We start from the raw sequence: 55,192 nt of genomic DNA, 5'->3' as shown, positions 1-55,192 counted from the left end.
TCTTGTTGCCCCGGATTCTTTTGGGGCTCCCATCGCTTTAGCTAGTGGGATGCCCCTTCTCCCTTTCTGCACCGGTTTGCAGGCCTTTCCCCCCGTCCTGTGATTGGCGGGGAGGTTCTTATCCCCGCAAACCGCGCAGTGTACCGGGGCTTCGCACGTCTTGGCCTCATGGCCTTCCTGACCGCAGCGGTAACATTTACCACTGCGGTCCGCCTTGTTTGGGCATTGCGCTCTGACGTGGCCACCCTCCAGGCATTTATAACACTGGAGGGGGCGGTTTTCGAGGATTTCCACCCTTGCCTGTGCCCACCCAACTTGTATCTTGGCCTTTTTGGCCACTATATTTGCAGCCTTGATTGGGCATCTGACCCAGGCCATCTTGATGCCGTTGGGCGTTGTTTTTATTTCGCCCACGCTTACTTCTTCCTCCTCACAGTTGCCACCTTTTGCGATGGCTTCTCTGACTTCCGAGGGGGTGACCGACTCGTCCAGCCCCCTTACCCTAAGCTCTGCTGTCTTAGTTGGGCGCTGGATTCTTACCCCCTCCTTACCGACAAGGGCTTGTTTCAGCTTCAGAGCTAGCTTATCTGCTAGCTCTCCGCTGTTCTTGCCGGGGACCTCGTATATCAGGGCTCCGGTGATTGCTCTCCGGATCCTGACTCCCTCCTTTATGCCTATTTCTTTTAGGCTTTCCAGGCCGATTTTTTGTCGGGCCTCTGACATCACCTCTTCGTATTTCCCCGGGGGGCAGGTGATGGTTATCGCAGCTGTGTTAGGTTCTCTCCGTTTCTTTGGAGGTCCAGGCCGCTGCTTTCCATTTTGGGCTGTAGCAGGGATGGGAGCCCCAGCCTTTGGTGCTGGGGGTTGTTTGGTCCCTTTTGCCTTCTGTGCCGTCCTTCTCGATACCACCGTTGACCACTGTTGTTGCTGTTGCTGCTGTTGTTGTGGTTGTGGTGGGGCCGATTCTCTCATTTGGGGCTTACCTCCCTTCTTTTTCTGCTCTTCCTTTTCCCCTGTTGTTTTTGGCATTTGGGGGAGGATTTTTACAGAGACCCTCTCTATTTTCTTTACCCTGGGCAGGGCGGGTCTTGCCGGTGGGTTTAATGTTGTTGCCGGGGCTGGTCCTGCCTTTTCTTTTGGGTGTGTAACTCCCTTTGGCTTTTTTGTCGCATTTTTTTGCGCTCTCTCAGCCTCCTTTTTTTGGCTATAGCTGGGAATCGGGTTGCCCAGTCTTTGGTCCATGATGCGTTCGCATATGCCCTCCATCATGGCAATTAGTGCGTCCTGTTTTTGCCTCTCCTCGTTCTTCTCTTGGGAGGGCTGTTCAGTGATCTTAATCACTTTTCCTCTTGCTTGAGGGATCGGGGCTTGTTTCTCCCTCTTTCCTCTTCCTTTCTTTCCCTCTCTAAGTGGGGGGAAATCCTTTTTTTGGAAGATCTCCGATCTCCAATTGTCTACCTCCATTTTCTCCGTCTCGGGAACTTTTGGGGGGACCCTATCCTTGGATAGAGGTGTCCTTCCATTGGTTCCTCTCCCCCGGGTTTTGGAGGGCTCCCCACTTGTTGACGGAAGTGGAGTCCCCGTGATCGGGTCCATCCCGATCGCTGAGATTCCCCCGTCTTCCGGTGGAGGCGAGTTTTCCCTAACCCATTCCTCTGTCCTTTTTCCTCGTTCTTGGGATAGGGAGAGATCTTGTTTCTCCCAGAGCGGTCTTTGGTGGGCTTCGGTATTAAGGGGCTTCCTTTTCTGCTGTTTGGTTTGTTCAACCATTCTGCGCAGTTGCGCGTTCTCCATCTTCAGGAGATGCATCTGGTGTTTCAGTTCGTTTATCTGTTCCACCACTTGCACCTCCGGCGGGTTTTGTGCTTTCAGCGCCAGGATCATTGCGGCCGCGCACATGTCGGCCGCAGCATCTTTCGCCAGTTTTACTAGCGTTCCTTTTACGTTCCCCGATTGTACGGCCACCTTGTATATGTCCGTACTTTTTTCGGAGATCATTGCTTCCAGGTCTAGTACCGGCGCATTCCTGTACTCTTCCTCTTTTTCCTTGATTCTCTCAAGGAACTTCTTGTATGATTTGGTTTGCGCCGGTTTGATGAGAGGGTCCAAAATGCCCTTTTCCTTTTGGATTTTCCTCTCTTCTTCCTCCTTGATTTTCTTTTCTTTCAGGATCTCGTATTCTCCTGTGGTGACTGGTCGGCCTCTTCCCCTCTTTTCTTTTAAGATGGGGATTATGCTCTCTTCGTCTTGGTCTCCGTCCTCTTGTGGTTCCTCCAGATGGTGTGGTTGTGGTATCTCTCCTCGCTTTTCTATCTCTCTATCAATTCTTCGATTGATTTCGCGGAAGGAGGGTAGTTCCGCCCTCTCTGTGTTGACGCTGCTCTGGTCCAGTTCCAGTTCTGGATCAAAACTGCTGTACTCAGAGGGGGATCCTATCTTTCCTGCCCACCTTGATCTTGAGGGGCTCCTCGACCTATCGGCTCCCGATATGGATGATGCTCCAGCCCTTCCCCTCGTTCTTTTTGCGATGAACGAGCCCTCCGAGGATGTTATACTCGTTTGTGAGTCGACCCTTTCCAGCCTTATTGTAAGCTCTCTCGAGATTCCGAGAGAGCTCTGTAATGGCGAGGTCTCTTGCAAGGCCGCGACAACTTGTGCCATCGTGACCTGTCCCTTCCTGTGAGAGAGAGCTTTCTCACGTTCGTCTTCTTGGTTTGTATTTGTGTTTGTATTCAGATTCTCCATTTCAATTATCCCACTCTCCCGCTGCGGCTCCGTCCCCCAGGGTATACCCCCACCGGCCAAGGAGTGCCCCGAAACGTGACCGACCACACCCCAAGGCCGGGCCCCAAGTTCCCCCGGGGAGGGGACATATGTCTTAGGCCGGGGGGATACCGCACCCCGGCCAGACTCCGAGCCCCTTACACACCCGTATGGCATTTGACGCCCACACGGGCTTTCAGGGGTCCCACATCTCCGACAATGTGGGTACCGCAGCGGGCGGCGCCACCCGGGGGGCCCCACGGACGCTTTGGACAGGGTCGCCGCTCCCCGGCCCTGCCCTACACGCCGTGGCGACCAGCATATGTGGGCGCTTCTCTCTGAAGACTTTCAGAGAGGGGCAGGCGCCTCTCCGGTCGGCCGGTTCGGAAGAGGAAACGGTCCCGACCGACCGGGGATATCTACTCTCGCCCCAGGCCCCGTCTCGGAAATGTCCGAGCGGCCCTGGGGCAGGGCGGCCGCGGCACCCTCCGGGCTATGCCCCTTGGATAACCCCTCCGGGCTATGCCCCTTGGGTAACCGCAGCGCGCCTTCGCCGCCATCCTCGGCCCGGATCCGGAAACGTCCGAGCGGCTCGAGGATGGCAGGCCACAGGGACACTGGGACGAGAGCAAGCTCTCCAACCAGCACCCTGCGACCTCTCTCTCGCCGTCGAGCCCTGCCTCGGAATATGTCCGAGCGGCCTCGACGGCCGACCCGCGTGGTCCCCTCCGGGCAGTGCCCCTTGGGTAACCCCTCCGGGCTATGCCCCTTGGGTAACCGCAGCGCGCCTTCGCCGCCATCCTCGGCCCGGATCCGGAAACGTCCGAGCGGCTCGAGGATGGCAGGCCACAGGGACACTGGGACGAGAGCAAGCTCTCCAACCAGCACCCTGCGACCTCTCTCTCGCCGTCGAGCCCTGCCTCGGAATATGTCCGAGCGGCCTCGACGGCCGACCCGCGTGGTCCCCTCCGGGCAGTGCCCCTTGGGTAAACCCTCCGGGCCATGCCCCTCGGGTGACCACGCGTGGCCGTCTGCGCCGACCCAGCCCTGCCTCGGAATACGTCCAAGCGGCCTGGGTGCGGCCTACCCCAGGGACGCTGGGACGGGGACCCAGGCTACCCAGCCTGGAGACCCCCAACCAGCACCCTGAGGCACCTCCCTGTCCTCGGGAACCGTTCCACGAACGGGCCCCGAGGACCGATCAGCATGGCCCCCTCCGGGCAAAGCCCCTCGGGTGACCATGCTGACCCCTCCGCCGGCGCGACTCCCTCCGGGCAGAGCCCCTCGGGTAGTCGCGCGCGGCACCTCCGATGCGGCCCCCGCCGATCCCACCCCCCTAGGTATAACCCCAAAGGAGGCCCCCCCCCATGACGGAGGGGAGGGAAAAACCCCGGGCGGCGGAAGCCGCCTACCTGACAGGCGTGTCAGGCCACAGAGCATGGTGGGAAGGGAAGCGCCGAAGCGCCGTGCAGTCCCTTCTCCTAACGGTGCCTTGCCACCGGGCGTTTGAATTCCGGGTCGCCATCCCTTACCACATACAAGCCGATGCTCTAACGGGGAAGTGGGCCCCGTCTCCCCGGGATGCGGAATTCTTCCACACCCCGAGGAGAGCCCCCCGAGACGGAGGGCGTGCCCCCGAGACCGGGGGCAGTGTACCTCTAAAGGTACAGACCGCTCTTGGCACCCCTCGCAAGGCTATTCCCTTGCGAAGGGTGAACCCCCCCACCACGACAAGGTGGCGGTCCACGGGGGGGAAGGAGATCACTCCTGCGCAATCGATCCGCGCATCGCCAAATCACGCATGTCTCGCATGTTTATCATTCTTATTGTCTACAGTTCGACCAACCTGACAATATGGCCGTCTCGGCCATGCACAAGATAAAATATATCATGAAGTCAATACTCATTAAAATTTAAATGTACGCATGCATGTTACTTAAATACGAAATATAATATGACTCACGCTCTAACCCTTACTGTACATTTTCATATAGTCTGCGCTTACAGTTCCCGTGTACGGCATTTGAGTTACCTGAAAACCCTCAATATCAGATACAATATAACGATCATTGTCTAATACGGTTTTTACAACATATGGGCCTTTAAATTTCGGGATCAATTTCTTATTTACTCCCGGCGTTGTATCGGTATTGGTGATTACCACATAGTTCCCTACTTTATAGATAGTAGCACGCTTCCGTTTGCTATCATAATGAATTTCGTTCGCTCGCTGACACTTTTCAGTAACGCTCGCCGCGCGATCTCGAATAGCCCCCAAATCTCTATCATCATCAAAATATTGGTCGAGCAGAACACGAATTTCGTCTCTTATAACTCCTACCTGATCAACTCCAAATAACAACTGACTAGGAGTGTCATCTATGCTTCGGTAGCGCGTATTGTTTAGAGTAAACTCGACATTTTCTAGTGTTCTATCCCATTTTTCCGGTGTATCGCACAATTTTGCTAATGTTGGCGTAAGGACACGGTTAAAGCGCTCGACTTGTCCGTTAGCGCGAGGAGTACCGACAGCAATCAAAGTGTGACTGATAGATTCTTCCTTTACAAATTTTCCGAACGCCTGCGACGTAAAACACGTTCCACGATCACTTATCAGGCTTATCTAGGCTTACTGTATGCGCGGAAATAGTCTTTTAAGTGTCGAATTACCTTCTCAGTCTTTGTTGTCTTACACGGATATAATTTTATAAATCTCGTGAATCCATCTATCAATGAGAAAATATATCGGTAGCCTTTCCCCATTCTCTCTAGTGGTCCGTAATGATCGGCGTGTAACGTTTGAAACGGCAATTTCCCTTTCGGGATACTGTGTAAATATCCTTCTTTTTTCCCGGAAGTTGGAGAAAATTTAATACATTTCAGGCAATTCGATATATATTCCCGGAATTTTTTTCTTAAGTTTGGAAACCAATAGACTTTCATTATGTTATCGACAACTTTATGAACCCCGAGATGGCCCAAATCGTCATGACACGTTCTAATTACATTTAATTCCATACACTTCGGGACATAAAACAACAATTTTTTATTTTTAACTTTTTGGTAAACCAAACCGTCCCTTAATTCAAAATTTATCTTCACCGTTCTCTAGTTTATTTCGAATTCCACAAATTTCCTTGTCTTTGTCTTGTTGAATCGATAATGTTTGTTCAAAAGTATTGGCCTCCAAGACTAGTATGCTGTTACATCGGCTCAATGCATCGACATGTGACATCCGCTTGCCCGGGCGATGCTCAATCTTATAATCGTAACCCTGCAGGAACATCGCCTATCTCAAAATACGCGGGTTAACAGTCTGCTTGCGCGAGGCGGAAACTATCACAGTCCGTAACAATAGTAAACGGAATTCCCGACAAATAAATATAATACCTCTTGATCGCGTACACAACTGCTAAACATTCCAGCTCAAAGCTGTGATATCGTGCCTCAGTCGCCGTGGTTCTGCGACTAAAATAAGATACGGGTTTTATCGTACCGTCGCCCTGTTTCTGCAATAAAATTGCACCGAATCCGACAGCACTGGCGTCGCAATGCAGCTCTGTTACCAATTTCGGCGAATAAATGGCAAGAATCGGCTGTGACGACAACAAATTTTTTATCAACTCAAATACACGATTTTCTTATGGTCCAAACTTAAAAGCTACATCCTTTTTTATTAAGTCATAGAGTGGTTTCGCAATAATCAAAAAATTTTTTATAAATCTACGGAAATAACTCGCAAAGCCTACAAAACGATGAAGTTCTTTTGCGTTTTACGCGGTACCGGAAAATCGACAACAGATTCTACATTCATAGCGCTGGGTCGAATCTGCCGCTCTCGTCAATCAAATAACCAAGATAGACAATCTCGCGATATAGAAACGAACACTTGTCCAAGCGAAATTGCAACCCGTGCCGTCGAGCCAAATTAAAGATTTCACAAAGAATCTCCAAATGTTCGCTAACGTTCTTGGTCGCAATTAATATATCGTCAAGATATATCAATATTTTATTCTCTCGAATCAACTCACAGAAAATGCTGTTAATATACCGCTGAAAGACACGCGGAGCATTTGTCAACCCAAAAGGCATTTTTAAAAATTCAAATTGACCCAAGGGGGTCACAAAAGACGTATATTTTAACGATTCGTCGGCAACCTTAACATGGTGGAATCCGTTTTTCTAATCGAGGCTAGAAAAGTAGGATTTTCCGCGCAATCTGTCCAAATGATCATCGATCAAGGGTGTCGGAAAATTATCCTTCACTGTTATCTTGTTAAATTCGCGATAGTCGACGCATAATCGCGATTCACCGTCCTTCTTGCATACGAATACAATTGGGAAAGCGTATGGGGAATTGCTCGGTCTTATTATTTCTTCTTGCAACAATTTATTTATTATTTGTTCTAATTTCCCTTTATCGGCAAACAAGAGTCTTCGCGGCCTAAAACTAATAGGCTGATCATGCGTCAAATTTATGCTCATTTCAATTTCTTTTTGAGGATTTGCAATTCCTGTGTCAACAATATTTTCGTTATTATACAATTCTTCAATGCGTTCTCTTATTTTAAAATCGACCTGCGGATTAATGTTTATCGTTTCGGTAATAGATAGTGGACGGTCGACATACGAAATGTGGAAAATTTGCCTCGAAAAATCCGAGCTATCTACCGTTCGTGAATTTGCCCTCGAAACACCAAATTTTTCCCCCAAGATTATTTCTATTAATGGCGACGATGTAAAGTCTCGACCGAGCAAGGCAGCACATGTTATTGCTGTATCCGGCACAACAAAAAACTTATTTTCAGCTCAATATCGCTGACCTCGACAACATTCTCGAAGGTCCCCAATATTTCCAACTGAGTTCCGTTAATGCCAAAAAAAGATTGTTGTTTGACAAACGGTACGCGAACATGAGTCGGTACAAAATCGCCTTTAATTAAGCTAATGGGGGACCCTGAATCAATCATCGCGTCCGCGACCTGATACGCGAGAGTTACCAAATATGGAATGCTCGGTGAGATCGCCTGGACCACGCTCGTCGTATTCTCCGCTCTCGGCCGCGACTTCGGACACTCCTTCACGCGATGCTCCAGATTGCCGCATCCGAAGCACGAGCCCTTCGCCCGCTTCTGTTCCTCTTTGCAGTCTCTGGAGAAATGTCTAGTCGCTCCACAATTATAGCAACGGATAGTACCGCCCTTCGTCGTAGCTGTTCCTCTTCCTCCGGACTTCGGCGCTGGTCGCTGTCCCTTCACAGCTTGCTCCCTGCCGTCCCCGGCCCCGCCATCCAGCGACAGCTCCCTGAACGCATCCAATACGTCCGCCGCCGATCAGAAGCGATGCATCCGCGCCTGATTCCGCATTTACGTATCTTGCACCCGTCGATTAAGCAGTCAACGAGTTCCTGCTCACCGACGAATGCTCTGTTAGCAAGAACCACCTTCTCGTGATAGTATTCCGCAAAGGTTTCGCTGCCCCGTCATTTTCACTTCTTAAAATCACGCTTCAATGCCTGCGTACTGGGGCGATTATTGAACATGCGAGACATCTCCGACAGCAAGTCTGCCGCGTTTAACTGTAGATGCTCTGGTTTCGAGTGAAACCAGGTTAAAGCCTTGTTTTTCAATCTCAAATTGATCAGTATCTTGGTCGAATTCTCATCTAATCGATATTTCTTACGCAAAAGTTCAATTTGTTTCTTCCAGGTTTTGAAACTGTCGCAATCGCCACGAAACTCACTCAATAAATCCTAATGATTCGGATGTTGACTCTGGAATCAATACCGTAGTCGCTATCATTGCCCTCAATGTTCGTCGTCATTCTTGCCTCCCGACGGACGAGACTCAATTCTCGCTCCAAAAGAGCTTTCTCGCGTCTCAACATCCCATCTCTCTCTCTCTCTCTCCAATCTGGCGGCAACGGTACTCCACCACCAAAACTCGATTGCTGCTCCGACACATCCGCACTCGCGCCCGCCGACGACCTTTGCACCTCACTGCCCACGAGGTGCTCATATGCGCCTCGCCACTCGTCCTCACCGCCAGCCAATATTCGCGCCACCAATTCGACCTTTGTGCCACTCGTAGACACTCCGATCTGCCGCGCGATATCCTTCAAATTCACGACGGTTAAATCGTTCAATTTGTCTTGAGGTACCCGCTCCATTCTCACAGTAACAATACTTCACTGCTCAAATCTCGAGTCACGCAGCAAAATCACCGCTCACCCGATATAACAACAACGGGAAGCACACAATATCACTCGTCAACAAGTCAATGTCACAACGGCACCAGGCAAAACAACGTTCAAATTTGGCCGTTAACGATTCGCGTGTTAATTAACAATCGAGTCGCGGGATCACAAAGCCGACTGCCGTTAAACAATTCCGCGGTTCGTGAAAAAATTTTTCCTTTTTCAATGCGAGTCAAAGTCACTGTAAAATCACTCCAAGAATGTGATCTCAAATTCGATTCGACACCGCGATCCGAATACTCCGTATCCCACTTCTGAATTTGTGGGAGATTGTTATATTCGAATTAATAACTCCTTTGATCACACAAACGGTATGTCAGGAAGGCCACGTGAAATAATATAACTCTGTGTCAGGTGCGAAAGGTTTTAATGCGGAATGGCCTATATTATCCAGAACAGGTAGAGACTCGCGGTTATGTACAGTTATTATTTCGGCTAATCCCAAGCGACTAACTGTATCGAGCTGTCGCGCAAGGAGATTACTCTCTGCGCAATTGATTCTTATTGTCTACAACATAATATAATCGAATTATATATAGATATAAAATTTATATAAAAGTACCTTGATTTATTACTCTACTAGCGATACAAAAGATAATATATCAAAATTAATGTAAGATTAATTCATTTTTTCTTATCTCTATAAGCACATATTTTTAATGACCTATGACTAATTTTGATTGGAGTAATTATAAAAAAATGTTTGTATATCATGAGATGTAGTTTAACTGTTGCTTATTATAAGGTATATTTACAAACATAAGTGTATATATATATATATAATATATATAATATATATATATACTCAGCTAACCATTTGCTTGGAAATTGTTAACAATCGGGAAATCCAATCCCGTTCTGTGAATCCAAGGCCTACTGTGTCCTCGAGTGCGCTCCAATTGCAATCAAAAGTTGAAAGTATATCCTAACATTAAGTTGGGTGCAACGCCAGAGCACATCTGTCACTAACAGTGCGACGACAGATTGGCAACAGACTGGGAACAGATTTGTCAATCGTAAATTGAGAACAGATTTGCGCCAAATGCTCAGCAAATTGAAGAAAAATCCTAGATCTGAAGGATCTGCTGCATTTTGGCATCAATCTGTTGTCAACACTTTCGACAGATCTGCTTGCTACTCATTGCCACTTTGTCAATATAGTCTGCTAACAAATGTTGGGAAATATTTACTGAATTTATGCTCACAGTGTTTGTAATGACAAAATATGTTTCTTATCTGTGGCCGTTTTATACAAACAAAAGTTGTTGCCTACATTTGCCTCCGCAGAAATGGTTAGTTGGGTATATATATATATATATATATATATATATATATATATATATATGTATATATATATATAAATATATATATATATATATATAAAATGTTTGTATATCATGAGATGTAGTGTAATTATTGGTTTTTATAAGATATATTTACAAACAAAAGTGTATATATATATATATATACTTTTGTTTGTAAATATATCTCATAATATATATATATATATATATACAGGGTAGGCCATTTTAATTTTTCCACTAAAATTTCTCAAAATCCAAAAATTTAAGACAAAAATGTTTCAGATAAAAGTTGTATGGTTTCAAGGGGGACATGAGATGGTGTCATTGATTTGACCTTGAATAGCCATTTGAAGGTTACGTAAAGGTCAACTTCAATTTCTTAAATGGAACACTATATTTTTTCTTGCATACTTTTGTAGCTGACTTCGAGATCTTTCCAAAACACTACAATAAAATATTTTTTCATGAAGTATTTTTCGAGTTATTAAGGCTGCAAATTTGCAGTATTTTGACATAAAATACAAAATATCTTGGGAAATATTCATTTTTCGATTATCATACCTTAATACTTTTATGCACAGAATAATGAGACGAATCAATTGGTGTAAAGAAAACACATAGTTGTCTTAAAGAAAAATTATCTAAGTGCTTATTGCAATTTTCATATTTTTTTTTAAAGGTAACTATGTGTTTTCTTTACATCAACTGATTTATCTCATTATTCTGTGCATAAAAGTATTAAGGTATGATAATCGAAAAATGAATATTTCCCAAGATATTTTGTATTTTATGTCAAAATACTGCAAATTTGCAGCCTTAATAACTCGAAAAATACTTCATGAAAAAATATTTTATTGTAGTGTTTTGGAAAGATCTCGAAGTCAGCTACAAAAGTATGCAAGAAAAAATATAGTGTTCCATTTAAGAAATTGAAGTTGACCTTCACGTAACCTTCAAATGGCTATTCAAGGTCAAATCAATGACACCATCTCATGTCCCCCTTGAAACCATACAACTTTTATCTGAAACATTTTTGTCTTAAATTTTTGGATTTTGAGAAATTTTAGTGGAAAGATTAAAATGGCCTACCCTGTATATATATATGTGTAAAGAAAATGTATTTTCCTCAATTTGAACGAGCCGCACTCGTATTCGGCGCACCGCGTGAACAGACCCCGCTAGATGGAACAAGCAGTACAAGAATTACATTGATTGATTGATCAGACATTGATGAATTACATTGATGGATCAGACATTGATTGATTGAAAAAAGGACACATGTACACAAGGAAGAATTAGAAAAGAAAGATTCAATTTTGCCGTACAAAAAAAGATATTGTATAAGACTGAGGATCAAGTCAGTAAACAAAGAAGGGATAATAATAGGCTTTAATTGTCGTTTCTTTGTTTACAGGTAAGCGTGTAAATAATGTAAATAGCTCCAACTCGTGAATAAATTTCAATCTTTGTTTACAGAGAAACACATTGTGTCAATTATTATCAGTGAATGACCAAACACAAAAAGGATAATTGTCTTATAAAACGACAATTTCAGTTAATATGGACAAACTGCAATTTGAATTTGCAGTAGTCGCATCACTCAAGGATGACAAAACAAATATAATTGCCATAACCTCAATCAATACAGAGGAAGGAAAAAGATACGTTCTACCGGCAGAGTTTAGATATATAGGTTATCATAAGGATTTAATGAAAACAGAAAATTACAATAAACTAAAGAACACCCTAAAAACAAGACATCAAAAAAGAAAAGTGTGGATAAAGATGACAGTAGAGTTAAAAAAGATCTATATAGATGAAGACCAGAATCTGCAGTTTGAGAACCAATATTTAGAAGAAATAGACGAGGAAAAATCAGAAGATAAAACTCAAAATGATAATTTAACAAAAATATTGGAAAAGCTTGTAGAGTCATCAAAAAGGAAGGAAAAAGTAAAGAATTTAAAACAAATTTCAGAAAAGTTTAAGATTGAAAAATTCACTAGCAAGCACTCAAATGCGAAACAATGGCTAGAAACATTTGAGAAAGAGTGTACAAGATTTGACATAACAGAAGATGAAACAACCCGTACGGAAAGAAACTATTGAATTGAAAACTATAGAACTATTAGTGCACACTAGATCAATAGTAATTTCGCGTACTATTGAAATTTGCACTAGTAGTGTTACATCCACACTAGTAGTGTTACATCCGCACTAGTAGTGTTATATCCGCACTACTAGTATTACATCTGCACTAGTAGTTTTACATCCACAGTAGTAGTTTTACATCCGCACTATTACGTACTTGGTAAGGTATGTATTCGGGGAGATTATATATATATATACAGGGTGTCAGGTAATGGTCGCCTCAACCGTCGTGTGCAGGTAGAGTAAGTTAAACCGAATAGGAAAGTCCTCTACCGTTTTGCGATTTTCGCAATAATTATTGTGTTATTAAATAAAAAAGATCGGCCAATCTAAGCGCGCGACGAGATGAGACGGCCCCCTGTCACACGATACACGGCGCGCGGCAAAGCGGAGGGAGGAGCGAACGCGATGGCTACGAACGGCGCGTAACGCTAAAGCTCCGCGACAACTATTTTCTCTCTTTCCCTTTTCATCTCACTTTCTTTTCTATAATATTTTTATTATAGTAAATATTAATCAGAAAAATTCTTATAAAATTCTTTCAATACCATTGTCCCACGATTACCATCATTTTTAGAGTAAATTTTAAGAAAAAATTTTCTCTGTGTAGTATTCGAATACATCCTATCAAAATTTTACGTTTTTTAAAATAATCAATAAATGATAATAATGAGAGAGGGAGAGAGAGAGAAAGAGAGAGTGAGTGAATGAGTGAGGAACGTTATCATTTATGATAATAACGTTCCTCACTCTCTCTCTCTCTCTCTCTCTCTTTCTCTCTCTCTCTCTCTCTCTCTCTCGTTATTATCATTTATTAATTATTTTAAAAACGTAAATTTTGATAAAACGTATCCGAATACTACACATAAAAAATTTTCTCTTAAAATTTACCCTGAAAATCATGGTAATCGTGGGACAGTAAGGTACTGGAAGAATTTTATAAGAATTTTTCTGATTAATATTTACCACAATAAAAATATTAATATCTACCACAATAAAATAAAAAATGTACTCGATTAATTTTACTATGTTCATATTAATAATTTTTAATGTAGTAAATATTAATCAAAAAAACTCTTATAATATTTTTCCTACACCATATTATCCCACGATTACCATGATTTTCAGGATAAATTCTAATAAGAGAAAATTCTCTCCGTGTATGGTGTGATTTGCATCAGACTCTTATTTTGCTTTGTATGCATGTTAAATTTTAATGAGATACATCGTTGAAAATGATGTCAATGCGATTATTAATTTTTCAAAACTGTACTTTACAATAATTAATCAAGATGCCATTTTGAAAATAAAAAGATTCGTTTTTAGTAAAGAAAGTGAGATGAAAAGGGAAAGAGAGAAAATAGTTGTCGCGGAGCTTTAGCGTTACGCGCCGTTCGTAGCCATCGCGTTCGCTCCTCCCTCCGCTTTGCCGCGCGCCGTGTATCGTGTGACAGGGGACCGTCTCATCTCGTCGCGCGCTTAGATTGGCCGATCTTTTTTATTTAATAACACAATAATTATTGCGAAAATCGCAAAACGGTAGAGGACTTTCTTATTTGGTTTAACTTACTCTACCTGCACACGACGGTTGAGGCGACCATTACCGGACACCCTGTATATATTTGTATATATATGTATGTATGTATATATGTATATATATAATCTCCCCGCGATATATATATACATATACGATATACCCTCCATATAATAAGTTTGGAAACATCTCACGTTTTACAGATATAAATAACAGTCGCATGGCAGCGATCTGCGCAGATTTTTGATATGAATATATTGTAAGACGTTCTAAATGGAAATATATCGTCATTTAAACGTCTTACACGATATGTCCATATACCAAAAATCTGCGCCGATATCACTGCCATGCGATTATGCTTTATCTGTCTCTAAATACTCTAAAACTTTAGGTGTTTCCAAACTTATCTGGACGGTGTGATGTACTGGTATATATATATACATTATATATATACATTATATATATATACATTATATATATATACATTATATATATATACATTATTATTATATATAATATATTGCTATATAGAAATAAAGCAACACTGATTATTTATTTTACATTAATTACTAGTTGTATTTTTATTCGCATAATTAAATTCAAATAATAATATCATGTTAATAATTATAAATATTGAAAAATAATATATTTTAGTAGAATAATTTTATAGATAAAGAGAATAATAATAATTTTAATAAATAATTAATACGAATTAATAATAATAATATAATAATAGTAATTTTAAAAATAAAAATAATAGTTCTAATAATAATAATATAATAATTTTAGATTAATCATTCTTTGTTTTTTCTTCGCTTTGACATAGCTGGCTTACTTCTTAATTTCATCTCCTTTATTATTTGGCCCTCTATTTCGAGGAACTGCATTATTGCACTTCTGTTGCACTGCTTTCCGGAATATTTTATCAAAATCTTTTTCTGATGAAAATTTGTTCTTAACGTATGCTGAAAGCACATATATACATGTATTTATCGGTTTTCAAATTGTTACCTATGCGAAATCAATACTTCATCGCACAAATTATGATCACATACTTTTCATAGCTTCAATTTTCACCGTATCGAGTTTCTTTTTAGCGGCTACACCTTTTTCGCAATGAAAATTTGCCACAGTTCCTGTAAGCGAGGAAGTAGCCAACTCTTCTTTTGAAAATAACAATGACATCATCTCGCATATCAATTTAGAGGCAGATGTGTGATTGCACAAAGAAAGACGAGTAGCATTCACCACACAAAGTTCTGGTCCTCCCAGGTCGACTGTTTTTTCCTGTGATTTTGTACAAAAAATATGATAAAATAACTTTTAAATAATTATAAAATGTAATGATATTCATATTCATCGCAAAATTGCATCAGATAAAAATTGAAAACCAACTACCAATTAATATATTTATACTATACACTTAAAAATCAAAATTTCAATCGAAATTCTAAAAATATTAACTTCTATATTAAATAGCGCATTATAAAATAATTGAAATAATTTTTAGGCTTGCGTACTGCGATTGATTGATGCTTATCCGCAGGCTTTATTTTATCTACTGCATTCGATTCGTGTACGTTTTCCAATTCATGTGTGTTGACTACTTTTATATTTTTATTTCTAACGTCTGGATGAGTATCAAAGAAATCTTCCGGTGATGATTCTCGGTTATAATTTTGCGGTAGAATATGTCCGGATGTCGAAGGTTTCGACTCACGTGAGGATGTTGATTCACGAAACTCATCTGTATCCGATCTTTGAGACGATTTTACTCGTATTAACTTATCGCTACTTACAATTGGCTCTAACTCGTTATTTTGCACTATCAATGTTGCAGGCGATACATCGATTTGATTTCGAAATGATTTTAACTTATTGTTTGGTAGATCCAACTTATTGCTGATCCAGATCGGATCAGACTCTAGTGTCATTGCTGGAGGCGGAGTATAATCTTGCTCACGTTCAATAATGCAGTTACTTATTGCTTGTACTTTCTACAAAACAAATAAGCACAATTAGCATATATCGTTTCATATTACAATATATTTACAAATATACGATTTAATGCAAATAAAAGTCAAAATTACATAATATATACCTGTTGCAGTTTATCAATCTGATTATTGAGAGATTCGGTTTTCCATGAAGCACATTACAAGTCGGCCGTAACATCTTTCATAAATTTATCTATCTTTGGCAAATCTAAAAAAATACATAACGGTGTGATTGTATTAAGAATTGTACTAACAAAATTGAAAAACGCTCGAAAAAGTAGCATATAAAGAAATGTATTTGTAAAGAAATGATTAACGTTTGCACTCGTTGTTTAGAAATCTGTCTATTTATTTGGTGAATTGCTGATAAATGCAATAATTCGACAATTATTTAAAAAAAACTATCGAGATAAAAATTAAAGTTTATCTGTAGTAATGCAATTTGAGCTATACTGAGTAGTAAACAAATTGAAATACTCTGAATAATAATAATATAATTATTAATAATAATAATATAATATAATTCTAATTAATTTTCTTTAATCATTTGACTTTATTTCATAACGGAATATTTAATTTGATTTCTGAGGATTATTAAGAGGAAATATTCAACAAGAATACCTTCGTTGACAGATCGTAATTTGCGCAGTCTTTCATTGTCTCTTCGTAATCTTTTGTTTTCCTCATTTAATACAATGACTGTATCTTTTAATAATCTCTAAAAACTCACCTTTAAAAAAAGGTAAAAAAAGGCGACCAGTTAAGGGCACGCCATTAACAAAAATTATCCATTGCAAACCCATGTAGAATCCTATCCTATTGCAAACCCATGTAGAATCCTATGAAAAATTAATCATTGCAAACCCATGAAGAATCCTAGGCAAAATTAACCATTGCAAACCCATGTAGAATCGTACCCATTGCAAACCTATGTAGAATCCTATGAAAAATTAACCATTGCAAACTCATGTAGAATCCTATGAAAAATTAACCATTGCAAACCCATGTAGAATTGTATTAAAAATTATCCATTGCAAACTTATGTAGAATCCTACATTGCAAACCCATGTACAATAGAATTGTATAAAAAATTATCGATTATAAACCCATGTACAATCGTAACAAAAGTAATGAAATAAAAAAAAAATTGAAAGTAGAAACTTGTACCAGTGGAAAATTAAAGTTGCAGACATATATAGAGTCGTATAATGAATCAGTAAAAATTTAAATTTGCAAATGTAGAATCGTACCATAAAAAAACTTATCTTTTAAAAAAAAAGATAAACAAGATGCCAAGTCCATGCGCCATGTGAAAAAGAAATAAAAAAATTTTAGTTAAAAAAACTGGGCGCGCTGCTAAGTTTCAAAATTACAATGCACCTTAAAGTAACATTAATTAATTTAAACACAAAACATATTTTAACTGTAATGAGTTTAAAAGTAACAATTTAATTTTAATATTGTTAGAATATTATTTAGCAGCGCTCCCAGTTTTTTTAACTAAAATTTTTTTATTTCTTTTTCACATGGCGCATGGACTTGGCATCTTGTTTATCTTTTTTTTTTAAAGATAAGTTTTTTTATGGTACGATTCTACATTTGCAAATTTAAATTAGAGTAGAGCTGTTCCAGTTGGTCTAGGGGTGAATATCCCCCGGCGCGCCGCATCATGGTCAGGACCTCGGTGGCGTACTTTTGGAAGGACTCTTTAGGGCGTTGTTGACGTCCCTGGATCGTCCTTTTCATCTGTCTCTCATACCCGTTTGGCAGGTATTGCTGGCGGACAGCTTGGCGAAAGTCGGCCCAGCTGGCTATGGTATCGCGGATGTTGCGATACCACAGCAGGGCGTCTCCCCGTAAGAGTTCGGGTAGCCCTAACAGCATCTGGGCGTCGGTGTAGCCGTAGCCCAGGCACAGCTCTTCCGTACGCTCGAGGAATGCCAGGGGGTCCTTGCCCTCGAAGTGGCACCCCCATTTTCGGATCTGGTCCATGATCCTGGCTGGTTCAACAGGTGTCGGGGTGGTAGCTTCTTCGTCTTTGGTTGGGCTTCCGGTGGCCATTTCGACGTTGATAGTGGGCACAGGTAGGTGAGTTCGAAATAGCGCGGGGTTTTGCCCGACAAATCGGCGGAGGCGTCGGCGGACCTCGTCTAAAGTTCCTTGGCTATCGATTCCGTGTCTTTTGGCCAAGGCAATAGCTTCGGTTTTTGATAATTGATTTACCCACGCGGGCATCTGGATAGGCTTAAGCGAGTCGGGATCTCCACTGGGCAGGTCCCTGTTCGGGCGCCATGTAACGGTTCACCTTTCCCGACGCCGCGGATCGGCTCGCCGGTTCCAGGATTCGGGAGGAAGGGGGAGATTCAGACTCGATTATTCCTTATTAACAATACTTTGGTTTATTCAAAAGGAAACAAGTAAACAAAATGATTGTTGGCATAAAGCCTAAATAGAGAAACTTACTGACTACTCGGTATAAACGAAATGTTTGTTGGCATAAAGCCCTAAATAGAGAAACTTACTGACTACTCGGTATAAACGAAATAAGGAGGCGTATAGCCTGTAGCGGTGTCCGGAAAAGATTTACAAATTACCCGGTATAACTTAGAGATACGGTGTATGGTGGCGTATAGCCTATGGCATGAAGAAACCGGAAACCGGGAAACCCGGCGTAATGACGAGAAACCCGTCACCCGGTGTATAGCAGGAAGAGACCGGAAACCGGGAAACCCGGCGTAACAACGAGAAACCCGTTGCCCGGCGTGTAGCAGGAAGAGACCGGAAACCGGGAAACCCGGCGTAACAACGAGAAACCCGTTGCCCGGCGTGTAGCAGGAAGAGACCGGAAACCGGGAAACCCGGCGTAACAACGAGAAACCCGTTGCCCGGCGTGTAACAGGAAGAGACCGGAAACCGGGAAACCCGGCGTAACAACGAGAAACCCGTTGCCCGATACTAAAGGTAGGAGGCCAGAAACCGGGAAACCCGGCGTAACACCGAGAAGCCCGTTGCCTGGCTAGGAGGTCTGGAGCAGGACTGGTGCCGGCTCATCCGTCGAGCCGGCTTATATACCCTGCCGGCGGTTCCCCCACTCTACCTCGAGGCTGTGGTGGGGGTAACGCCGGCGTCGTAGTGGGGCGCCTCTGGGGGTTGTAGTGGGGCGCCCCTGGGGTAGGGTGACCCGTGTATCAGTTAAGATTTTGTGCTTAGGGGCGCCTTAGGCGCCATAGCCTCAAGTGGCGGGCGGGTGATCGGCCCGCGAGGCGTTAGTAACGGCTACGCCGTTACAATCTTACATAAACTTCGAAGTATTACAAATATTTTATTTTATGAAATATTTCAGTTTATGTAAAATTATGTTAACTATCTTTTAAATTATTCACTTTTAGCCATCTTCCCCGTACAACCTTTTATAGTGAATATTGCAACAAATTGGTTTATATATATAATATATATATAACATCAGTTATTATTAATTGATGTTTACATTTATTTTTAGACTTACTAGAGCTCAAATGCTCCACATTTTTTGCAAAAACTGTTTATTCTACAGATTTCAAATATGCTTTTAAATGATGATTGAATATTTCCTTTTTTTAATTATTTTTATTATTATTTTTCAATCTCAATCAACTTTTATAACTTTATGCCAGCACGTTACAAATACATGTGTTTTTATTTTTTTTATTATTTTCATTATTATTTTTCAATCTCAATCAACTTCTATAACCTTATGCCAGCAGGATACAAATACATGTATGTCTTTATTATTGTATCAACTCTTGTCTTTTCCATGTAACCATGTCTTCATAGTTTGAATTATCCCTTCATCTTCTCAATCTTTCGCAGAGATTTAATTAATTAAATACACTTCACACGAAATAAAGTTTGCTGGAAGATATACAGCAAACGATAACTGTAAAAACATGATTACGTGGAAAGAACAAGAGTTGGTACAGTAAAGGCAAGTAAGTAAGTACATGTAATGTATCGTATTGGCATAACGCTATATCCGCGGAGCAGATAATGTGGCTGTAGAGGTAGTCTGCAGTGCAGCTAATGTGGACGTAGATGTTGATTGAGATAATTGTCTAATATAAAATAGAATTTAAAAATTTAGTTTAAAAAGCTGTTGCATATATAAATAAAGTTTATTTTTTCTAAATTTGGAATATGTTTAATTAATTAATTTTTTAAGTCTATGTTTAATAAATTTTTTAAGTCTGTATTCAATAATTTTATTCATTTGATAAATATATGTATGTCTTTATTTTGATATGTTTAATATAATATAATTAGAAATTCATTATTAATTAGATATGTAAACTATAAATTCATATATAATATTTGAAAATATATGTGAATATTTAAATTTTTATCTTCTCCTTCCTCTCCTTCAATCTCTTTAATATCAATATGTGTATGTGTGTACACGCGCGCACATTTGTACGTATTTATTTAATTATTGGATAGTTGAGTACTTAATTGATAAAAAATTATGACAATAATAATCCTTTTGTTTTTTTTTCTTATTATTTACTCAGATTTTTTTATCTATCTTGTAAGATAAACACTTTAGAAATTGAATATTTCAAGTAAACTAATTGTAAGTAAATTTCACATTAATGCATATAGATGTTTAATCATGAATGTACTAAATAAGTACACAAGACGAACAGTGAGTGAGTGAGTGAGAATGAGAGAGTGTGTGTGTGTGTGTGACAAAGAGAGAGAGAGAGAGAGAGAGAGAGAGAGAGAGAGAGAGAGAGAGAGAGAGTTAGCCAACATAACCCCGCACGCTGCCGATATGGCGGAGCGCCACTATCGCCATCTGTTGTAAAACGTGCGAGATGGACAAAATTACCACTACATGCATCTTGCATGTGTTGTGTACGTGTGATATATGTGTGCGCATGTGTTGTATACGTGTGAATACGTGTAACACAATACTACTATGTATGCGTGGTCGATGATGATAATGACGGGGACGTTTCTTAATAGAAATTTTTCATATTTCGACTTTGCATTTATATATCTCTGCTTACAAATCACGTAGAGCAGAAATAAAGACACTTTTATTATATAATTCGAACTCAATCTATCGATTAAGTCTAGTATAAACTCGATTGCTTCAGCCATTATTGAGGTTTCGAAATATTATAAAGACTCAAATGTCCGACTCGCGTTAAGATACACGGTGTCTCCGCTACGCCCTTAACTGGTCGCGAGACACTACCGTGTCTCTTGATTGTGACTTTGATTGTTTATGAATGAGAGATTTTTCGTTTTCTTCACCAGATTCGTCGTCGCTGATATCTATCGATTTATTCTATAATGTGGTATAAATTATATATCAACCTATTTTGTCACATTTCAAAAGGAAAAGTCTAAAGAACACATTATATACATTCACACACACACACACACACACACACACACACACACACACACACACGCACGCACGCACGCACGCACGCACACAAATTAAAAAAATACCTGTGACGAATATTTCTGCTTTTTGTGTTTGTATTGTTTTAAAAGTTCTTTTCCTTTTTTTACATTTAGAATACATTTCTATAAATAAAAAATCGTTATACTCTCTTATTCAATAGTATAAATTTATTTTTATAGCATGCGATTTTTAAAATCATGATTTATATCTATATAATTATGTATATTATACCTTTTGTTTCGCATCCTTTTTTGTTTCTTTTACTCCTGATTCATCATTACTATCACATTCTGTATGGTTATTTTTACTCGTGAACTGTTTTCTATTACTTCTGTCAAGTTCAGTGATACCATACTTTTCTAAATTGTCTCTGATCTCACACATTTTAATCCATCCTAAAATTTCAATAAAGTGTTATCTCATATCTCTCTTCCTAAGCTCTTATCTAAAATTTTATAAAACTATTTTTATTCAATATTATTGATGCGCGCTTACCTCCATATGCCCGTAATTTTGTTGCAACCACCTCCCATTGACAATTGGCCAATTTTTTTTTCATTGTTGTTGCTACAGGGCCCACATCACAGTCTTTTGGCCATCGAACTTTCACTATCGTCCCGCGTTTAATTACATCATCTAATTCAATGTTTGTGAATTTATTTAGATATGATAAACATACGTTGAGAAAAAGTGGTAACTATTTCCTATATTTACCTTTAAAACAGCAGTTGCGCGATTTTGTAAACAGCGACAAATATGCTTTGCTTCAAAAAGAAAACGATAATTATTCTGATATAACTTCTGGACAAGTGTATACATCTTTAAAAGATTCTGGGATAATTCAATTACATGATATCACGCTGCAGATCAGTTCTGACGGAGTTCAAGTGTTTCATTCATCGTCTGTATCTATGTGGCCTATACAGGTGATGATAAATGAATTGCCGTATAGAGAAAGGAGAAAAAATATTATGTTGTGTGGTTTGTGGTATGGTAAAGAAAAACCTGATATGAATTTGTTTTTATCTTTACTCGTCGAGGAATTGATCTCATTGCATGAAGTAGGCATTACACGTAACGTGCCAGGCGAAGAAGAAATTCATATTAGAGTACACACAATCGCGTCTCCTGTAGATTCTGTCGCGCGACCTTTATTACAAAATATAAAACAATATAATGGAAAATATAAGTATGCTGTCTTCTAAGCTGGGCAATAGAGCCACGGAAACGAAACGAAAAATTAATTAAACGGAACTGTATCTCAATTTGAGATCCCAATGTTCCACATATAAATTAATTTCGAAACTTACATATGGAGAAATAAGCGAGAAAAATATAGGTCCGAAAAGTCGCTGAAGCGGGAATCGAACCCGCGTCTTTCAGCGACTTTTCGGACCTATATTTTTCTCGCTTATTTCTCCATATGTAAGTTTCGAAATTAATTTATATGTGGAACTTTGGGATCTCAAATTGAGATACAGTTCCGTTTAATTAATTTTTCGTTTCGTTTCCTTGGCTCTATTGCCCAGCTTAGAAGACAGCATACTTATATTATTTATATTGAGAGCCGATAAAAATATTTATTTCTGAGTTTATTCACGCCTTGGGCTAATCACGGCGGTATTTACTAACATCTACTAAAAAGGCAAATGAAAAATATAGGATCGAAAGGGTCTGAATAGCTTAGTTGGTAAGAGCAGTCGCCCGGAAAGTGAAAGACGCGGGTTCGATTCCCGCTTCAGCGACTTTTCGGACCTATATTTTTCTCGCTTATTTCTCCATATGTAAGTTTCGAAATTAATTTATATGTGGAACTTTGGGATCTCAAATTGAGATACAGTTCCGTTTAATTAATTTTTCGTTTCGTTTCCTTGGCTCTATTGCCCAGCTTAGAAGACAGCATACTTATATTATTTATATTGAGAGCCGATAAAAATATTTATTTCTGAATATAATGGAAGTTTTGGTTGCAGCTTTTGCCTGCATGAAGGTATTCACATTGAAGTCGGTAAAGGAATGACAAGAGTATATCCTGGTTACGTAAAGGAACATTGCGCACATTGCATCAACATGAAGTAGATTGTGAAATTGCTGTGCAAACTGGAACTACACCTCACGGTGTGAAAGGACCAACAGTTTTAATGCTACTACCGGTCTTTGATATTACATCTTCGTTTACACCTGATTATATGCATTCTGTTTTATTGGGAGTTACAAAAACTTTTACGGATGCTTGGTTTAACTCGTCAAATCACGAAAAAAACTGGTATATAGGAAACAAAGTAGATCTTATTGACGAGAAGCTGTTGCAAATAAAACCACCGTGTGAAATTACTCGTACGCCCAGATCTATTAATGAAAGAAATTTATGGAAGGCATCAGAATGGAAGAACTTCTTGCTCTATTACTCTCTTATTTGTCTACAAAACGTAATGCCTTTACAATATGTAAGACACTGGTTTCTTTTTATCTGTAGCATGCACATATTTCTACAAGAAAAAATCAATGGCGTAGATTTTTCGACGGCTAAAAATGCATTGAAAATGTTCGTGTTTAAAATAGAAAATCTATATGGCTTAGAATATTACAAGTTTAATGTATATTTGTTATTACATATCCCAAAATTTGTTAAACAATTTGGGGCTCTATGGGCTACATCTACGTTTCCTTATGAACATTATAACGGAGTATTAAGGAAAATGTTTCGAAATTCGCAAGCTGTTCCGGAACAGATATGCAAATTATATATGAGATCAAAGCGCATTGAAAATTCATGTTTGAAAGTATTTTCAAGACCCGATTGTTTCGAAAATGCAAAAATTTTATATTATAAAATGAGTGAAATGTATCATTCAAAAAATTATCTAGAATATGAACCTTATTTTAAAATATTTGGAAAACCGGTTCAAAAAATGTTAACATTAATGGAGCAAACTTGTATAGAAGCTCTTTTACATGAAAATATATTAAACGAGTGTGATTGTTACAAACGTTTCATTTTTCGAAATGTATTGTGGCATGTCGAGAACTATGAAAAACTTCAAAAACGACAAAACAGTACAGTATTGCTACAGAATGGTATGTTTATAATAATAACCGGCATTTTTAATGTTCGTATTGTGCGGACAAATTATGTACGATGCGTTATTATTGGAAAGATTCTTAATCCTATTATTGATATGGAAATTTGTAAATCAAACAATCCAATACTTTCATCGAATCGTTTTTTTCACATTACTCGCATGACTGATTCTCTCATCGCTGTCTTTCCTGACATGTTATATGCCAAATGTGTAAAAATTCCATACAATAATGTAGATAATAAGTATTGCATTGTGCGCCTCGTAAATAATATTGAACGTGATTAATATATATACATATTGATATATATTATAAGATATATATATATATATATATATATATATATATGTATATACATATAAAATATATGTAATAATTGCAATTATATATATATATAAATATAAATTAAAAAAGATTATTATTTTTATATATAATTTTTTTGTTATTAACCTCTTCTTTTACCTTTAAAACATTTTTTTTGTTACGACGCACTGATTAAAATATGCAATTTAGTGCACATTATTAGTAATACTCTCATTACTAATAAGGTAGGACGAAATGTTCAACTGTATACACTATACAGAATGTGCACTATTAGTTGGTTTAATATTGCAAACTTGTGCACACTATTAGTTCACACTATTCAATGATTGGTATGATAGCAGTGTATACTGTTAAATCTTTGTACTAGTGATATTTCAATAGTACGCACTATTACATTCTAATAATTCACATTGGTAATAATTAATAATTGTGTAGTGGACACTAGTGTTGCAATAATTATTACTAGTGTTGCAATAATTATTGCAGTAATAATTACTGCTTGTAACTATTGGCGTTTAATAGTTACTATTATCATCCTAATAGTTACTATTAGCATTTCAATAGTTTCTTTCCGTACGGGAAAAATCGAAATACTAAGATTGTTTTTAGATAAAGCTTGTTCAGATTGGCACTCGGCAACAGTAACAAAATTAACGGTTCAGGCAGGATGGGATGAATGGAAAGGTAGATTTTTAGAAACTTTCGCGGATAAAGGATGGAGCACGGTGAAATATGCTTTATCATTTAGATATAAAGAAGGATCACTTACGGATTATGCAATAAAGAAAGAAAAACTATTGTTGGACATGAATAAAGATATAGATTCAAAAACATTGACAACTCTAATAGCAATTGGATTGCTAGAATTTATTATAAACAAAATAGATAGGGAACGATGTCAAGATTCAACCTCCTTATTTAATGAAGTTAGGAAACATGAAAATCTAATATATAAAAAATCTAATCTACACAAAAATGAGTTTGGATATAAAAAGAAAAGTGAAGAAAAAAAACCATGCAAAACATGCGAAAGTTTAAATAAAGGTACTAGATACCACCCTGCAGAAAAATGCTGGTTCAAAACAAAAGAAGAAGAAAGACACACCAACACAACAAATTTAGTAGGGAACAGCTCAGTCATTGATGTAAAGCTGAACACCGAGAAAAAAAACGAATAAACACACCATTAATCAAGATCAAGCTATTATTAGAAGATAAGCTAGAAATTCAAGGAACATATGATCCAGGATCTCAGGTATCACTTATAAATTTAAGACTGATTAAAATAAAAGGGGAGAAAAATGATGCAAATAAAATATACTTGAGATCGGTTAATGGTATGGGAACAACAAAAGGATTAATTACAATTAAGATAAAAATATTTAATATTGAAAAAGAAATGGACGTGTACATAGTTGAAGAAGAAAACTTTCAAGATTTTATCATTGGGCTAGATATGATAAAAAAACTTTAAATTAATACAGAATGAAGAATTACAAATTTCACAGAAGAAAGAAACAGATTTAGGAATGAAAGCAGATAAAATAGATAATTACAATAACAATAAACAATACTCCGTAAATTTTAATGAACACATCAAAGAGAATGAATTTAAAGTTATTCTAAACCATTTAGATAATACAAAGAAAACTAACATAAAAAAACTAATAGAAGAATATAACTCCATATTTGCAAAAGACAAATATGACATTGGTAAGGTAACAGATTATGAAGCTAGGATAGATCTAATCGTTGATAAATATTGTAGTAAAAGACCGTACATATGTACAATAGAAGATAAAAAAAAAATTGAAGAGCAAGTAAGGAAGTTGCTAGAGAAAGGATTAGTTGAGGAATCCTACAGCCCTTTCGCGGCACCAGTGACACTAGCATATAAAAGAGATAAAGAGAAGAGATCTAGATTATGCATAGACTTTAGAGACCTAAATAAGATTATTATACCACAAGCTCAACCATTTCCACTAATAGACGACCTGATAATAAAAACGAGAAACTGCGAGTACTTTACTACACTAGATATAAATTCGGCGTTTTGGTCGATCCCATTACGCATTAAAGATAAAAAGAAGACAGGATTCGTAACACAGGATGGACACTTTCAATGGACATGCCTACCATTTGGATTAAAGACATCACCGGCAATTTTTCAATGAATTTTTTATCCAATATATTAAGAAAATATAACCTTAAAGAATTCACAGAAAACTACATAGATGACATATTAATTTTTTCGGAATCATTTCAAGAACATATAGAACATATAAAAAGAGTATTGAACGCGATAATAAATGAAGGTTTCAGGTTAAAATTAAAAAAATGTACATTTGCAGCAAAATCAGTGAAATATCTCGAACACATAATAGAAAATAATACAGTGAGACCAGCAAAAGATAATTTAATTTCAATCAAAAATTTTCCAACCCCTAAAACACAAAAAATATCCGACAATTCTTAGGGAAAGTCAATTTTTACCATGAGTACATACCGAAAAGCTCGATATTGTTAGACCCACTACATAGATTATTAAGGAAGAATGAAAAATTTATATGGGCAGAAGATTGTGAAAGGTCTTTTACAGAAATAAAGAAATTGCTATGCTCTCAACCAGTGCTGGAAATATTCGACAAAGATTTGCCTACACGGATTTACACAGACGCATCACTTAAAGGTATAGGCGCAGTATTCAAACAGGTACAGCATAATGGAACAGAGAAGCCAGTAGCATACTTTTCGAAGAAACTAAACAAATCTAAAAAAAAGCGATATATTTGGAATGCCTGGCTATCAAAGAGGCGGTACAATATTGGCAACACTAGTTGATCGGAAGAAGATTTGAAGTGTATTCAGACCATAAACCGCTGGAGAACATGAATATCAAGGCCAAAACGGATGAAGAGTTAGGTGACTTAACGTATTATTTATCGCAATATGATTTCCAAATAAAATATGTTCCAGGAAAGGATAACGCCGAAGCAGATTGCCTAAGCCGAAATCCAGTATTAGAACCATGTGACAATACAGAAGAAGTACTAAAATTAGTAAATTTAATGAAGATAGAAGAAATAAAGATAGACCAAAACAGAAATAAATGGATACAGAAAATAGAAGCAAAATTAATAAAAAAAGATGGAATATTCTATAGAAAAATCAGAAATAAAGAGAAGATAATCTTATCCGAAGAATCAAGTATAGAGATGATAAAAAAAATACATAATGAATGGTGCCACATAAGGATTAGACAAACAAGAAATAGGATATGTCTGTATTATACAGCCAGAATCTAACAGAAAATATAAAAAAAATATGCAAGACGTGTGAAGTATGTATCAAAAATAAATCTAGAGGTCAAGGAAAATATGGCCTGATGTCACAGTTAGGACCAGCAACCAGACCGTTCGAAATAATGTCGATAGACACTATTAAAGGCTTTGGAGGACTAAGATCAACGAAAAAATACCTTCATCTACTGGTTGATCATTTCACCAGATACGCATTCATTGCAACTTTGAAGACACAAAATGCTACGGATTTTATCAAGCTAGTGAAAAACATACTAGAAACAGGCGAGATTGAAACGATACTCACAGACCAATACCCAGGCATCAATTCAAGAGAATTTAAAGAATATCTAGAAGAAAACGATGTTAGATTGATTTTCACTGCCGTAAACGCACCATTTTCAAATGGCTTGAACAAAAGATTAAACCAGACATTGGTCAATAAAATAAGATGCAGAATAAAAGAAGGAAAAAAAACTTGGGCAACGGCTGCCAGGCAATGTGTAGAAAGATACAATGAGACAGAACACACGGTCACTGGTTTTGCACCAAAATATCTACTGGATGGCACGGACACAAGTATTTTACCCAAAGAATTGAAAAGAGGAAAACGTCAAGAGAACTGGACGAAAGATAAAGAACTAGCCCTAGAGAGAACTATTAAGTCACATGATTATAATAAGAAATTATTTGATAAAAATAGGAAACACCATGAGTTTAATACAGGTGACATGGTATATATAGAGAACGGTAATAGATTGAATAGGAAAAAGCTAGACGATTTGAGAATTAGACCATTTGAGATAATAGAAAAAATATTGAACTCGATATACAAAATTAAGACTAATAGAAAAAAATCAGAGACAAGCTTGCTCCATATAACAAAACTGATCCCAATATCAAGTATAGAGAAGGACACAGATGAAGAGGATTGAATCGAGAAGCCTAAGGTGAGAATACGCTGCGACGATTCTCGTCCTGGGGGAGGGGGAGATGTAAAGAAAATGTATTTTCCTCAATTTGAACGAGCCGCGCTCCTCGTATTCGGCGCACCGCGTAAACGGACCCCGCTAGATGGAACAAGCAGTACAAGAATTACATTGATTGATTGATCAGACATTGATGAATTACATTGATGGATCAGACATTGATTGATTGAAAAAAAGGGCACATGTACACAAGGAAGAATTAGGAAAGAGAGATTCAATTTTGCCGTACAAAAAAAGATATTGTATAAGACTGAGGATCAAGTCAGTAAACAAAGAAGGGATACTAATAGGCTTTAATTGTCGTTTCTTTGTTTACAGGTAAGCGTGTAAATAGCTCCAACTCGTGAATAAATTTCAATCTTTGTTTACAGAGAAACACATTGTGTCAATTATTATCAGTGAATGACCAAACACAAAAAGGATAATTGTCTTATATATATATATATATATATATATATATATATATATGTACCACACATATACAGGATGTTCAAAAAGTATAGAAGCACCTGAATTATTCCAAAAATATGCAAGATAAAAAAATGTTTTAAACAAAAGTTGCAGGACTTCAAATACAGCATTATGTAACAATATCAGTATGACATTGAACAGCGTCGTCAAGGTCACGTAAAGATCACTTTAAATTTTTTAATGAAAACCTCCACTTTTTATTACATATTCTTATAGTTCAGTTTTAGAATTTTTCAAAACACAATAATAAAGTATTTTTTTTAGTTATTAGATCTGAAGTTTATAGAAATTTAACATAAAATACAAAATATCTAGTAAAACATTCAGTTTTTGGTAATTTTACTTTAATATTTTTATGTACAGAACAATGAGACCAATTAATTGATATAAGAAAAACACAGAGTTGATTTGAAAAAAGTAATTTGCAATATATTTTTTTTTATATGAATGAAAAAATATTTTGTTATAGTGTTTTGAAAAGTTCTCGAGCGAAGCTACAAGAATATGGAAATGCAGAGAAAGTTACATTATATATACCGGGTTTTTCAGGAAGAATAATTAACATTCTAGAACATAATAAATATAGATTATTTTAAGTTTATATAAGCATGTATTTTGTTCTGGACGCGGTTATAAAAATACAACGTGATCAGTTTTAAGAACAAATAAATTTATTGAAAAGTAGCAAATTTTATGTTTACAGTTATATTATACATATAAAACAATTAAATTTTATAATTTTGAATAATTAATAGTAACATTTTGAAATTCTTCTCTCTTTATTCTTGTTTGCTTTTTTTCTTGATCTGACACTAAAAGATATTCTAATAAATAAATAAATAAACATATATGCACATATATGCATATATAAAATGTAATTATTGTATAATATATGTGCAATTTTATATATAGTATTATGTATATAGTTGTATTATATATTATATACAAAGTGTTTCAGGAAGAATGATTAGCATCTAAAGTATAGATATATGAGATTGTATACCTTATTTTAAGCAATAAAGTTTATATAAACATGTGTTTCATTTGTGAACGTGGTTATAAAACTACAACGTGTTCAGTCTTAAGAACAAATTATAAGAACAATAATAAGAACATTTTTTTAACTTAATAAAAGCAAATTTTATGAAACAATTACATTAAATTTTAAGCTTACAATTTTAAATAATTAATTTAAATTAATATTAATTAGTAAACAATCATTTAAATTAATTAACAATAAATTTGGCATGAGTGTAAACATAAAACATTTTACCAACTAAGCTATTCAGACCCTTTCGATCCCATATTTTTCATTTGCCTTTTAAGTAGATGTTAGTAAATACCGCCGTGATTAGCCCAGGCGTGAATAAACTCAGAAATAAATATTTTTATCGGCTCTCAATATAAAGAATATAAGTATGCTGCCTTCTAAGCCGGGCAATAGAGCCAAGGAAATGAAACGAAAAATTAATTAAACGGAACTGTATCTCAATTTGAGATCCCAAAGTTCCACATATAAATTAATTTCGAAACTTACATATGGAGAAATAAGCGAGAAAAATATAGGTCCGAAAAGTCGCTGAAGCGGGAACCTTTCGGACCTATATTTTTCTCACTTATTTCTCCATATGTAAGTTTCGAAATTAATTTATATGTGGAACTTTGGGATCTCAAATTGAGATACAGTTCCGTTTAATTAATTTTTCGTTTCGTTTCCTTGGCTCTATTGCCCGGCTTAGAAGGCAGCATACTTATATTCTTTATATTGAGAGCCGATAAAAATATTTATTTCTGAGATAAAACATTTTAATTACACCAGAAACAAAAAATTTCAAATTAACGCAAAACTTATTAAATGTGACCTAATGTTTACATTTGTATTCGGATAGTAACAGAAAACGACAAAAATTAAATAAAAAAAATTAATTAATTAATTAATTAATTATTGTTTCATAGTATTTATTTCTCCTAAATTAATAAATGTGTTTGATCTTTAAAATTGAACACATTGTATCTTTAAAACCGTCCAAAATAAGATGTTTGTATAAATTTTTTTGCTTAAAATAATTCATACAATCATGTTCTAGAATATAACCATAGAATATTAATCATTCCTTAAAACATCTTGTATATGTATATAGGATGTTCCACCAAAAATAGCCATTCTCTTTTATTTTTTAAACTAAAAGAGATAGACTATAATATACATATCAAATTAAATGGTCCAATCTGAATTCTATTGTAAGCATACCCAAGTAAGAAACAAATATATAAAAAATGTTTAAAACTCATTTCAAAGATATTTTTAAAATGTTAAAATAATTGATTAAGTCCCTTTTTATATAAGTCACATTTTAAAAAAACGTTTACCTTAATGTTAATTTAATATAAATATTTATTTAACATTTATTAAATATTTAATTAAGACATTTCTATCAGACTCTCAATATTAAATATAATACATATCGACATCCCATTTTATTATAGATACGTTGATGATATCATTATGACAGTTCCTGAGGAGAAGGTTGATTTGATTGTGGACTCTTTTAACAAATACCATGACAGACTCAAATTCACATTGGAATATGAGGATAACCGTTGTTTAAATTTCTTAGATGTATCATTAAAATTAATTAACAATACCATTTTTGTTGATTGGTTTCAGAAAAAAACATTTTCTGGAAGAACTCTTTCCTATTACTCTAACCATCCTTTCTGCCAAAAAAAGGCATTGTTTATAACTTAGTAGATAGAGCTCTTCTTCTTTCACATCCAGAATTTCATAAGAAGAATATAAATTTAATCATAACTATTTTACGTAACAACGGTTACCCTTTAGAATTTATTTTCTCCACTATTAACCTAAGAATTAAGTATCTTATTACTTCCAAACTAAATATCTTGACTAATGATAATAATATTACTAAGGTTCCTGAAATAGCTGGAGATAATAAAAAAAAGAATTTCTTTGTTATTCCTTATGTGAATAGCATTTCTGACAAAATCGCATCATCTATCAAAAAAACAGAAATGACCATAGGTTATCGTTGTCTTAATAAACTCAATCGATTTATCAAGGTTCATAAAGATAAAAATCAATTTTCAACTAATTCCAATGTTATTTATAAGATCTCATGTCGCGATTGCGATGCGACATATGTTGGCCAAACTAAAAGACAACTTAAAACGAGAGTTAAAGAACATGTAAATAATATAAAGTTAGATTCGTCAAAGCACTCGGTCATCTCGGAACATATTCTTAATTACCAACACTCATTTAATTGGGAAGACATAAAAATTTTAGATTCCGAATCTAATTTTCAGAAGAGAAATGTTTCTGAAATGATTCATATAAAGGAACAAAAAAACGGTCTAAACTTAAAAAAAGATACCGATATGCTTGACGAGTTATATTTTGACATTCTAGAAGAATTGTCTTATATATAAATAAATAGTAATAATAATAGGAATCACGGTTTGAATTCGACACATCATATTGTGACTCTGTATAATGAACACATTGACTTGGCGGAATCTTGACTACTCATCAATTTAAGTAAGCACTTTTAATCATAATCAAGATTTTTCATATAAAAAATAACTTATTAATATAAATTAATATACCAAAAAAATATACTTAGACAAACACGGTGAAATATAGTTGAATGATGAACTTACTCGGAAATATGCTTGATGATGGGGACTAACTTTTTGATGCTGGATAACATCTAATTGTTTCAATTCTCATATCAAGCGGTTCTGACGATATTTTCAACTAATAATGTTTAAAAGGATTGATGACGTGGAATGGACTGTCAACTTGTTCTACTAACAACAGTGAGCTCGTTTACATGTTTTTTGACACAATTAAAAGTTTACCATCTCAGTTAAAAAATGGTTAGCCGATTAGAAACAATATCTATTTTAATAAATGATATAAGCGTAACACAATATAAATTTAATGACTCATCAAACCAAAGGTTCATTAAAAAATAGACTTTAATGCGTAATATTTCATAATTTTATTTAAAAGAATTTTTTATTGTTTTTTTATATTTACTGAAGAAGGCTGAGGTAACAGCCGAAACGTTTATTTTTTATTATTATCATTGTATTTACTAAGAAATAAAGTAATTATGTGTTGACATTACTTCTCTCACTAATTTAATATGCTCGTTATAGTTGGCCCTGTTCTTTCTAAATCTTAATTTTATAATACATATGATAAAAAGGCTGTAAGAGCCGAACGCGGATGTTGCTGCGTGTATTCCGACGAAAATTAATTTTTCATCGGAAATAAATAATTATATGCACAAGGCACGAATTTTACTTGGTCACTGCCAAGACTTAAATATATGGAATAATCTCATCTTTGAGATTTAATTCCATTGAACCCCCTCTGACCCCCCTTAAAGAAATAAATGCGAGAAAAATATAGATCCGAAAGTGACTGAATCGGGAATCGAACCCGAGAACCTTATATTTAAGAGAACCGAAATATTTAATATTTTATTATTAAAATATTAATAAAATAAATGTTTATTTAACGTTTATTACATATTTATTTTATTAATATTTTTTAAAAATATAAAAATTTATTATAATAATATTTTTAAAAAATATAAAAATATATAAAATATTTAATAAACGTTAAATTAATATTTATAATACATTAACATATAAAAGTAAACTTTTTTTAATTAATAAAAAGGGACTTAACCAATTATTTTAACATTTTTTAAATAGCTTTTAAAATGAGTTTTAAACATTTTTTATACATTTATTTGCTACTTCGTAGTGGTTGCTTACTGAAGCTGTTTATGTAAACAAATGTTGAAGTTTGCACTCTCTGTTTCTCTCTACGCAGATATAAGGTGAATCAAAAATATTGTTTTCAAAATTTGTGAGCTTGTTCCTTTTTATGCAAAAATACACAAATTTTTTAAACATACTTTTGACTCACCTTGTACACACACACCGATTACACTTATTACTTTTAATGATGATATAATTTTTACCTGTTGTGATGAATTTTCTTCAAAGGAGGGGTGTCAATAAGGCCGTTTTTTGGACCACGTCAGAATCGCTCCAAACTGTGGTATTTTCTTCCTACCGATGTAGCTCACAACCTCCTAGAACCGTTTACTGTCCGAGCAATTAGAGTCTGAGAACGGGCAACTTGAAATCTCAAAAATCAATGGAGTTTTTCACATGGTGGTAGTGCCGGTCTCATTTCAGCATGTCATTGTTGAGCTTCCATCACCATATTTTCTCAAAAACTACTAGAGTATTTGCTGCTTTAAATACGAAAGGGAGCTCATCAGACCTTCATGCATTCAAGATAGAATCAAGCCTGGTATTTTGAACGGATTGCCATATTACTGAACAATCATGCAATAGCATTCCTTGCGATGAATTGGACGATACTACTATAAGCCCAAACTTGATTTTAAGGAATAACATCATTTTGCGAATGCAATGTATATTCGAAATCACATACTGTGAAAAAATATTTGAATTCCAAACCTCAGTGAAGAGATGTAAAGAATACCTTCCGGAACGGACTTCTTTTTCATAGAATGCAATATAAGTGCGATGAGAATAATGTGGTGACAGTTCACCTACAATGCTTTCAATTCAAGAACGCGCTAAAAAGACAACTGTGTATCCAAGTCGATGTTGAATCTGTTGAGAGGAACGAATGCCGGGAAGAAAAACAAAAGAACAAAGCTACTGGAAGTGTGGATAGTGCACAGTACTGTTCTCGTTTTGGGAATGCATGAATTGTTAATTAAAATGGAACGATTGATTATTTGTTGTACATACTGTGCAGCAGAACACAATAACCTGAATGATACCAATGCTCCGCGAAGCTGAGCATTGCATTCTATGAAAAAGAAGTCCGTTCCGGAAGGTATTCTTTACATCTCTTCACTGAGGTTTGGAATTCAAATATTTTTTCACAGTATGTGATTTCGAATATACATTGCATTCGCAAAATGATGTTATTCCTTAAAATCAAGTTTGGGCTTATAGTAGTATCGTCCAATTCATCGCAAGGAATGCTATTGCATGATTGTTCAGTAATATAGCAATCCGTTCAAAATACCAGGCTTGATTCTATCTTGAATGCATGAAGGTCTGATGAGCTCCCTTTCGTATTTAAAGCAGCAAATACTCTAGTAGTTTTTGAGAAAATATGGTGATGGAAGCTCAACAATGACATGCTGAAATGAGACCGGCACTACCACCATGTGAAAAACTCCATTGATTTTTGAGATTTCAAGTTGCTCGTTCTCAGACTCTAATTGCTCGGACAGCAAACAGTTCTAGGAGGTTGTGAGCTACATCGGTAGGAAGAAAATACCACAGTTTGGAGCGATTCTGACGTGGTCCAAAAAACGGCCTTATTGACACCCTTCCTTTCTTTTTCTTTAACGTGCGATTAACATTTATTATAGTAGTCAAAGACATTCGCTCTTCTAATTTCTTAATGTCTTTTAGACTTTGTACTGAAAAGTACGGTGGATCAACTGTAAATAATTATTATACAGTTATTATACATATATAAAAATAAAATATATATGTATAATTTCGAAAAAACATAAAGGTATTAACATATAATCATAAAAAAATTGCTGTGAAATGTGTATGTATACGAAGGAAAGGGAACAAGGAAATCATTTTACACAATTACTTAAATATTTAATAATGTTATTGAATTTAAAATTTGTTAATTTAATGTTGTTTGAAAATTTGTAAGTTCAAAAAATAAATGAATTTATCGATAATTCTTTAATTTAGTTGATAATTGAAGATATAAATTTATTGACATTTTTTGATTTACAAAAACATTTTTAAGAAGCCCTTAAATTTATTATTATATTTTTTTGAAACACCATGATTACGAAATCAAAATATCAAAGCAGGAAAGTTTAAAATTAATGAAATTGAAATTAATAATAATAATAATAAATATTTAAACATTTCTTACTTGCATATTGCATCTCGCCAATTACTTTAATTTTATCTCCTTTCATAAGTTCATAATCGTTTTCTTCAAAATTTGTAATATGTACTTCTAATTTAAAGTATCCATCAGTGATGGATCCACATCCAATTTTCTTATTCAAATTAGTTTTATAAATTGGCTCAAAATTGGACTTTATATAGCCCTCTAATGCTATAAAAGAAAAAATATATAAACATATATAAATATATAAACATATAAATATATAAACATATAAATATATAAACATATAAATATATAAACATATAAATATATAAACATAAATAAATAAATATATAAATATATAAACATATAAATATATAAACCCGGCTAGCCAAGAGTGATAAAATCACGTTTCGTTAAAGCTTTTCGGCAAAGTTTGCTTTAATTTTAACAACAATTTTCTGGCAAACATTTGCCTTGCTTCGTCTTGTCTAAATATTTCGAACAAATTAACGGCAAAACTTTTCGTTATATGATGCTGCAATTAACAGAGAAAAGTTTGTTCGTAAATTTTACTTATAGAAGAGAACAAATGATGGTATCATGGTGAAATACAAACTTTACGTCAATAATAGCAAATCTTGTGATACACGATATAAAGCAAATTTGTGACAAAAACAGAGCAAATCTTGCCATGCACGGTATAACAAACAATTTACGAAAAAAATAGAGCAAAGTTAACTCTGATACGATAAGACGCAATATTCATGCAAATAACAGAGCAAACCTTGCTGTGCATGGCGTAATAGCAAATTTGTGGCAAAAATAGAGCAAAGATTTGTTCTGGCATGATGAGACGCAAAATTTACGCAAATAACAGAGCAAACCTTGCCGTGCATGGCGTAGTCATGTGTCACATACGTTTGCGCGCTACTACGTTTGCGCGAATTTTTGTCCTGTAACCTCCAGCACTGTTCCCGCGTTCTTCTAAATTCAACCACCGTGAGTGCTACCATACGTGCCGCAAGGTTATCACAGAGGTTATAATTCTAGAAGCTTCCCACATTTTTGAGACGAGCTTCCAAGTTCTAAGTGCCGCAAGGTATCGCAGAGGATTAGAAGATTTTTCAGGCAAGTATGAAATCAGTTAAATATTCTGTTTCGCGTAAATCTTTCCACCGGTTGTCTGCGAGACAACGAAGGCGAATTACTTTGGAAATTAAAAATACTTTACATTCAAATGTTTCACAAGATCCTGTTACGCACAAACAGTTGGATAATGCTGCTTCCTTTCACGTTGCTGATTCTTTTCGGACAGACAATAAAGTTTCTTTTACGGACAATATAGTATTAGATATATTCGTACTATTGTATATATTGTATATTTCAGGTGTTGCTGTTATTATTAGTTGAGAACTCCCAAGACGAAATTAATGGTGTTCAACTTGGCTCAGCGTCCAATAACATCGTCAAGAAATAAAAATCATTTCCGTTATTCAATAATTAGATATATCACCGTTAAGGCCTGAAAAACTCAATCAATCAGATGTCGCAGATGAACTGACAGAACATCTTTTTTTTCGCTATTAAGGTGGGTTTAGGATGAGCTTAACGTAACGGAACGTAACGGAACGCGACGGAATTCGGCTATTACGATCGCCTTTACGTAACGAATTATTAGAACTTAACGCGACATCAAGCTTTGCCAAGCTTTGTCGCGTTTCGCCTAGTCGGTCTTTAAAAAAATTTATTATAATTATTAAAATAATTATTATTAATTATAATTCTTATTATAGTTATAATAATTATTATAATTATAATCATAAATATGTATATAATATTAGTTACTAATATATTATTGTAATAATTATTTTATATTTATACAATTATAATTATTATAATTATAATCTTAATAATTATTATTCAATTATTAATTAATTAATTTTTTATTTAAAATTACATTAAAAACATTTTAATGTAACTTTTTTTTTTGTTTTTTTACGCGCGCTACATTCGAGTTTAAGAATTTGACATTTAACATTGTGTTGCTCATTCGGAGCTTATAGCAATAGAAGATGTCAATTAACGACACGTTATTGATAGAGTGTGTTCGTGCGCATCCCGAAATATACGACAAGGGACATGCCGGATTCAAAAATTCCGGCATAAAAGACTCCGCATGGAAGATTGTTGGCGAAACATTGAATGGTAGGTTATATTGCATCTTTTTTTTAAAATTTATATTTATTACATTAATTTATATATGTTTTTTAATATCTTTTTTGTTATGATTTCAGCATCAGCGACAGATTGTACGGCCAGGTGGCATACTCTTCGCGAGAGATTCGCGAAAGAAAAACGTATTTTTGAGCAGGAGGGGAAGTCTGGAGCAGCAGCCTCAACCCGTCCAGAATGGGCCTTATATAGTGTTATGTCATTTCTGACACCGCACATTAGGAAGAGAAAGTAAGTTTGGTATATGATGGTTTGTTGTACGAATTTTCGAATAATTACGATAATTTTTTTAATTATTTCCGGTTGCAGATCTGTGGACAATTTTCAAACAAAGGCGTTGGTATCTAAAACTACACCTTCACCAGATGAAGAAATAATAATAAATGAGCAAGCTGTGGACATTAATAGCGCACCCTTTATAATTTCTACCTGTTCTACCCTCTCCTCGCCTGGCTGTAGCTCATCAGCTGCTAATATGCCTTATTTGGGACCTACAAGTCGTAAGAGGTCAAAGGTGGACGAAACAGATGAATTGTTCAGAGAGACTCTTACTAATTTAAATAAATCTATGGCTGTAGCCAGTGCTCCTACTCCACCACTATCATCACCACCTTCAATTAATGATCCAGACGTCTTGATTAGCAGAAACGTTGAATCTTGTCTCAAGAATTTGACAAATATGACGTTAAGACTTAAATATAGAAGAAAATTTAGATCTATAATCCAAGATTGTGAGGAGGAGGCTGAAGATATAAAATTATCAGAATTTATAGATATATAATTTGTTTATTTTATTATCTTATATTTTTATTTTATTACTTTATTTTATTTATTTCTGTGTTTATTTAAAAATAAAAATGTTTAATTCTATTTATTTCTGTTTAAAAAATAAAAATTCTATTTCTTTCTGTGTTTAAATAAAAATGTTTTATTCATGTTTTGTATTAAGATTTATTTAATTAAAAAAAAAACTCATGGCAGTAAGTGTAGATCTTGAGGGGGGATAATTCCTTGCCGGATCCTCACAATAGTGTCTTGATGGCGCATAACCCCAGGCCCATTCACGAATTCCTTCAGTGCATCTCTCTGTTTTAAAATTCCTAGAGCAGCATTTCTTGCACCCATCCGTGGACCATTAATGATGGCTCCATTTTCCCCACTGACAACATCATGCCATTCTCCTTCTATCAATTCGCCAGTTGGCAATTCTTGATCCACAAACGAAGGAGGGCAGTACTCCAGGTTGAGTTTCTTGTTGCCTGTCTTAAGGATGAAATTGTGGAGGCAAATAGTACATTCAATAATGCTTTCCACATTGTCTTCTTTACTAATAATAGGGCGACGAAAAACTCTCCAACGAGCTGCTAAAATGCCAAAGGCATTTTCAATCACTCTTCTTGCTCTGCTCAACCTAAAGTTATACACAGACTTGTCATGAGATATGTTACGTTCGCCATAGGGTTTCATTAGGTAAGATTTCAGAGGGAAAGCTGCATCTCCTACAAGGAAATAAGGCATATCAATATCAGTTTCTGGTAGGTTACTCGAATTTGGCAAATTAATAGATCCATCATTCAATCGCCGACCCATTTCAGACGATTGAAAAATTCCGCCATCACTTTGTGAGCCTTCTGCTCCTACATCGAGCATGATGAAATTGTAGTATGCATCACAAACTGCCAATAGAACTATGCTAAATGTTTTCTTGTAATTAAAGTAAATACTTTGAGAAGCTTGTGGGGCCTGCATTTGAATGTGCTTCCCATCGATGGCTCCCACACAATGGGGAAACTGCCATTCTTCCCAAAATCCAGTAGCCACCTCACGCCACTCTGCTTCATTTGCAGGAGGCTTTACAAATGCATTCTTCAAAACACTTACAAGTGCTCGAGTAGTTTCAGCCAGGATCTGAGAGATAGTGCTCTTGCCACATCTATAGGAAAAGCTCAGAGTACCCTGACTGTCTCCTGCTGCCAAGAACCTTAATGTTATGGCAAGTCTCTGAGAGGGTAAAAGAGTAGTGTACATTTTTCGTTTCTTTAACAGTGGACCAATTAAACTCAAGAGATACTCGAATCTAAGAAAGCAAAATATAATATGTAAAAAATAAACCCTATACGATCAAACCATTAATCTTTTATGATTCTTTATTAATAGACATTACCTTTCAACATTCATTCTTGTATAAATAAAAAAAAAGTGCGGATCATTAAAACGGAGTTCTTCTAACAGATTATGTCCGTCACCAAACTGGATTCTTCTTCGAAAAATCTCTCTCACACCAATGGTTCGTACTCGTTTTCTCTTCCGCCGTTGAAGGTAAAAATATCCGATCGAAATTAAATTAAAAATTTGATAATTTCTCACAGCAGAATTCATTTTGATAGAAACTACCAACGAGAATGACAACAAGAATAATAACGCTGTCAAAATGCACGCTGTTTTTTTTAACGGCACGTTATGGCGATCGTAATTAGACAGATATACTTTAACGTTAAGTTTACTTCACGTCACTTCACGTCCCGTTGCGTTCCGTTACGTTCCGTTACGTTAAGCTCATCCTAAACCCACCTTTAGACAATAATGCGTTACTTCACGCGTATTTAGACGGCGGGAAAATTGATGCTATTTATTGCAGAATTATAATGGCTTTAATATAATTAACATATATAGTTAATTTAAAATCTTGATACTACAGTCATTTGTCATGTTTAAATTTTTAATCTCTTTTCAAATATAATAATTATAGACAAATATATATCTACAGACAGTATATTTATATTTATATAGATAATATATTTATATTTGTCTATAATTATTATATTTGAAAAGAGATTAAAAATCTAAACATGTTACGAATAATTCTAAGGCTCAAGATTTTAAATTAACTATGTTGATTATATTAAGGTGCGTACAGACTTGCAACAGAACATCGTAACGTAACGCCGTTGCGTGACATCGACGCAATGTATGGACAGTACCTCGCACCAAACATTTAAGCGTTACGGGGTATTGTCCATGCATTTCGTCGGTGTTACGCGACGGTGTTACGTTACGATGTTCTGTTGTAAGTCTGTACGCACCTTTAAGGTCATTATATAATTCTGCAATAGATGGTGTCAATCTTCCCGCCGTCTAAATACGCGTGAAGCAAAGCACAATTGTCTAAGGCCGATATTACATTCATACTACAAAATGATGGTGGTCGGACGTAACGATTGAATATTAGATAGAAACTTTAGAAATTCTCTATTCGTTAACCAATTGCTACGTTCGACAAACTCGTCGTACGATATATGTAATATCATTATAATAGCGAAAGAAAAGGTAGCTTCGGTCAGTTCCTTTCGTGACGCCGATTGATCGAGTTTTTCAGGATTGAGCAGTGATATATATACTAATTAAATAGCGGTCTATATATACATATAAAACGCTTATGTCTTTATATATATGATTATAAATTATAGATATCCGATTTTTTAAAAATAAAAATTTGAAGATAAATATATGGAAATAAATATAAAACATTTTTGATAATAGAAACTTTAAAAAAATTGCTTAAGTATTATCCCTCTATTTAGAGAGATTAATATATAGTATTAATTAAATTTGATATAATCAAATATATAAGCAAATTTGTAGCAAGAACAGAGCAAAGGTTTTAACAGTGCGGATTGTAATTAATAATAAAATAATGAGCTCATTAGGACTTTAATAGCATTAATTAAATTTTATATAAATAAATAAATATAAAAATAATTAAAATTCTATATATTTTTTATTAATATTAATAATAATAATAAAATATAAAGAAAATTTAATTATTTTTATCTATTTATATAAAATTTAATATACTATTAATTAAAATCTTTTTAATGAGCTCATTAATTCATTAAATTATTATATTAATTACAATCCGCACTGTTACGACAACCTTTGCTTTGTTCTTGCTATAATTTGCTATTAAAGTCATGCACAGCAAGGTTTGCTTTGTTATTTGCGTGAATTTTGCGTCTCATTGTGTCAGAGCAAACTTTGCCCTGTTCTTGCCACAAATTTGCTATCACATCGTGCACGGCAAGGTTTGCTTTGTTATTTGCGTGAATTTTGCGTCTTATAGTGCCAGATCAAACCTTGCCCTATTCTTGCCACAAATTTGCTATCATGACGCGCACGGCAAAGCTTGCTCTGTTATTTACGTGAATTTTGCGTCACGCTGTTGTGACAAACCTTGCCAGCAAAAGCTCAGCTTAATGCGGACACACCTTGTTGCAATTTTGCTACAAAGGCCTGCTCGAGTTTGCCGCAATCTTTGTGCAAAGTTTGTATCATTTTGCTAGCTGGGAAACATATATACAGAGTGAGTCTAATAGAAAATTCATTACGTTCTTCTCAAAAAAAAAGGTTAAAGATAAAGAAAGATATAAAGAATAATATATATTATCAAAATTATAGGTTTAAAAATATTGATAGTGGAACTTTACGTGACAAAAACGTTACTGTGCAGACATATATCTCCCTTTTGCTTCCACAATCGTGTACTTGAACGCAAATTGTGGAGGAGAGAAAGGGAAGGTCTGCGCATGTGCATTTTGCATCAGAACCAATAAAAAAAATAATTTTTTTTTAAATTAGTTCTGATAAATAATAATTCATAATTATAACATTTTTACATATAATGAAGAGTTCCTGATGGGGAGGGAAAAGGAAGGCGCATGCACATTGCGTCAGGTATTATTATACATATATCGCAAAGCCGATATAAATTTATATAAGAGACTTCTGAACTGAACGACAGTTAGACTGTGAGTTTTTGTCTTGACCTTGGCAACACCATTTAAGGTCAAAGTGATAAGATTTGTAAATAGATATTTTTATTATATACATAATATTTTTTACTTTTTTACCTGATTTTGAAGATATATGGAAACACTTATTAACTTTCTCAGAGATCAATTCAGAAACAATCTTTATTTACAATATCAAAGATGATAGGTTGAAAGGTCCGAAAGATTCACGAATGTTGACCTGTAATTAAGATAATTAAATTAATCTGTATGATTATAGAACATTACAATAAAGCTGATAATAAAATTTTTAATTTATTTATATTTTATAATATAAATAAATAATATTAATATATGTATATAAATAAATTGTAATATATATATATACATATAAAAAAATATATAAAAAATAATATATAATATATAATATAAATATATAATATATAATATAATAATATATATAATATATAATATAAATTAAAAGTAAATAAGTTATAAATAAATTTTGGTTATGTCATTAATATAACAGAATTTAAATAGCGTTATATGATGTATATATATATATATATATTAATGTGTGAGTATGTAACACATTTTATATATAAAAATATTATTATACTTACCGCGTATCTTTCGAAGTTTGTCTTAAAAATTCTTCTTCGTAATTATTTTCTCTTATTTTATTTTTGCATTGCACTGTTAATATAACCTTCGCGATGTCAAATGACAAATAGTAAATACTTAAATAACACGAAGCATGTAACACCGTAAAAACCAATCAGAGCGACGGAAAAGAGGCAACAATACACTTCGAGACTTTCGAGAGGCCTTCGATACATTCGAGAATCGACTTAACATGCCTTTTTTAAAGAAAAAAAGGAAGAAAAGGATAAAAGAATAATATAAAAGAAACTAGATAATACAAGCGCGCGCTTTGCGCACGCCATTGATTTTATATGCTTTGATTTATATGCATTGATTTTATATGCTTTGATATTATAGTTTGTGGCGTCCTTTGAAGCGTTCAAATGTGTTTCGTTCGAAAAATTTTTTTCCTTTGTATTTCATTCTGGTCCTAATATCTTTTCAAAATATAACCCGCTAATGGCCGAAAGTCGCACTTGCGACTAGGTCAAAAAGAATTAAGAAGAAGATTTAATATTATTTTGAACAACTGTCAAACTAGTAACCTTTGCGTTGACAGGCGTTCAATGCTACGAATATAACACACAACGCAAATCGAAACAACCAATCAGCAAAACAGAAAAGCGGCAACAATACATGCAAGAATCGACTTTACATGTCTTTTTTACAAAAAGGAAAAGGAAGGAATATAGCGGGGAGCACACTTTTGCATAGGCGCATAAGTGTAAGCATAAGAATTTTGATTGGTCTATAAATATCATAGAGATATTATATGTATATAGAGGACGCGAGTCGTGTGCTTGCCCGTAAGTGAATGCGATAGAGGAATAAAAAGAGAACGCTGCATATGGGCCCCTGCTGTCTTTGTCTAATCGCGCATGCGCATGACATGTGAGAAGAATAATCGACTGTGATTAGATCAATTTTCTACGATTTACGATTCTACGGACCAATGTAGACTATTTAAGAAATTCAACCAATCAAATTTCTTATGCATATGCTTATGCGCTAATGCGAAAATATGTGCTCCTCGCTTATGGCTTCGAAAAATTTTTAGCATGTTTTCTCCCCTCTGACGTCACAATTCCAACATGGTCGGCGAAAAGCCAGGAGCCGTAATTACCACTTATTTAAATATTTTGACAGTTTGTTGTAGAAGAGAAATCTTTAACAATCAAGATAATTTTAACAACAACCGAAACATCTTAAAAGGCTTTGATAATTCTAGAATTCCAGAATTTTTTGCTAATAAATAAACTTGTTTTTCATTGGCAAACATATATACAGTCGGACCTCTTATCCTACGACACTTTTATGCTACAAAACCTTTTAAGCGGGGAGCACACACTTTTGCATAGGCGCATAAGCGTAAGCATAAGAATCTTGATTGGTCTATAAACGTATGCATAAAAAAATCAATCAATCGAATTTCTTATGCATATGCTTATGCGATTATGCAAAAGTGTGTGCTCCCCGATTTATCCTGCGACAAAAAAGCCTCTCATGCTACGACCGCGGAAGGAGAACCGTATCCCCACTTTTCAAATTTACATGGTAGTGCCGGCTCATTGGATTTTCGAATCTTGAGCAGAATTCAGGACCTCATTCGCACGATTCGGAACTGTTCGAAACCCGAATCTTTCCAAATGGACTGCAGAGTAGGGATCCCTCTTTTTGTCGTAGGATTAGATTCTTCTTCTTATTTGACTGTTTGAGATTGTCGGGTCGAGTATGTTGAGGAGAATGGACGTGTTTTTTTTGACTGCCTTCTGATCTATCTTATTGCTTTACTGTCTGTTTACTCGGACCGAATCTTTCTATATTTATATTTGACGAAGTGCATGTTTGCTGAATTTTATTTCTTTTCTCGGTGCCACGTTTTTGCCACCATTTGCTCTTTCCTGTTTCCTTATGATTCAGTTCTATTTCTCCAAGCATGTCTATTCATGACCCAGGGGAATCGACTTCCCTTCATTTTGTTGCAACAAAGTTGACATAAATCCTGTCTCTGCTGTGACAAAGTCTCCTGAGAATACGCTTGATCTTATATCCTCTTCTTTTCCTGTTGTCTCTTCACCTTCGGTGCATGACAATGATTTTGAAATGGAATATCATTTTGATAATATTAATGTTGATAAATCTAATAATAATATTGTTAATGTTAATAATAATAATTTTGCCCAGCAGGCTGCTCCTTCTGTAGCTTCTTCATCAGTTGCAGAATCGGATCGGCGATCTCTTGAGATCAGATCCCGAAGATCTAAATCTAAATTTAAATCAAAAAAACGAAAAAGTGAAGAATCTGAAAAGTTAGATCTTTCTGCAAGTAAGCATATTAATTCATTCTGATGATGTCAGCGTCCTTGAGAGAGGTAAGAATTCTTCGTATGAAAACAACTATAACCTTTCTTTTGACTCTTTGAATCAAAATAAATATAATAATAAGGCTTGTAGATACCTTTTGATGTTTTCATTCAGTCTTCTCAAACACAGGTATCTATTGACCCTTTGGCGATTGGTCGTATTATTTCTCCGTTATACAGAAATGATATTATTGAGATCAAGAAATCTGGTTTTTCTAGAATTGTTATTCAATTCAAATCCAGAACTACTGCTAACAGTATACTTAGTAATTCTGTTTTGAAATCGAAGAATTATGTTTTTACTTCTTCTTCTAGAATATCGAGGAGAGGTATTATTCGTAATGTGCCTTTGGATATGTCAGATGAGGAAATCTTGCAGAGCATCGATTCTGCTATTCCGATTATCTCTGTGAAGCGTTTTAATAGGAGGCTGAGACGTCCTGAGCATTCATCTCCTGGGAAGACTTCTTCGCGGGGAACTGACAATGAGTCTTCTTTGATACCATCTAGGACGATTTCTTTGACCTTCAAGGGGCAAAAGTTGCCATTGTCTATATTTTTATATAGAATAAGATATGCTGTTAATCCTTTTGTTACTAAAACTGCTCTTTGTTTTTCTTGTTTCCGATTCGATCATTTGAAGTCCCAGTGTAAGGGACATCCTCGCTGTATTCTTTATAAAGGCGGAGTTCATGAGAGCGACTCCTCTTGTCCTAAAGAGAAGGACCCTCCTTCTTGTATTAATTGTAAGGGTGCGCATAGGGCCACTAGTTTGCAGTGTCCTACTTATGTCTCTCAAAAAAGAGTTAGCTACTTTAAAGAATATTTCTTTATCTGAAGTTAGAAGAATGACTCGTGGCGGCGTTGTTTCCTCGTCGAATGGTTCCAGTGTGTTTCCTCTTTTGGAATCTCCTTCGGCTCCACTCCCTCAGTGTTTTGACGCTCCTGTATCTTCGACTCCTTTTTCTTTTCATAAAACATTTGCCCAGTCGGTTGCTTCGTCCTTTCCTGTTGTTTCTCCATCCTCTTCTTCAGGGAGGGGGGATCTATTACGGAATAAAAAAGTCCGAGCGCCTAAGTCCTTTTCTCAGAATGATGCTCAGTCTTTATTGCTAGCACCAAATGGAAGATTGCCTTCTTTTCCTTCGGGTATCATTACAGCACAAAAATCTTTCTCTTTTTTCCTTTCCTCCCTCCTTTTTACCTGGTCCTGCTAATCCTTTGTCCTCCTCTCCTTCCTTTTCTGATCAGATCACAGTTATCTTTGACGCTTTAATGAATAAACTTTCACCTTTTTTGAAGCTCCTGGGGATTTATAAAGAGACCTTTCAGTTATTGAGTTTGTTTCCTCATTCTCTTAATTCTCAGGCTGTTCCTGTTGATTCCTTAAATTCCTCTCCTTTTTCCTCTCATGTTTAATATCTGCTTCATCTAATTTATCTCTTGCATGCAATTCCTTAAAGATTTTACAATGGAACTGTCATTCACTTTCTAATAAAATTGATTTAGTTAATTCTGTTTTTACTGATTATGATATTCTTGCGCTATCAGAGACTTGGCTCACTCCAGACTCTGTTGTTTCACTTCGTGATTTTAATATTTTTCGATCTGATACTTTAATATTAAATTCGGGTGGTTTGCTTCTTGCAGTTCGAAAAAATATTCCTTATACTTTTGTTCCATCCTTTTAATTTAAATAATAAAATAGAACTTATGTTTATAACTATTCATTGTGAGTCCTTTTGATTTGATTATTGTTTCTGTCTATCGTCATCCGCAGTGTTCTCTTTCTGATCAGGATTATGATTTCCTTTTTTCCTTTTGTGTCTTTTTCTCATTGTCTACTTGTTGGTGATTTTAATGTGCAACATTGCGAGTGGGGTTGTGATAGAACGGATGCTGGAGGAAGGAGCGTTTTGTCTTTTTCTTTGGGGCATTCTTTCTCCCTTCTCAATGATGGTTCTGCAACTTTTATGGTCCGTCCCTCTCAAGCATGATCGGCTTTGGATCTATCATTTATTTCTCCTTCTCTTATAGGAGTATGTAATTGGAATCTCTTTTCAGATAAATTATTTTAGTGATCATTATCCGATTGAAATCTACTTTAACCTCTCTTTAAAAAGAGTATCTTTCTTCTCTCATAGAATTAAACTCTCTTTGGGTGATAGAGATCTTTTTATTTTTAATCTTGTGGGCAGTATTGTTTGTCTCAGAGAATCTTTGTCTATCTGGGAGCATGTACGAAAATTTTGTTCAACATGTTAAATCTCATATTCCTTTTAAACGTTCCAAAAAAGTAGCGAATAATAGTTGCAATAATAATCATTTCTCTTCTTTTTCTTCTTCTTCTTCTCCTTCTAAATCATCAAAAAGATTAAGTTGTCCTGCGCCGTGGTGGAGTGAGATATGTCAGCGGGAGGTCGATCGGAGGCGCGTGTCTTTCTGCATATAAAAAAATCCGTCCTTTGATAATTTTCTAGCATTTAAAAAGTAGGAGGCAATGGCCCGACGTGTTCTTAAATCTGAAAAATGTAAAGGATAGAGAGAGTTTTGTGAAACTCTTTCCCCTAAAACTCCAATTTTCCGCATATGGAAGTTTATCAAGCAATTTAAGAACAAACGTCTGAGTATCTCTTTCTCTCCTCCTTCCTCGTCCCTATTCTTTTCAAATGAAATCCTTTCCACTATTAATTCTATATGTCCTGCTTCCTCTTTTCATAAAATATATTTTTGTATCAATGATTTTCCTTCTTCCTCTATTAAATGCAATTCCTTTTCTGATCCCTTTACTCTTAGAGAATTACTCTCGGTTATTTATAATTCGAGGATTCGTTCTTCTTCGGGACTTGATCAGCTTGATAATAATATTATTTCGTCCTTTCCTATTGAAATATCTTACTTTACTTCTGGATATTTATAATAAATTATTTTCTTCGGGTTTCTTTCCTTCCTCTTGGAATCACTCTTTGATATTTCTTATTCCTAAAAGCTCTCCGGGGAAATTTCGTCTTATTTCTTTAACTTCGTGCATGCTCAAGGTTATGGAAAGACTTATTTTGACTAGACTTGAGTGGTGGATCGAATCTTCTAAGATTCTTCCGACTTTTCAGTTTGGTTTTAGGAGGAGAAGGTCATGTCTTGATAATCTTGGATTGCTCGCTGCAGAGATTTTTGCGAAATATGCATCGTCTCAAGATGTTGCCTACTTATTTCTTGATATTGAGGGGGCCTTTGACAACATTATTCTTAACATTCTTTTGATGGACCTCATTGAAATGGGATTGTCTTCTCAGATTTGTTTCTTTATCTATAATTTGATTTCTATTAGACATGTCCAATTTGTAAATAATGGCATTTTTTCTGACTTTTTTATGTACAAGGGTGTCCCTTAGGGTTCTATTCTTAGTCCGCTTTTGTTCAACTTGTATGTTCGGGATTGTGCGCAGCATCTTCACGCTGATTGTCAGATTGTCCAGTTTGCAGATAATATTGCTATTTTTGTTCGTTCTTCTGATCTTAGGAATTCACTTGAGCTGTTGGAGGAGTGGAGGAGTCGGCTAATGGACTTTCTTATCTTTCCTCACGTGGGCTTCGTGTCTCTCCATCTAAGTCGGCCTTGATGATCTTTTCTCAAAAAAGAATTAAATTTTCCCAGTTTTCGATTAACTTGGGTGATTCTATTATTTATCCTTCTTCCTCATATAAATTTTCAGGAATTTATCTTGATCTTAAGATGGGGGCCAAAGGCATGTTCAATATTTAATTTGTAAATGTGGTAAACTGGCTAATGTTCTTAGATATCTATGTGGTATGTGGTGGGGAGCTGACCCGCGTATTCTCCTATCTATTTATAAAGCTCTAGTTCAAGGATCAATTGAATATAGTTCCTTTCTTTTTCCTTTGCATAAAAAAGTTCTTCTTGAAAAGCTCGATATAATTCAGCGTAGAGCTCTTCGTAATTGTGTGGGTGCTAGGTGTTCGACCCCTACAAATGTTATATTCTGAGGCTGGAATTAGTCCGATGAGACCGAGGATGATCTTTCTTGCCTCAAAATTTATTATTAAGACTTTAGCTCTTTCCTTTAATCCTTTGATTGATAAGCTTTTTGATCTCCAAAATATTATTTTCTTGAATAAAAATAGATATCATGTTTTTGATAAATTTTTACTTTATAGGGCCTTTCTTGTAGTCAAGAAGTATAAGTCTTCTTTGACATCTTTTTCCAACATTCCTCTGTTTCTATTTTCATATGAGACTTCTTCTTTTGTGCCTTGTATAAATTCGACTCCTTGTTTCAGGAGAGATGGATCTTACTCTGATCCTCTTGAGATTTGTGGGCGTTTTTCTTCGGGTCTTGATGATCGAGTGTTTTTCTTTACTGATGCATCTAAGAGAGATTCTTTGTCTAGTGTGGGGTTGCCTTTGCTTCTTTCTTTTTGGGAGTTGAGAGAATGTATAGGGCAAACTCTAGATTTTCAATTTTTCAGGGGAATGTATGGCTTTGATTTATGCTATTGATTATGTTCTTGAGCATATCCGTAAAACGGTTATTTTTTCTGACTCTAAGAGTGTTATAGATGTTCTGTCTTCGAGGAGACTGGATCGTGATTGCAATTATCTTATTCTAACTTTAAAAAATAAATCTGATCAATAGATCTGCCTCTCTCCAGGATGTTGATATTGTTTTGTCCTGGATTCCGGCTCATGTTGGAGTTCCGGGTAATAAGGCCGCTGATTCTCTGGCCAAAAGAGCTGTGAGGGAGGATGTCTCTTGTGACTTTTTTGTCCCTCATTCTGACTTTTACTCGGTTGTTCGGGATAATTATTTGTCGACTGTGCGTGGAAGCCTTTTACGTTAGTCTGATTTCAAGGGTTCGCAGTATTTTCGTTGCTATTCTGGTTTTTTGTCTAAGCCGTAGTTTGCTGAGATGGGGCTTGGTCGTCGGGCTATAGTGACTGCCGTTAGAATTCGTGCTAATCATTATAATTTGAATTCCAGCCTTTCTAGGTGCAACATTGTCCGGTCGCCGTTGTGTGATTATGGAGCTCCTGTCCAGGATATTGGTTATGTCCTTTGGTCCTGTCCTCTCTATGATGAGCATCATCCTTCATTGCTTCTGTCTATTGAGAATGAATTGAAGATTCCGCCTCCGTATGACATCATCGTGCTTCTCAGGGATCCTTCCAGAATTATCTATCCTATCTTGTCCTTTTTGAACAAGAGCAATTTATCTATTTGACTGGAGTGCGCTTTGTTTGAGCTATATTTCAATCAAATTTAAGAAGAGATCTCTGGCAGCATGGTCTAAAAACCAAGGCCAACAAATTTAAGAAGAAGAAGGCTGTTTGAGCTTTTATTAACTCATACACCATTTATTGCGTAGGATCAGAGATTTCTCAAATCGGAAATGTCGTAGGATTACAGGTCCGACTGTATATATATATACAAATCATAATCTATATATATATATATAATGATTTTTATTTCTATTAAAAAAGTTTATTCGCAATTGAGATATATGTATTTGAAATTAATAAATATTAAAAACCGATATTATTTTCAGATCAACCTAATACTTACTTATTCTTTTAACAAGTAATAAAAAAATAAATATAATTTGTTCATAATATTTTATAGCTATCACTGATTTATCACTGTTTAATATTCAAATTTTCAATTTTAAAGATTAATAAAATAATGTTAGATAAATACTATACTAAAGTGTACAAGAAATTTAATCTATGTTTTGCAAATCTTACTACTCAAATATCAACAAAATTAAATTTTTAAAAATCTGTTATTTTTCTAGTTTCTAATTGCTATTAATGTGCTTCTGGTGATTGAGATAAGAGTACTATCAAAACCCACAATTGGAGCAATCCCTGAAAAAAGTATATATATATATATATATATATATATATATATATATATATATATATATATGCAAAACAAATTATAATTAATTTATATTATTAACGATAATTAATTTATATTATTAATTATCATTATAACTTATATTATTAATTATCATTAACTTATATTATTAATTATAATAAATAAATATACTTTACCATATAAATCAATACTAAAATTCGAGCTAGTGGATATCTTCTTAAAAAAACTCCTGTTCGAATGCTTATAGCATCCAATGAAGAATAAGCTCTCTTTACTCTTCTGGTAACGCTGGTATCAAATGGTGTTTCCATAAGAAATGTGGGAACTTGAGCTTTTGCATCATCCGTATCGTTCATATTATTGTATGATATATTTCTTCGTAAATTGCCTGCAGCATTTCTATATTCATGCTGTTACAAAAGTATATATACTATTAATATATGAGATATGTATTTTAAAAATAACTGAAAAAACTTTAGTAACATGCTTTACTTACCATCAGAATGAAAAAACGTAATATAAATCCAAAAACACTTTCTTTTCAAGTAATAAGTACTTTTAATAATAGAGTTTGGCAGATCATCATGCATAGTTGAGTAATTAAAATTCAAAAATTTATAGAATTTTGATACAACTTGACAATTTAATTAACTAAAGAGTATTTTCTAATAATAAAAACAGGAATAAACAAACAAAAATCTTGAAATGTTCCTATAAATAAAAATTCTGAAAATTTAATCTAAGAACAAGCTATACCAAATAATCCTAATCTGCCACTCTATTAATTGAATAAATTATTATTAGAAAATTTTTATAAATTAAGTCTTTTTAATTTGGAAAAAAATTCTGGGTTCATATGTATATATATGTATATATATACACACACACACGCTTACGCACACGCACGCACGCACGCACACACAACACACACACACACACACACACACACACACACACACACACACACGCACACGCACACGCACACACACACACACACACACACACACACACACACACGTTTTTTTCATTCTTATAGTAAATAAAATATGCATATGGTTAACAACATTATTCTAAATATTAGAACAATTTTAATTATATTTACTTCAATTTTTTCAAGTTGGAGACGTAATGCATTTCTTTCTGTAGTTAAGCATTCTAATGCTTGTTGCTTTATAACCAGAGTTTGTGTAAGAGATGTTATTCTCGAATCCATTTCATTATTTGGCATTGCTAATGTAGACAGTTGTAATTTAAGTTTAGAAATCTCTGAATTCTGTTTTTGTAATTGTAAACTGAATCCATTATTTTGATTAATTATTTCATCTTTTAAAGATCGTATTTCCTGAAACACCATAATTATATTTTAATACGTTTTAATTATTAAAGCAAAAAAACGGAGACATAACATACATTTGCAGAACTATTGTAAGTAAAATTATTTATATACTTCACAATGTTTTCTTGCATCTTCTTCTGCTTCTAATCTGCGATGTCTTTCACTAGTAAGAATTTCTTGATTTTTTAAGTTTGTTTCCATTGACTTTTGTTTTATTTTTTCTAAGTTTATATCTGCATTTCTCAATTCCTCGTGCAACGTTTTTATTTGTTGACTCAATTGTTGATTTTCTTCTCGAACACTTTCACATTCCTGCCTGTGATTAATATATTAGTGAATTATTATTATTCTATATTATAGAATATTTAGATGATAATAATAAACTTGAGAAATCTTAATGTAAATTACTTTAATTGATTTAATTCCATGATGGTGACTTCATCCATAGCTGTTGGTGTATTACTCTTTAATTCAGTTATCAGTTTTTCCTTTTCTTGTAAAGTTTTTAAAGCTCTAGCCTTATGCTGTTCCAGTTCAGATCTAACTAAATTTAATTCTTGTCTATTTCTGTCAATAACAAATTGCAAATCCATTATTTGCTTTGATTGCTGAACCTTTTCTATTTCCAAAGATTTTAACTTTTCATTTAAAATTATAATTTCTTTCTGATGATCCGTTTCTTGCTTGCCAAGTAGCTCGCTTTGTTTCTCCAAATTTCTTTCCATTTCCTTTATATATTTTTCCACAGATTTATTTTCTACTGGATCAGTGAAATTGTCTACTATATCTGCCTTTGAATTATTTGACTCTACTTTATTATTGAATTGGAGATAGGAAATATTGGAATGTTCTTCCATTTTATTGTGTTCTGTAATAAGTAAAAATATGTATAAACTTACATATACTACAAACTTATGCTAAATGTATACAAATAAAAACATACCACTTTGTATAGTATCTGATGTAGATTTACTTAAATATTCACAATTTAAGATCTGCGTTTTATCAGGTAGGTATAAAGTCCCATTTTCTGCATCTGTTTCAGCATTTTTATCGTTTAAAGCATTTGGAACCATCTCTAATGAAATATAAGTTGGAGGTGGACTAATTTGATCGCTATAAGTTGATACTTCTGAATCTGTATCGTTAGTAGAATGTTCTACTAATGATGATGCAGTTGATGGCAATTGAAAGGACGGTGCTATCCTCTTTGGACTTGGATCTGGAGTATTCAAATATGTAAATAGTGCATCCTCCTTAGATGCATTTAACAGATTCATTGATATTAACTTTGACGTAGGAGTAATATAAGGGATATAATTTGATGATTCCAATACGAGTCTTTTCGATGAAT

The 55,192-nt window shown here is 35.2% G+C and overlaps 5 protein-coding genes and 1 pseudogene across 6 annotated transcripts; 4 read left to right on the top strand and 2 right to left on the bottom strand.

Annotated features, from left to right (window-relative positions):
- Positions 1–11,882: 11,882 nt before the first annotated feature.
- LOC146720091 (uncharacterized) lies at positions 11,883–26,039 on the top strand. The gene is made up of 2 exons (XM_085489048.1): positions 11,883–12,411; positions 25,426–26,039. Exons 1-2 carry the CDS (start codon positions 11,883–11,885, stop codon positions 26,037–26,039), a joined length of 1,143 nt encoding a protein of 380 aa, XP_085345174.1.
- Positions 14,788–22,275, bottom strand: LOC114940589 (uncharacterized; annotated as a pseudogene). Its single transcript, XR_014926217.1, has 10 exons — positions 22,264–22,275; positions 21,952–22,153; positions 21,688–21,851; positions 21,501–21,578; positions 21,241–21,333; positions 16,626–16,722; positions 16,109–16,212; positions 15,528–16,004; positions 15,063–15,294; positions 14,788–14,972 (listed from the first exon to the last, which is right to left on the bottom strand). The product of XR_014926217.1 is annotated as an uncharacterized LOC114940589 (transcript).
- On the top strand, positions 22,297–25,262 carry LOC146720092 (uncharacterized). Its single transcript, XM_085489034.1, has 3 exons — positions 22,297–22,565; positions 23,481–24,534; positions 25,243–25,262. Exons 1-3 carry the CDS (start codon positions 22,368–22,370, stop codon positions 25,260–25,262), a joined length of 1,272 nt encoding a protein of 423 aa, XP_085345160.1. The 5' UTR covers positions 22,297–22,367.
- A 2,180-nt stretch (positions 26,040–28,219) lies between the features above and the next one.
- LOC146720090 (uncharacterized) lies at positions 28,220–29,123 on the top strand. The gene has a single exon (XM_085489057.1). It carries the CDS (start codon positions 28,247–28,249, stop codon positions 29,093–29,095), a length of 849 nt encoding a protein of 282 aa, XP_085345183.1. The 5' UTR covers positions 28,220–28,246; the 3' UTR covers positions 29,096–29,123.
- Positions 29,124–37,386: 8,263 nt separating this feature from the next.
- LOC114934798 (uncharacterized) lies at positions 37,387–39,591 on the top strand. Its single transcript, XM_085489047.1, has 5 exons — positions 37,387–37,706; positions 37,966–38,166; positions 38,679–38,783; positions 38,873–39,041; positions 39,120–39,591. The coding sequence occupies exons 4-5, from the start codon at positions 39,007–39,009 to the stop codon at positions 39,589–39,591; spliced, it is 507 nt and encodes a 168-aa protein (XP_085345173.1). The 5' UTR covers positions 37,387–37,706; positions 37,966–38,166; positions 38,679–38,783; positions 38,873–39,006.
- A 12,356-nt stretch (positions 39,592–51,947) lies between these two features.
- On the bottom strand, positions 51,948–55,185 carry Golgin84 (golgin A5). The gene is made up of 6 exons (XM_085489056.1): positions 54,782–55,185; positions 54,247–54,706; positions 53,950–54,154; positions 53,605–53,844; positions 52,679–52,912; positions 51,948–52,489 (listed from the first exon to the last, which is right to left on the bottom strand). The coding sequence occupies exons 1-6, from the start codon at positions 55,116–55,118 to the stop codon at positions 52,430–52,432; spliced, it is 1,536 nt and encodes a 511-aa protein (XP_085345182.1). The 5' UTR covers positions 55,119–55,185; the 3' UTR covers positions 51,948–52,429.
- Positions 55,186–55,192: the final 7 nt, after the last annotated feature.

Source organism: Nylanderia fulva, unplaced genomic scaffold (genome assembly GCF_048542155.1).
Source record: "Nylanderia fulva isolate GAGA-0341 unplaced genomic scaffold, ASM4854215v1 Scaffold78, whole genome shotgun sequence".
NCBI classification, from domain to species: Eukaryota; Metazoa; Arthropoda; class Insecta; order Hymenoptera; family Formicidae; genus Nylanderia; species Nylanderia fulva.
The sequence above is the reverse complement of the archived record's forward strand: the minus strand, read 5'-3'. Positions and strand labels throughout refer to the sequence as shown.

Bases quoted from the DNA above. Each gene is read 5' to 3' on its own strand.
- LOC146720091 (XM_085489048.1), top strand. From the start codon at position 11,883: ATGGACAAACTGCAATTTGAATTTGCAGTAGTCGCATCACTCAAGGAT. The intron at 12,412-25,425 runs GTACGGAAAGAA...GCATTTCAATAG, and splicing joins AACAGAAGATGAAACAACCC to TTTCTTTCCGTACGGGAAAA.
- LOC146720092 (XM_085489034.1), top strand. From the start codon at position 22,368: ATGTGGCCTATACAGGTGATGATAAATGAATTGCCGTATAGAGAAAGG. The intron at 22,566-23,480 runs GTACACACAATC...AGGAATGACAAG, and splicing joins AAGAAGAAATTCATATTAGA to AGTATATCCTGGTTACGTAA. The intron at 24,535-25,242 runs GTATGTTTATAA...ATATTTCAATAG, and splicing joins TACAGTATTGCTACAGAATG to TACGCACTATTACATTCTAA.
- LOC146720090 (XM_085489057.1), top strand. From the start codon at position 28,247: ATGTCACAGTTAGGACCAGCAACCAGACCGTTCGAAATAATGTCGATA.
- LOC114934798 (XM_085489047.1), top strand. From the start codon at position 39,007: ATGTCATTTCTGACACCGCACATTAGGAAGAGAAA. The intron at 39,042-39,119 runs GTAAGTTTGGTA...TTCCGGTTGCAG, and splicing joins CCGCACATTAGGAAGAGAAA to ATCTGTGGACAATTTTCAAA.
- Golgin84 (XM_085489056.1), bottom strand. From the start codon at position 55,118: ATGAATCTGTTAAATGCATCTAAGGAGGATGCACTATTTACATATTTG. The intron at 53,845-53,949 runs GTATATAAATAA...ATGGTGTTTCAG, and splicing joins ATGCAAGAAAACATTGTGAA to GAAATACGATCTTTAAAAGA. The intron at 52,490-52,678 runs GTAAAGTATATT...TACTTTTTTCAG, and splicing joins TTTTAGTATTGATTTATATG to GGATTGCTCCAATTGTGGGT.